The following is a 72,089-nucleotide window of genomic DNA, read 5'->3' on the forward strand; positions in this document are numbered from 1 at the left end:
ATACGTCACCGCATAGCACAGCTTAATGTATCGTATAATATAACACATTTTAGCACATTCGACATAAAGCAGCATAATTTAACATAGCATAATTTGGCTTAGTACATTTAATTACTATGTTGCATATAATAATGCTCTGAGGTGGCTCCAATGGCATTTTTGGGTGCTCATTAGAAATTAATACTAAACTAATAAATGTACAATATAGAATTCTTCTGTCCCATTCAGTCTTAAATGTTCTCTCCTATGCCTGAGGAATATGGTCTATGTTTACATCTTCGGTCTGGATTCCCCAGATAAATAACTGATGGAAGGGTAAGTAACATTTCTCACAGACTGATCATCCAGTATTCTTCTCAGTGGAATTGTAGTTGCCCAGCATCACAGGAGTCAGAAACTCAACTAGAGTCCTAGAAACTGTTGATCTTCCACTAACACTTTCAATTCTGCCCGTCCTCTTTAATCACCTCAAAAAACACGTGAGGTCATTTCTGAGTCTGGCAGAAGGCCCTTATCTCACAGTTACTTTTAGCTTAAGTCCTTTCATTATATCTGAACTGTCGCAGGATGAATACAAAAGAGCCAGGCTTCCGCTAATCCTTCCTGCCTTGCAGCCTGTTCTTGGAAATGGAATACATTATTTTGTTATAAATAATGTTTCTGGAGGAAGTACCTTGCAAAGTTAATAAGGATTCACGCCAGGAGCCCAGGTCCCTGTCTGTGAAATGAGCATAATCTTCTTTTCACTAGGTTTTCATCGTGCAGGGTAGTTTTAGGAGACAGAGAAGAGAGGGAGGGGTTTACAAAGTTAGAGAAAAAGATGAGAAGAGAGACAGAGGAGAAGAATTAGGCATATAGTGAGTGTTAGCTGGATAGATAGATAGATAGATAGATAGATAGATAGATAGATAGATAGATAGATAGATAGATAGATAGATTTGAACTCCACACCATCCTAGATACCACCATTTATCGATTCCAGAATCGATAAAATTTACTAAAAGCAGGACTAAGTGCTTATTTCTTCTTTTAAAAACAGATTAATTTGATTTGCAGAACGTTGGTGAATTGAAATAAATGAGGCAGAAAACCATATATATATTCAGAAACAGTTGCCGTTTAAAATCTGTGTGTGGAATCCAAAGGAATGGATCTCCAAACTCTAAAGCATCCTTGAAATCGGGTCAACTTGACGAGCTATATCTGACAGTAACCTTTTTTCAATTAAAAGAGGCACCAGGATGTTGTGGTCTGCCTACTGAGATTTATTTCGGCATTGGTTTGACAGGCCGTATACCACACAACTATGAATGCCAGCGCTCAAAACCTAAAGCTATGAACCACTTTTCAAATAGTGGTGAATGGAGGAATATATCCTGTCCTGGAGTGATTTATTCACAGGCAGTATTCAGTTAAGAGTCGAATTTTCATTTTCTAAGTTATTCAGAAAATAAATGATATGTGAATAGATAATGGGTATGAAATATCTGAGGTGTACACTGTAAGCCTGATTCACAAAGGTAAGTAACACTTTGGAGTACGTTTGCATTTAGGATTACTACTTTCAGTATTCACAAACTCCATGTATAAACTTACCACAAAAGTGCAAGTTACATGTTTCTACCCCCAGAGTAATACAAATGGCTTAATCGTGTATAGGTGAGTGACATCCATTTCTAAACCCCTCCCTGAACCTCCCTAATCACTTCTTATTCCTCCCTAATCCCATGCCCTTTAGCATTAAGTCTGACCCTTTCCCAACCCGCTGTTCTGTGTCCGTCCACATTTACTACTAAACTCTATGCTTACAATGGGGAAGAAGAGAACATGTGCATACATTTGTGTATGCACTAAAGTGTGCGTGAGCGTCCAAATATCATGCTGCCATCAAGAGTAAACAAAGGTCAAGTTCCATACACTGCTAGGGCCCCTCCTGCATCCTTCAATTCTGAACACTATTACCGACTAAGGAAGTCTTCTAGATACTTGTCTGTATAAATGGTGGTGACAATATGACTGCTGCTTTATCTGTATTCCAATGGGAAAATTGGGAACAAACTACAGGTGGACAGATATATTCTAACATAACAGATGTTGGTATAAATAGTGCTTCTGTGGGATCTAAATTGATTTAAAACCCTAACAAGTTTGCACCTGAGATTATAGATGATGGTCTGACATTTATGAACCCTTGTGAATGGTAGCTTTACCATTTCAGGATCAGACACATTTGTCGATGTCAATGAAAAGGATTAGAGACGTAGAGTGAGTGAGGAAGCCCCCTTAAAACTGGTATTCAATCTCAGAGCTGAAAGTGTACAATAGGATCTTGTGCAACTCACTTACTAACAGATTTAAAGTCTCAGAGAGACTGTTAACCCTGATCAAGTCTATGAGATCTATGGTCACTGGATACCATAAGCAACATACAAACATTAGTGATTAACTGAGGAATACCTAGGTTTAAAATGTGTTATGTGGTTGATATTTGCTGAGAAGGAGTTCCAGAGAGCTAGGGTGCTACCCTTCCTTGTCCTCCTAAAATGCAGAGCTGCATGAATTATGTATGAGATGGAAAGAAGAGGGTGAGTGTTCAATTTGAGGATACAAAAAGGGATCCCTAAGTTATGTAGGACTCAATCAAAATTCTATGCCCTGCTCCACTGGCTCTCAATGATGACCCCCAACAGTTGGTGTCATGCGGTTTGCATGTTAGCATAATGTATAATCGCATCTTCTTCTCAGGTCTGGTGAGTTACTGAAACAAAAATGGCCTCCATGTAGCTTCAGGTTAACACATGTTTGGCCTATTCATGTGTCCTTATTAATTTGTGCTGCGACATGGTTGACTGAATGAACAAGAACACTGTAAAAGTTATTATCATTCATTAGTATTCTAGTACTGGTGAAAAGTTCATTATGTATGGATAATCTCATAGAATTCTGTTGCAGAGCTGATTATAGGCTGAAGATATTCTTTTAGGCTTGTAAGAGAATTAAGGGAGAGTAACTGGACCAAGGGCCTCTCCTTTCTCAAAAGGAGGAGGATCCCGTCAGATTACGTAGATTATAATGATTGAAGAAAGTGACCTAATGTACAGGTGTAGCCTCTTGGCAATAATCATATAGGATTCATGAATCTGAAGGATGAAGTGTTCTGGCTGTTCAGAAATTGAACTTGTGGTATCGATGGACTGGCACTCATGTCGAATTCTAAGATGGTCTGAATGAAAATGCAAAAGAAATAACAAAGGTTCACTCGGATAAAGAGAAACGACGACTGGCCTGAAGTTATATCAACACACCCCAAAGGAAAAACAGATGCAAAGATATATTTTTTATTGAAACAAATGTATATTCAAGTAAATACAAAAACTATATATACAAATGATGCTACAATTTTGGTAAAGTGGGTGCTCTATGTGACGGTGCACTGCAAGCGATCTGTGAGCAGAAATTGAAATATGCAGAACAAGAGAATTAAAGAAAGGCACACTATTGACTGTATACAGAAAGGATTTGACAGAAAGCCTGATGATAACGTGAACCTAGGCACTGCCATTCTCTACTATTACTGTATTGTAAATATAGTGAGGACATTAACTTTTTGATCCTGTTGATTGCTTAGTTATAGGCAGGCTGAATACAGTTCAGCAAAGTGCAGGCTATGCTCGAAAGATAGTGGGGGGATATAATTATACGTGAATATCGACTGAAAACTTCCAAGGATGTCATAATTAATCACCCAAACAGGGTGCCATAGGCTGAAGAATAAAATTATTTCTTTCAATTTAGAGCATTCTGCCATCCCTTGTCCTGAAGAACATATAATTCAGCATTCAGCAGAGTTGAAACTTCTGCTTTCATGATGACTTTATAGATGATGCAGCTGTTTTGTTCGTGAAGTTCCATCATAGTGGGAATAATGTGGCCATAATTCATCAGGCCCTTGACGAAGCGCGGTGTGGCGTGTAGAAGGCCCATTCTGCCCAGGGCCAGACTGAGGAAATAAAACCAGCCTTGGCAAAACAGGTCACCCCAGCCCCACCCCATTGCTCTCCTCCTGCAATCTCTTTTTTACTATCCATCCATTCTCTCTTTTTCCTCCCTCCTCCCTCTCTGTCTACTGTTCCCTCAATCTCTTTCTCTCTCTTTTAAGCCTTCCCAGGCCTGCTGCCATTAACCTTGGGGAGCTGGGGAAGGTGACATTGGCACCAGGAGTGGTGCTGAGCTTTAAATCCCGGCCTCCAAGGGCTCTAGCCGGGTGGAATAAAAGGCCTACCCGGCCCTGATTCTGCCACTCTGGCACTCTACCAGTGGGCTGCGGGCTTAGTGGCTGCTTTCAGATTAGGATAAACTGCAATGCTGCCATGACCACATTCAAGCAGCAGAAGTTGATTTCTGGGACGAATCGTTTAACTTTCTCCAAGAATGCAGATATTCTGGACACTATTTTTGTCATCAACAAGTCCGCCTCAGCTAGTCTAGTCACTGGAAGCCATCAGCCTCTTTATAGAAAGTTACATAGAACATCCAAAAACGTGCAGATTTATGTTTGTAATGCTAGATTCGCCATACATGGCACCCCATTTCTTGAAACACCTACTCTCCGGGAATAGCATAGGAGAAACCCATGTCCCAGTAGATGATCCCCAAGTGTAGGACTGCATTATGTGTCACTCTGTAGTCTTACCATGGGACACTTTCTAGAGTCCCAAAGCAGGGCAATGAACAATCATGAAACAAAGACTCCTGGAGTGATCTGAGTTGCTATACTCTCTAGCCAGTATGAGCCATTGCTAAACAATACATTGGACAGATCTTCACTGACCAAACTCAGTTAAACCCATCCACCTTGTGTCTGGTTATAATAGTTCCTGAACAGCAAAAAAACGGTGCTCTGATTCCAACGACTAGAGTAACAATGTGAAATAGAAATGAGGACAACAAAACATGACAACACAGTTGAAACATTAACAGTAGCCACAGACCCTGTGGAACCGTGGGATACCCTTACATTTTTACAGGATTAGTGGAAAAAAGTGAATAGGGAATGAACCGCACAGAGCTTTTCTCAAAACAAGAAAAACTTTGGCCAAATTTAAGCAGGGCCTAGAGCCAACTAGCTCAAAAAACACCACACCAAATTTATAAAGTGGTTCAATGCATGCATTGCGCCACTTTGTAAACCCATGCACCACATTATGCCTGCTCCAGGCATAATGTATGCAGGCCCGCCTTCCTCTGTTATGAGGCCCAGAAAAATGGTGCAGTGGAATCTATGAGATTCCACTGCATCATTTTTCCCATCATTTTTAACACCTGCTCACAGCAGTGGGCCTCTACGTACTTTGCCGGATTAGCGACAACATTTTGGGTGCTAATCCTGCTAAATACCACAATAGCATCAGAAATTATGATGCTATTGATCCTAACGTGTGCCATGGTGCGCCCTATCACTAATACGGCGGACACATGGTGGCGTTGGGGGGGGGAATTGGGGTTCAAGAAAAGTGGCGCTGCATGTAATAAAGCCCCACTTTTCATGAATCTGGGCCTTTGGTCTTTCTATTCCTCTGGTAGGAACTAAGAAGGGGCTGGGTCATTGAACAGTTTGAAAACGAGACTCTTTTGATGCAATAAGCAGAGTTCGGAACAAATCCTGTTGGATAAATTCCAATGGCTGACAGCCACGCCAGGATCTATGTCATACACTTTGCCGTGGTGAAAAGGGCAAATCCATTTGCACATGCTTTGCTGCTTACTCATACAGAATTGAGCAACAGATTATAATCAAGATCATTCAGGTAATGGTTGATGGGCCAACGTAAAACATGGAGAAAACGGATTTTAAACCCATGTGCAACGCATGTTGTTCTTATAAATCGTTTTCAGAGAATTATAGAGATTCTAACAAGAAGAGTTCTGATTATTTAATAGCCTGTTTTCTTTATTAAAGCAATACAGTTTTGTACCTCTGTCGTTCTTAGGTAATAAACTACAGAAACACACTTTACCTAAAATGCAGACCTATCCTTCACATCTGAAAAGTGCAAGGACTATGATTTATACACTTATTATGTTTACAGCAAAAATAGCGTAAAACCAATTTGGTTAACAAGTGAAAATTACAGTTTAAGAATTCTATATTAAACAGAAAGGAGTTAAGGGGTAACTGTTCTATTTTGCTCTTGTGTGGATATGTTATAGGTCTCTAACTCAGTGAGATGAATGGTCTTCATTGAGATATGCGGTGCTCTGCAGCTCACGAGTTTGAATCCTTACAGGTCCGACCAGACCTTCCATCCTTTTAAGGTTGGTAAACTGAGCATAGCTAAATTGTATAATGCTAACAACTATTATTTACAGCGCTTAGAAATGTCAGGAGCAAAACGTAGGTTAGTATTAATAAAAACAACTCTGCCATAAGGCTGTTACCGAGGAGGAAATGACCTCGAGCAGGGAGGACCAAGGTCTTGGAAACGGCTGCCGCAGAATCAGCTAAAATGCATGCATTAGTTTAGAAACAGTGCAGCACACAGAAGGCCGTAAATACCAAAAATACATATGGGGGTTTGTTGCGTAGTCTCCTGAAATGTGCTGCCTAAACAACATATACTTAAAAAGGAAATGCAACCCACGTGGCCACCAACAGAGCACATTGATTATTTCACTTGCAGAGCACAGCATTTCTGGCAGGACAGTGCACCGCTTCCTTCCTGCCAGCACACTCTTCTCTGATCCAGGCGAGTAGCTGTTAGTGCAGTAGGGGCGGTGGCGCTCAGCCACAGGAGTGCGAGCAGCCCTCCACAGCCATATCATGGTTGTGTGTTTTTTTTTTTTTTTAGCTACGCAGCTGGTATAGGGGCCGTTTTAATTGCTTGCATTAAGGCCCAGTGCACAAACTGCGCATGGTGCTCTCTTCTCCTTTACCGCTGCTCTCTGCATGCAAAGTGCAGCTCCAGCTTTACAATTCAAAATGAAAAGAATGTGGAATAAACCGGAAACTGTAGCTCCTGAGCAGTTCCAAGCTCTCCCTCTCTCTTTCACGGTGCTGCAGCAGGGAAATGTGCTTACGCTGTGGTGCCGAATGGCAGGCCCAACGCAGTGTTCACACATACACTGGGCTTGACGTCATGGCAGGAGTCTGTACAACGCTAGGCCGGAGTAAGGAAGAAGTCACAACATCAAAACGTGGGATAAATAGGCCCCGAGTTTATTAAAGACTCGAGCTAACCGTTCTTCCAATTAAAAAAAACTCAGCAGCAAATTCAAGTATAGGAGATATATAATGCACAGAAACCTTAATTAAGGATTCTCGGAAGACAAATATTACTTTCAGGATCAAATGTCTTTTGGGCGGTGGCCACTTTTGGAGGATATCCTTCCATGTCAGAGTTTATGTGTGTGACCAACCCAGTAAGTTGTTCCACTCCCCAACTATTTGTGCCTTCCCCACTTTGCTCCTCTGAAGTCCCACCATATTGAATCCAGTGGGGTTCTGGTTATCAAGTTAAAGCTATCTTGCGATATATGTAATGTCAACACCCTCCATTACTCACAGAGCCTTTAGGTTTACTTATCATTGCCCCTCAAATCTATGTAATGTGTACATTAACCTGAGCTTCTCAGTAGGTAAAATGTATACCTCAAGCATACACATACGAAGCAGTGTTCTAGAGAATTATTTGACCCACCCCTGAAAGCTCATCTAACCTTGAGGATGACATGAAAGACTGTTTAGTGATGGTCTCAATTTCTTTGTTTATGTCCTCAATTGTCACTTAAAAATGTGTGCATTTGTTGTGATGAAAAGTGAATAATATGACAGTTCGTGAATAATTACAATCCAAGAAAGATAACGTGAAATGTTTACTGAACTCCTATATATGCTCCTAGAACTAGATAAAAGTATTCTGTAATGTTACACATGGATTACCGATTGTAGGATATTTTCAAGCAATAGACATTGATGTACTATTTCGTACAGTAACTAAACTTTTAGTCCAGAGACGGACACATTATCTCTTTATCAGTATCTGTTATACCTGAAACAGCTAGCTAGAACCATGAGTTGTGTCATTTTTGCGTTTCGCTGCAGACTCCTTCGGCGGTCTGCCGATAGCACTGCATACCATACCCCACAGAGCCAATCCTTTCTCAAGTTTGGATTGCTTGAGTGTCCATCTCAGTTGAGTTGCTCCTATTTTCTTCTTTGTTTCCTTTCTGTGTTTGACCCACCTGCAGGATCTTTTTGTTTTTGCCATGAATAGATTTGTCTGTCACCCTGCTTCAAACGTAGCATTTCAAAGAGAGACACATTTAAACACCAGTTTGCTGCCATTTAATGCCATCTAGTGGTCAAAAGAAAAACTGCAGCAACAATGTGGAAGATACAAAATAGATAATGTCAGACTACTGTAATCAAACATTGGACATGCCAATCTGTCATACTTGTATGTAATGGTAAGTAAGGCTGACTGGTGTTGCCAATGGTTGCTTCCTGTGGAATGATCCTTGATCATATTGTTTGAGAGTAAAATATGGATAGTGCCAATGTATTAAAGATTTTAATTATTTACCGAAAATATGTCAGTATTGGTTAGCACCATATGCCGTGTAGTTAGTTTAAAGAAGCCTAAGCAATAATTCCCGCATTGCTGGCCATCTAGTACACACCTACCCATGGGAAGACATATCTAGCTAAGCCGATTAGAAGCCAACATGCTTGCAATTAACATCCTGCATCCTTTCCTTTCCGATGCTAATTATAAAGCTCTCACTTCTGCAAAATGGCAAAAGGCTCACTTGATGATGGAACTCTTCATGTGGAACTGTATTTATAAATTAGGGGCAAGAATGGATGGTTCATAACCTTGCACCTGAGAATAATGTTTGTTTGTTAACTAGCAGGGGCCAATTTATGGAAGGGTGAGGCATGTATGTACCTTATTTCTGCGACCCCAGTTCACTTTGGCATTACAAAAGGGGCTGCAACTGCTTGCACAGCCCCTTCTGTAATACAGATCATGCAGGAGCAGGTATTCTCTCATTTGCATGGGGGTGTGGGCCTATGCAAAGGAGGGAACAGTTTACCTCTGTTCCTGCAGATAGACACAGAGTAAAGGAGCAGTAAATAGACACACTAACTGGGCTCCACAAAGAGGTGGCACAAAGTCAGAGTGCCTCCTGAGTGTACCTCTTGAAAGGTGGAAAAAATGGTTCGATAGCCCTTCCAAGCACCATATTAAATGTGGGTGCAGTCACTCTGTTTAACACATAGAGGTGAAAGGAACACAGCACTCCACACGTCCTCCCAACAGCTAACCAATATACACCTAAGGTGTGGAGGAGGAACTAAGTTAAGGTGGGTGCACTTACTTGTTGCCCAACCCAAGGAGAAATTAACTAATTATTCCACAAGTGGGTGCGCTCTCTTGAAGCTCGACCCAAGAAGAAACGTACTGATGGTTCCACCAGCAGTCATTTTTTTATTAGAACAGCAGGAATTCCTCTTTTTTGGAAGAGGTGGTCTCACACACTTAATAGTGTCATGCTTCATCCTAGACCACCTCTTCCCACCCTGGTAGGACAATGCCACTAGGACGGACTCTCCCTCTTGGTTTGGGCCTGCCAGAGGGAGTTCTTAGATAAAGCTTACTGGTAATACCGGGATCCAGATTACTAGTAATACCTAGTGGACTACCAGTGACTTACCTTTAATTATCGTGTCCACTGATATGATTGATTAAAAACAAGAATGAATGATGGTCACAAGTATAATGACTGAGCTCATCTTCAAAGAAGCCAGCATGTTTCTGCCCATTCTAAAAAGCCTATATTGGTCTAGGGCATTCACCAGGGCTGTGGATCACTATCTAAGTTAAACTGGAATGTTGCCAAACAATTTGTACAGTGGGCATAATAACATGGAACAAAGAACACACTCAGGGCCTACCTGAGTGTATTTGATCATCCAAGAACCTAGCTGGGATAGATTAGAAGTCAAAGAACAGGAAGGCAACTATGACATCATCTACAAGGGAACCATATAGAGAACATGCAAGGTGTGAAAGGCACTGTAGACCACTGCAAATGTGTAATTCAAAAAAGTGTTAAGGTAGAAACATGCAGCCCTATCTTAATAAAGCTGAGCATGTTCTGAAAAAACACAGCCTGGAAGAATCCAGGCCCATATTTACACTTTTTTAGCACCGCATTTGTGACATTTTTTGACGCAAAAGCAGCGCAAACTTACAAAATACAATTACATTTTGTAAGTTTGCCTCACTTTTGCATCAAAAAATGACACAAATGAGGCACTATAAAAAGTATAAATATGGCCCCCAGTGTGTATTCTAGATGTGGTACTATACCACATTATGGCACTGTGAAGTAATGTGAGTTCACTAAGACATTCTTACCCTATTTAGATGGGTTAAAGGCCTCATGTGTGGGACAGGGGCGATGCCCGTTGTATTCACACACTGTGTAGGGAGAAGGAATTTCAAATTCAAAGGCATATCATAAGTAGCACAACAAAGGTTGAGCTGTAGAAAGTAAACCTTGTTGTCATCTATGTCAACATTAGTTGAGCTGGGACACCAAGAAGGTCAGTGGGTACTTTTATCATCAGTGTATTGCTTATATTGTGCTCTAATTTATACAAAATCGGTTCTCTAAAACTTTAGGGATCATACTGATGCTAGCGTAGAAACTGTGTGTGGTAGGGAATTGTCTAGGGTATTCTTGGCTACACCTGCTGTAAAATACATATAGGGAACAGCGGACCATGTCTCTCTGTGAAACGGCCCCTCATAGTTGAGTATATTTGTCCCTCCCCACTTGAAAAAATGTGTCCAAGCTCAGCGCACAGGGTTCCCCTGTAGCGGTCCCGGTAAGGGTCAAATGTCTCTTACAGTGAATTATGGCCCTCATTCTGACCTTGGCGGGCGGCGGAGGCCGCCCGCCAAAGTCCCGCCGTCAGGTTACCGTTCCGCGGTCGAAAGACCGCGGCGGTAATTCTGACTTTCCCGCTGGGCTGGCGGGCGGTCGCCTTCAGACCGCCAGCCAGCCCAGCGGGAAAGAGGCTTCCACGATGAAGCCGGCTCGGAATCGAGCCGGCGGAGTGGAAGCTGTGCGACGGGTGCAGTTGCACCCGTCGCGTATTTCACTGTCTGCGCAGCAGACAGTGAAATACATGTAGGGGCCCTCTTACGGGGGCCCCTGCAATGCCCATGCCAGTGGCATGGGCACTGCAGGGGCCCCCAGGGGCCCCGCGACCCCCCCTACCGCCATCCGGATCCCGGCGGTCCGACCGCCGGGATCTGGATGGCGGTAGGGGGGGTCGGAATCCCCGCGGCGGTGCAGCAAGCTGCGCCGCCGCGGAGGATTCAATGGGGCGGCGGTACACTGGCGGGACCCCGCCAGTGGTGCCGGTCCGACCGCGGCTTTACCGCCGCGGTCGGAATCCCCATTGGAGCACCGCCGGCCTGTCGGCGGTGCTCCCGCGGTCCTCCGCCCTGGCGGTCAAAGACCGCCAGGGTCAGAATGACCACCTATGTGTACAGAAAGAAAGCAAGTTGATTAGTCAGGGCTATTTACAAGGTTAACTTGGCCTCAATATGCATGAAGGAAAAAAATGATCTCATGACTGACCCTCCCAAGTACCTTCTTAAATGTGGATGCAGTCACTCACCATACACCACTGAAGCCCTCTTGGAAAGAAAAGTTTGACTGGCTGCTCCAAGCAGCCACTCGTCATTTCACTTACATATTGCCCTCTAGGCAATCTCCCAGGACAGAGTGAGTTCACAGCTGCACCTCGGGCAGCACATTAACTGCTTTGGGTGCACAGTTGAGAACCAAGCTTTGTTTAAAATTGCAAGCTCTCATCCAATCAGGAGGATCTTTACTTGAGTTTCTTCTAGGTCTGTGGAGCTTGTGACCTACTTGTGAGTGTAAAAATAATCAAAGGCACTCCCCTTGGTCTTCACAAACTGTTGAGTCTGGTGAGAGAAAAGGCTAGGTGAGCAGGCCAGGAAACTTAGGCCAGGGTCAGGGTGGCCCAGTTTTCATGAAACATAAGAGCTTTTGCCTCTGACTGTATGTCATACTATCGCAGACCAAAACAATGTCTGACATAGTTATTATGCCCTAAATTTCATGCCACAGGGTGTAGATTTTCTATTATTACCTCCAACAAGGCAATATTTTGTACACTATACATAGGATACAGTATTTTTGTCAGGTGACATTTTGACAATGGTATTCTGGTACAGCACCTCATCCCTACAAGCAATGGAACCAGCAGGGCATCCTTAGGGCCAATCACGGAAATTTAGACTTTCAAACTTCTCTTTCAATAGGCAATGGATGCAAGGCACAGACTTTAAACTATGGCTCTGATAGAAAAAACATTGTTAGAAACCGTATCTCTAGTTGGCAGCAGTAAGCACCCTGTCCTAGTAAGGACCACAGCTCTAGTCAGGGCAAGTCAGTGACACGTCATAAGTTAGCCTGTGCTCAACCTCTGGTAGCTTGATCCCAAGCAGGCAGGTCTAAATCAGTATGCAATGTCTAATGTACTTGTGCAACGCACACAATATAATCATACGAGGTTCACCACAGAAAAAAAACTTCACACTGGTATTTAGAATAGTAGAGCTAGTTTATCTAGATACTTTTTAGGTTCAATACAAAGCAGAAGTATTTAGCTTTGATACTGGAGGTAGTATGATAAATGTGCAAGAAAAGAGTAACAGGATAAAAATATGGTGATGGAGGCTCCTCAGGACGGGTGTCCAATTTCCATGGTCATGCTCCTACCAGGAGCTGGAAGCGGCTATGCAGGGCCCGAACTGCCCAGGTTGAAGTTGACGAGGTGCGAGCGGCAGAGCTTTGCAGAGGCCGCTTGAGTGAAGTTGAAGAAGGGTGAGCGGTATGTGTGGGGCAGAGGCTGCTCAAATGAAGCTGAAGAGGCAAAAGTGGTAAAGCAGGGTAGAGGTCGCTCAGGTGATGTTGCTGCAATGAGAGCAGCGAAGCAAGATAGGAGCCGCTCAGGTGAAGTTAATGCTATGAGAACAGAGAAGCAAGTGTCAGAATTCTGTTGGTTCCTCAGGAGCAGTTAGGTCAAAAGGCCCACCTTCTGGCAGAAGCCGACTCCGAATATAATCAACAGAGGATCAGGATGGGCAGATGAGGGGAAGGGAATTAGGGAGAGTTCTGCGTTAATGGAGACCTGGAACAGAGGATCCAAACTGTTAACATTGCTGAGTCTACGTCTTGGAGCAATACAGTTATTCTAGACAGTTCTTCACCATGTACCAATGTCACTATACTTATCTGCAAGAAAAATCTCATGCATTAGCCAGTTGTTAATACTTTGTACCTTTTTCCCCATGCTAGATGATTATTTCTAATGGAGCTTTTCTTGTTCTAATAAACCAACTTTGAATCACTCAATAGCCATATCTTTTTCGGTGTCTTTTCGGTCTTATGGTTTCTTTCCTCTATCACCTGAAAGGTCTATTACTTATCCAAAGAAATACAAGAAATGTTCAAAATGAGTTGTAATGAGGCAAAACACCTCGTGCTAGAAATATGCTGCAATAGTTCCTGCAACTGAGCTTTTGCTAACGGCTTAAACGTGCTTCAAATTCAAGAATCACTCTGCTTTGAGCACTTAGGATCACAAAAGAAACCATGAACAAGGTTTTCCACTGTACGCCCCTTGGGGCAGCATGGAGTGTGAACAGTGCATCAGATAAAGGAGCTTCCTTACCTGCTCCGTTTTTTTCCAAAAGACCTACCCAGTCTTACACTCTGAACGGTTGACAGCAGGAGAGCTTTCGAGACAGGCTGCTCCTGCGATCGGCGAAGCCTCAATATTCTGCATTCGGTGGACGGGTGTGACTCTATTTAAATGGCCGGCAAACTAAGATGGCGGCTGTGATGTAGGATGCTGGAAACTAAGAAAGAATTTCATTAATATCACAGGAAACAAAAGTAAAAAACATGGTTCATAACGTTAGGTACATAGACATATGCAGTTTGTAACAATCTTGCTAGAACTGAAAGTCTCTTTATGAGCATGGAGGGGCCCGCGGGAAGTAAGAGCAACGCTCTAGTCTTCCCGCGGGACGATTCGGGAAGGAAGTGACGGCGAAGAGGACAGGGATTGGGGGAAAAGGTAAGTGGGGGTGGGTTTTAAGGGGAGGGAATAAAAGGGGTTGGGGGTGGAGGGACCGGCCTCTTTCCGCGCTACCATCGCGCGTTTTTAGTTTGGAGAGGCCGGTCCCTGGGGCTTCTCACTGCAGGTTTTTTGAGGTGCAGGTAGGGTGGGGCCCAGGGCGGGGAAGGGGTATGGGTATCTTCACTACAGTAGGCCGGGGCGCGCGTTCAGCCCGTGCGGCCCCCCCACCCCCCCTCCTTTCATCCTTCACACATACTGAGGGCGGCCACACGCTCCTTTTCAAGCGGCCGCTCCCCCTTTCATAGGAATTACGGCACGTGTTTGGCTGGTCGGCCGGCCTGCACTAGCAGCGCTGCGGCCGCGGTAACAGGCGGCTGGTTTTTAAGCCACTGTGGCCCCTGGGGGCCCCGCCAGCAGGCCTTTTTGGTTTTATAGGCCCAACATATCCTCAATTTAGCGGCGGTCCAGATTGTACTGGCTCCGACCACGTGGGGGCCTAATTTAATTAAAAAATAAAAATAAAAAAAGAGAGAAATAAGAAGAAATAAATAGAAATGAAAATATATATGGATATAATATTACGCGATACAACTACCTAAGTGGGGTGCCTTACATCATTACAGTGTGGGGCCCTCGCCTTCGGCCTTTATGGCACAATTAAGTGATTTAGGTCAATACAGCCCCTCCCCCCCCCAAAAAAAATAATAATAATAATAATAATTAAATTAATTAATTACTATTTTGTACAAGGAGGTTATCACACAAGGCAAAACCAACGCACTATAAGGACTCCCCCCCCTTGCCAGGCCCCCCGCAGGACCCCACACGAGGCGCCAGGTTACGCAGGGCCCACGAATCCTTTCTCAGCACGCCCTTTGTGGCCTGCAGCAGGGGGGTATAGGCAGGTCAGGAACTACGCTCTGGGATGTGTCTTTACCTAAGGGCGGAGCGGCAGCTGGGTATGGGTCAGGAGCCTACGGGGACAAGAAGTCAGGGAGGATGGTGGTTTAGGCAGCGCGATGGGAGCCAGTGGCGCATACGGCCATTCGGCGCGCGGAAGGTCAATGCCAATGCAAGAGGTTGGCAGAAAGAAGGCGATGCCAACGTGGCGCAATACGGCCCCAGCACGTTGGTCAGAAGCGCTAGAGGGGTCTCCGGCGGCCTTCTCTACTCCGCAGGATCGGGGACAACACAGAGATGGCGGACGCCATGTGGGTCACAATGACATGTCTAATAACTACATGATGAGGAGTGGGAGTGTTGGAAAGCGGATGGATGGTGTGAAGAGGATGTGTGGGAACTTGACTATGAAGAGGATCTGGAAGAATGGGAAGAGGGGGAGATCAAGGAAACAGAGGTACACAGCACAAAGGGGAGGGGAAGAGGACGCAGGAGCGGCGCAACCCCTCTCTCCGTTTCTATTTTTCAGGAGCGGGACAACAGCAGTGGTCCACAGGAAAGAAGGCAAGAACAAGCACGGGGCCGAAAGGATTCGCGGCCGGTGGCTGCACATTGCAGAGGTAAAGGGCAATGGTGGTCGGTTTGGGGGACGGTGCAAAAGGGGACGACACTCCAATTTACAAGTCCGTGGGGGTAGGAGAAGGTTCGATATGGACACGCTAACAGGTAAAGATAAGAAAGGCGGGGACAAAGGCACAGAGCTGCAAGCCAGAGGTACAACTTAGGGCGGGGACAAGACAGCGGAGAGAAGTCAGGCACAGAAGAAAAGGAAGGGGGAGAACACAAGAGGAGGCTACCCTAGATGGGTCTGGTATGCCATTGGGCCCACACATAGTGGAGAAAACAAGGCCAGAATATGGAGACACGAGTACGTAGACGTTTAAAAAAAAAAAAAAAAAACTGTTACATAGGGACATACAAGCCACAGAAGGGTCTAAGGAAGAGGAATGGGAGTTGGCCCATAGGCCGAGGGTGCCAATTAATATGGACAATTGGACATCAGTGTTTAATCTTTGCAAGCATTTATTACAAGAAATACCCTGACAGGGATATAGCGCTATCTAAATACATGGGCATCATTAGGAAAGCGCAGATGCATTTTGGGGTGTCAGAGCTGGAATGAGCATTAACCCAGAGGAGCCATGGGGGGACGTAGACCCAGAATTATGGAGGCAGTGGATGGCATCATCACAATCCGCAGCATGGACACATACGGCCAGGGGGTTACCAGTGGCACGTAAGACGTTTCAGGAACGCCCCGGCCCGGTGGGGTAGGCGGTTGTGGGACAAGGAACAGCACCTAACACGACAGGAGTGTGCTGGAATTTCAACAAGGTTTTATGCTACAGACACCCTGGCAAATTTCAACATGACAGCTCCAAGTACGGGAACCGTCACCCGGTCACACCATGCTTGTCACTCTCCAGTCCCTCCGAACAATGGAGGGCGGCTAAAGGCAGAGGGACACAGGACAATACTGCTCCAAAAGGGACCGACGTCAGTTAGGTTAGACTTTATCTTACCACGGCTGTGTATATACACAGATAGGGCAGCTGCTTTTAAGTTAGCGGAAAGTTTTTCAAGAAGGTTTCAGGGTCAGTTACCAAGGCCCACGGGGGATGAGGCTGGGCAGACAACTTGCGGTCTGCAAAGGAACTACCACAGGTGGTTAAAAAAAAAAATATATATAAAATAAAAAAATAAAAGTTGGACAAGGAACTGTCATTGGGCAGAATTGCGGGCCCATTTTATGAGTGGCCAGGTCAGAATTTGAGGAGATCCTCATTGGGAGTCGTGCCAAAGAAGGCCCCGGGAGAAGTCAGGTTGGAACATCACCTCTCATGGCCGGAGGGCACATCTGTTAATGATTTCATTGCAGCGGAAGACACCAGAGTGGTGTATGCATCAGTGGATGATGCTATAAAAATTGGTCAGGGCATGTGGCCATGGGGCAGAACTGGCAAAATGCGATACAATCAGTTTTCAGGTTATGGCCGATACATCCAAGGAATTTTTGATTGGCTGGGGATGCAGTTTGAAGGAGCAATCTATGTGGGCAGGGTCCTGCCCAGGGGTTTGTGCGATTTCATATGCCTTGTTCGAAGCGTTTAGCACCTTCAGGCAAGGGTGTTTTTTGTCAAGAGCAGTAGGGCATTATGCGGTGACCCATTGCTTGAATGACTTCCTTGTGTAGGAAGGAAGGAGGCAGGGTAATGCCGGACGGCTCTGGAAACTTTTCAGGACATGGCACAGCAGATGGGAGTGCCGTTGGCACCCGAAAAGACCGAAGGTCCCTCATCAGTTCTCACCTTCTGGGTATTGAGTTAGACTTCAGTACAATGGTGGTCAGATTACCGGCACAGAAAGTAACGGGGATGCTGGTTTTTCTTGGGCATGGTGAAGGAGGCACGAAAAAATCCATTTGAGAACAGCCCAGAAGCTGTCAGGGTACTTTAACTTTGCTTGTAGGGCAGTTAGGGGGGGGGGGGACGTTTTTGCAGGCGACTAGGTTTGTCCGTGTCAGGCGCATTTTTGCCACATCACAGAATAAGAGTGTCAATGTGACTCAGAGAAGATGTTAGTTTGTGGGAAACTTTCTGAAACAACAATTCAACGGTGTATCCTTGTGGTTCTGCAAAGGAGACAGTATGGCAGGTACAGATATTTTCAGATGCAGCAGGAGCGCATGTTTTTGGGATTTTCTGGGAGAGCAGATGGTGTGCAGAGGCGTGGCCCAAGACAGCGGTCCCGGCAGACATTTGGGAATGGGGGGGCATGATGATCACGGGACTGGTGGAGATGTCTTTAGCGGAATCCACTCGGAGATGTTACCGGTTGGCCGGGCTGGATTTTTCAGTTTTTGAGCGGTTTACAGGAAATTTTTGGGGGACAGAGTGACAAACAGCTAGAGCATCGGGCGTTGCGTTTTGCACTGTGCATGATTCGGAGAGGTTTATCAGCGGCCACTATCGGGGTGAACTGGCGGGGGTATCTTTTATGGGATTTTGTTTTGATCACGACACAGCAAGAAATGACCTGTGGGGAAGAATGTTAGAAGGTTAGGGCAGAATCAGAGCGGTAGAGGGTAGAACGGCCAGGGAACCCATTGATTTTGATTTGTTACTGAAGTTGTTACACGTACTGCTGGTATGTTGCGCAGACGAATACGAACTAGCACTTTTCTGCTTACGCATGGTGTGGATGTTTGGAGCTTTTAGAGTGTCAGAATTGTTGGGTGTGGGGGCAGCAGTTGGGATACGTTACAGGGAGGTGTGTGCACGGCGATCGATTGGGGATTATGGCTTAGACGATCGAAAACCGATTTGCTAGGTAAAGGAAAGTGGGTATGGTTAGAGAAAGGGAGCAATGTATTGGCCTTCCCAGTCATGGAAGGGAGCAAGTCTCAATCCTCACGGATGTCAAACAAGGAAGCCGGGTTTTGTGCACGGATCAGGGTCCAAGCTCACTAACTTTCAGCTTTTACGAGCGTTAGGGATGGTGTTGGGACGGGTGGGCTGCCGGGCCATGGTTTTTGGCACACATTTAGTTAGGTTTGGGGCAGCTACGGCCGCTGCGCAGTTGGGGTGGGACTGGGAAAAGATCAGGGCGATAAGCCGCTAGCGATCAAGGTTTTGCGAACGTTACGTTAGACCCTGAAAGGTGGGGAGAGACAGCAGTAGGGGGTTTTGGAGAAAGGGCAGGGGTTTTTCGTTAAGTTCAAAACACGTTACAGTTGTTTTCCATTGCAGGAGATGCGTTGGTCCATCGCGGGGCAAGACGGTTACATGGCTGGTCGGCCATTCGTGTGTCTACTGGGCAGCGAAGTTCGCGGAGGAACAGATATATGGTCGGGCCCTGGGACTGTCCAGCAGGTGGCACGAGGTGCTATGGTGGGGAAAGAGCGGAATGCGGTGGGGTAACCTGTTTCTTTTCATCACTACTAACTTATTGAACTGGTGATGTCCAGATTTGTTCATCATACAATTGGGAGAGAATGATCTCGTAAAATTGTCAGGTCCCACGCTACTGCAACACATGCAGAAGGATTTGGAGAGTCTCAAGAAAAAACTGCATGGTACATGCTTGGTATGGACAGAATTTGTTCCACGTAGAGTGTGGAGAGGGGCAGTAAAGTATGGAGCCATGGAGCGGGCTCAAAGGAAACTTACCAGAGCAATGAGGGTTTTTGCTGGGGGAAAGGGCGCAAAAATACTGAAACATGAGAACATTACTGAGCAGGAGGTTGCACTGTTCAGAGACAAGGGTGTTCACCTGTCCACACTGGGAAATGCATACTATCTGACAGATCTGAGACTGCTGGTTGAAGAGTTGTGGGGAAAGAACTTGTGGTTACAAACAAGAAATGAGGAGTACTGGTCACAGTAGCGTGGCCTTAGGGGGCAGCAAAACGCCAAATGGGTTTCTGCTGGTTGGCAGTAGATGGGGGAGGGTGGTGAGTCAGATGCGGGCTTGGCCACCCTTCCAGGGAATAAACAAGCAGGTGAAGGCTCTGAGTGGGGGTATGCGCGAACCAAATGGGGCATGAAAGGAAAAGGGGAGTGCGTAGGGGAATGGAAACGAGATAAGGGTTTGAAGGGGAAGGATGAGCGAGGAGATGTTAAGGGGAGGGCTTTACTAAAGTTACGGTTACGTTTAAAAGTTAATGGTTATGTTACTTATGCAATCCTGTCCTAATAAATGACCTTTTACACTAAATCAGCTGTCACTTAATTATTTCCCGATGCATACATACTTGTTTTTACACATTGTACAGTATGTGTTATGCTTGGAAGTCTCTGTACCTCAAGACAGTATGTATATACTTACTTCACTAAAACTGTTACACTTGTAAGCTACAATGAAGTTCTGCACACAAGTAAGGTTAGAGTTTAGGGGTTTTAATGTTTTGATACCATAACTAGTGCTCCAGCTTTCGGGCAATCCTTGCTGCAGGGCAGAAGACGCTCGGGTGAGACGTAGATGCGAGATGAGAGTGGCAAAGCAAGGCAGAGGCCGCCCAGGTGAGGTTAATGCAATATGAGTGGCAAAGCAGGTCAGAAGCCGCTTAGGTGAGAATTTATTGTTATGAGAACAGTAAAGCCAGGCAGGGGCCGCTCGGGTGAAGTCAAAAGGTTGCGGGGCAAGAGGTGAGAGGAAAGCAGGACAGGTCGGAGTCACTCTGGGCTTGCGGATCGAGTCCTGGGTTGTTGGGCAGAGATCAGCAGGCAGATTGGCGGCACAACCAAGCAGGGCAGCAGTTCCTCAGCGCATTCAGTCCTTGCAGAGTGGCAATCCTTTCACACGAAAGTCCTAACTCCAGCAGAGTGTCTTTAGTCAAGAGGTGTACCATTTTGAGTGGGTCATAGGCAGTGGCGGGCGGCAGCATTAGGAGGGAGGGGGGCGGGCGTGAAGCACACACACACACACACACACACACACACACTCACTCATTCTTTCACACACAGACACGCATGCACGCACATCCATTAACAACACTCAACCCATTCAAACATGCACGCACGCACCAAACATTCATTTTAAAACATCACACACACTTATTCTTTCACACACGCACGCACGCACATCCATTAACACTCATAACATTCAAACATGCAGGCATGTACCAAACATTCATTTTAAAAGATCACACACACTCATTCTTTCACACACACATGCAAGCACGCACACACATCTATTAACAACACTCAGTCATGCACGCGGGCACCAAACATTCAATTTAAAACATCACACACATACACACACACACTTACCTTCAGCCTCCAGGTCCCAGGAGGGTTGGGACTGCTGCCTTCCCTCATTGGCTGACCTTAGGTCAGCCAATGAGGGAAGGCAGCAGTCCCAGCCTCGTCACAGAGTGGAATGGGGTCAGTGAGACTGCTGACCCCACCCCACTCTGTGACAAAGTGTCACTGATTGACACTTGCCCTGAGCACTTCAGGGCTTAAACCTGAAGCACCCAGGGCGAGTGTCAGTGGGTGGCGCTTTCCTCATCACCCAGGGGAGGGCCTCGAGGCACCTTTGCTTAGCCGAGGAGGTCACCCCCATAGGAGCTGTGACCTCCTCAGCCCAGCAAAGTTCAGCTGAGGCAGCCAGGAGTCTGTGCAAATCGCACATGGCTCACTCCTGGCTGTATGAGCTGAAAATGAAGAGTGTCTGTCAAGCTGGCCTTTGTTCAGCCTGGCAGACACTCTTCATGAGGGGCAAAAGGTGGGGGGGGGGGCCCCTCCGCCCTAAAGGACGGGCCGCCACTGGTCATAGGCCCAATATTTATATCAAACGTTCTTTTGAGGTGTGGGGTGACTATCAAAGAGTTCTTGTGAACTGCACAGGTCCCACTGTCAGGTCAGCCTATCAATGGGAGGTAATCAGCCCCTTTGTGTTGATTCCAGACACTACCCTTCTGAGGTGTAAGTGTGAGCCCTTTCCAACCTCGTCCCCAGGATGATCCATCAGTATGCAGATGCATGCAGATGCAGTGGAGTATCCTGTGTTGTGGGTCTTTGAAGGGAATGCACAAATGTAGATGTCACCTAACTCATGCTAGATGTGTTTTGGAGATAGGCTGTGGGCACACAAGGCAGTGTATGCACAGAAATGCCTACTTTCTAAAAGTGGCATTTCTAAAATAGTAATAATAAATCCAACCTCACCAGGAAAGAGGATTTATTATTACCATTCCAATAGTACTAAACATGATGCAGCTACTTCTCTCAAACCAGGAATTGCAGCTTAAAGGTATTACAAGTAAGTCCCAATGCAGGCCTCATAGCAATGAAAAATGACTTGGGGAGTTTTTCATTACTAGGACATGAGAACTTAAAAGTATATGTCCTGTATTATGCTTACATGGCGCCCTGCCGTATAGGCCACATAGGGCCTGCCTTAGGGATGACTTAAATGTAGGGAAAGAGATGATTAAGGCTAGGCAGAGGTTTTTAAATGTCAAGTCAGGGAGTGCACAGAGGCTCTGCGGTGGTAGGCCTGAGACACATTTACAGAGCTACTTGAGTGGGTGGCACATTCAGTGCTGCACGCCCACCAGTAGCATTTGATTTACAGGCCCTGGGCATGGGGTATAACACTCTACAAGGAACTGATAGGTAAATTAAATATGCCAACTTTGGATACGCCAGTGTTACCATGTTTTGAGGGGGGAAGCACATCCACTTTAGCACTGATCAGCAGTGGTAAAGTGCTCAGAGCCCTAAGGCCAACAAAAAGACACAGCAACAAAAAGGAGGCAAAGGCAAAAGGTCCTGGGATAGACCACCCAAAGGATGCCAGGTCTAACAAACATGCACATGTGTGATGTATTAAGAACAATGTAAACAGCATAGTTAAACTGACAGGCAACATCTACTACGAAACAGTCAAACATCAATACCTTAACTGCGCCACCTTTCCTTATATCACATCTAAATATGTAGAAATGTGAAGCAAGGCCATGCTAAGGACATGTTTACAAATTACAAGAAGTTAAATATCAACCAGCAAAGAACTACACAGTGAAAAAACAGAAAGGGACAAATCTACCTGATAGCCTGTTATCCCACCTGAAATCCTGAATGTTGAAGTGAAACGATAAAAAAGTTTAATGAACATGGAAAAATAAGTTGTCTCTCAAAAACCAACATCCCCCTGAATTTAAGACTTCAGGATGTCCAGCACAAATATGAGGTGGCATAACCCACCTTCTCAACATCTACAGTACTAGGGGCCCTTAAACCGCTGCCTTAAATTCAACTTTCATTGCCACATTGCGTGAAGGGGGATTTTTGACTTTTTAATGAAAGGCATAGATGGTTGGTAAGCCATCGTCATGGGTGGCATCGCATCCCACATGGAAAGAGGAGGTTTATCTCATAAAAAAGACAAGGTGGTAACATCTCAAAATTTCAGATCTACAAGAAAAACTAAAAATTACAGTAATGCAGCATAAAGTGGGCAATCTAGAAACAATACCAATACCATAGCTCATGTTTTGACCAAACAGCATCCCATACGCCTAAAAAGGGGAATACAGAAATGAATGAGAACGTGACATTCAGTAGGTCAGTGAGGCGCTGTTTATAGACAGAAGCCCTCATTCCAGTTTGTAGTTTCATGGTGTCCTGTTATATCACCCCAGTACCATGCAATATTGAATAGAACCGAATGGAATAGGGAATAATCATGTGGGCTGATTTTTCAGGTCGTTTGCCCACATGGAAATTGACAGTCCATAGGATTTAACCACATACATTTGCCATCTGCTCTGAGCAGGTGGCAAATGTATGTATAGGCCTGTGGGTGGGGTACGGGTGTCGGAGTGCGGGTGAGGGATGGAAGCAGAAGCTTTTTTTACAGCAGCAGGAAGCATTGTATGCTTTCCACTGCAAGGAAAAATGGAACTAAACTTGGCTGTTGCTATAGCCAAAGCCCTTGTGTGATTTTTCCAACCAGAATTACCGACTGGAAAAATTATTCAGGTTCTACACCCTGTAACACGAGGTGTGACAAAATATAATCGCTCCAAATTATACAGAGTGAAATTAACATCCAAAATCATGCATTTAATGTGCTCTGCCTAACTTGTAATCAGGCCCAGAGTGAGACTTGTGCATCATCGTGTGCTAAGTAGCAACAACTCAACACCACACATAAATAATGAACTAAAACTACTTACTTAATGTGGACAAACGGCTCTCCTATTTCCTGCATGTAAGAATGCATCGCCCTCTTCTTCTCTTGAAACTATGCTGTTAAAATGTTAGAAGTGGGAAGTCATTATTAAGGGAACAGCGTTCCTTCATCACTTTTCCTGCATGTAAATGAGGGCAATTATCTGTGTCTATTAACGGGAAATGACCTAGCAGTACCATGAGAACCGTTGTCATCTCTACAGATTCACTTTCAATGTCTGTGGTTGTGTAACTGTAACTGTATCACTCCGGCATGGCAATACACCACTGAAATTTGAAGCCTATCTGTAGAGGGCGTCAATGGCAAAGCAGGGCAGATAAACACAGCCACTGTACTGCAACCATAAACCCAAAGAATCACCCTCCTTTTATAACCAGAGTGTCGATTTGCTATGATGTTTGTTTCTGGTACAAAGGCAGCATGAGCTCAGCTGAGAACCTTTGTTTCCTACAGACAACATCGAAGAAACATTTTGAAATAGGGAGATGTCTAGTGCTGCTGGTAGAGGTACTGGGCGGTCCAGTACCACTGGTATTGGATGTCATTTTCTTTTCGGAAGGTAGACACGTTCACACACTTAGAGCCTGATTTATACTTTTTTTAGTGCGACATTTGCTTCATTTTGTGACTAAAAAATGGCGCAAACATACAAAACACAATTATGGACCTGATTTATACTTTTTTGCGCCACATCACCGTTATTTTATTTACACGAAAGCGGCACAAACTTACAAAATACAATTGTATTTTGTAAGTTTGCGCCACTTTTGTGTCAATAAATGACGGTAATGCAGCGCAAAGAAGTATAAATTAGGGCCTATATTTCGTAAGATTGCGCCGCTTTTGCGATTCATTCCTTTTAAAGAACTTCTTTAGGGCCTTATTATTTGATTTGTATTATTTCCATTCAAAATATAGTATTTGTAGTTGATCACAATTAAAGTTTACCATTCATGTTTTTCTTATCGTCATCATTGAGGGCCTCATTATATATAGGTGGATGGCCCATTGTTGTGCTACAGAGAAAGAATACATTTCTCCATCACCCGGGTGGAGGGACCATCCGCCAGATTTATAAATGACCGTCAAGCTGGCACTCATTTATAAAGCGCTGCCAGGAACCATAGTCACAGCAGTTGCTGTCAATTCATTTTTAGGTCAAGCCCAGACAGCACGCATGCGCTGTCTACAAAACCTGTTGGATGAAGTATAGGACTTTGGTCCTGCCTGTAGCTTACAATAGGTTAATGGCAGTGGTGCTCTTACTTTGCTGCCTCCTAGATGGTTTGGCAACCGATATGTCCCTTAACGTACTTGGCTGAGGAGCACTGGCCAAGTTCAGTTCAATTACGCCTAGGATGTTTTTCTGTTGCTTGGACGGACTATTTTTCTTTCTTTCCTGCCTCTCGTGTTTGTCAGTAAGCACTCGTGTTCACACGCGTGGTTCGTTTCCGCATTTACCCTTCACTTGGTCCTTACTTTACATAATTAGTAATTACAAATAGTTGTGTTGTCATGCGTGTATTGTGACCTTTTTTGGTTGCTTTATATAGCATGAAATCAATCCAGGAATGAATCCCCAACAGCGACTCTCCTGGCACTGCGGGAGAGCTGATACTACAATATTCACTGCACTCAGGGAAACTCACCCCATAATGCTTTGCAGGCATTCCTTTAGCTGAAGCTTTGGTTCTGTACAGCTGAGAGAAATCTGTGTTATAAGTTCCTTGTTTGTAATAATATTCTGACAGCCTTGCTTGGCCTACAAATGTGTAATGCACTATGCTCTTCAAGGGCTAAAGAATGATAACTGTCCCATAGCATTACTGACTCAGTTAGCTTGACAGAGACATCTAGCAACAATCAGAGGTATTACACCTTCTGCTAATGCACAAACACAGTTTATTTTTGATAAAGGTTTAATGTATGCACGGAAACTGACCCCATAATGCTTTGCAGGCATTCCTTTTGCAAAACATTTATGGCCATAACTCAGCCCGTGGTGGTCCTAGGGCAATAGATCCACCACTAAAACATTCAGAATGGTGTGCTCTCCTGGGTCACACTAGGTTAGAGGGGGCCTAAAAATGATAACCAATTCCACTATTCAATGCATCTTTAAATTCTTTTATAGCTGGAACTTTAGTTTTTATAGCTGAGATGACTTTGTATTATAAGGTTCTAGGAGTATATTTATGTTTGGTTTTTGCTGTTTTAATGTTGTTTATTTTGATGCTAAAACATTCCTGATCTAACTCCATATTTATATTTTGATGCTAGACTTGTCTAGTGTCAAAATATTAGAGTTAGGGGTATATTTATACTTTTTGATACAAACCTCCACTAATGCAGTTTTACCTCAAAAAGTTTAGCACCGGCTTGCGCCATTTCTGAGCTTCAACCAGCCAAGCATCATTTTCTGATGCAAAACCATCCATACCACATGACTCCTGTCTTACAAAAGACAAGAGTCATGCCCACCACCCCAATGGCCAGCACAGGGCCAGGTCTCCTGGGCATTGTTTTTGCACCCTGTGCCATGCAGGGGGCCCCAGGTTGGGCCCCGATGGCAGTTCAATTGAAAAAAGAATACTTACCTACATTTACCCTACTTACGTGGGATGGGGTCCCCCATCCTCCGGTGTCCCTCTGGTGTGGGTGGAGGTGTTCCTGGGGCTTGAGGAGGGCACCTGTGGACCAATTCCATGGTGTTTCACCATGGAAATGGGTCCACAGGTCTTCTAACGCCTGGTCTGACCGAGGCATTAAATAATGGTGCAAAGCAAGCTTTGCCTCATTATTTAGCCCCTCCTCCCACCTGTGCATCATTTTAGCACGGACCTATAAATATGGGGATATGGGAATGCCTACCTTGCATCTCATTGGCTCAAGGGGGCATATTTATACTCTGTTTGCACCGAATTAGAGTCATTTAATTTTACTCTAATTCAGTGCAAAACCAACTCCATATTTATACTTTGGTGCTAGACCTGTCTCACGCCAAAGTTATGCAGGTAAAGTCATTTTTTGGACGTGGAAACCTACCTTGGCTTAATGAGATGCAGGTGTTCCTGTGCAAAAAATGGCTCTACGGCCTTAACGCCATATTTATACTCCCATGCAAAAATGGTGCACGGGAGGTAGGAGGGGTCAAAAATGGGGCAAAGCTTGCTTTGCCCCATTTTTTAACGCCTGGGTCAGGGCCGGCGTAAGGGGACCTGTCGGCCTATTTCCATGGTGGAACCCCCATCCACACCAGAGGGACAGCGGAGGGTGGGGGACCCCATCCCAGGTAAGTTCAGGTCAGTATAGGTAAGTATTTTATTTTATATTTTAAAGTGCCAGAGGGGCCTATGAAATGGGCCCCCATACATGGCACAAAGTGCAATGGCCATGCCATTGGGGTGGCGGGCATGACTCCTATGTTTTCTAAGACAGGAGTCATGTGGTATGGATGGTTTTGCATCAGAAAATGACTCTAGACAGGTTAGAGTCATTTTTTTACTCTAACCTGCCTAACGTCATTTTTTGGTGCAAAATCCCCTTCTTCCATACCGCCAGCCCCACCTAACTAACGTCATTTTTTTTTTTCACTAGCCTACCCTTTGTACTGGCTTGCACCATTCCATAAATATGGTGCCCGGCTGGTGCACAGAAATGGTGCAAGCCGGTGCTAAACGTTTTAGTGCAAAACTGCGTTAGTGCAGTTTTGCCCCAAAAAGTATAAATCAGGGCCAAGGTAGGTTCACACATCTAAAAAATGGTGCAAACTCCAATATTTTGACGTTAGACGTGTCCAACGTCAAAATATAAATATGGGGTTAGTTTTGCGCTGAATTTGTGGCAAAAAAATGACGCAAATTTGGCACAAATGGAGTATAAATATGCCCCTGAGTGTCATGTTGTAGATGCGGCAAACTATCTTGTGCTAATTGGATGCAAGCTAGGGTTTCCCATTCATCTATCCTCAGGTGCAGAAACAACGCTTACAGAGGAGGTAGACCCAAATAATGATGCTAAGCCTGCTTTGTGCCATTATATGATGCCTGGGTCAGACCAGGCATTAGGGTACCTGTGGACCCATTTCCATGGGCAAACACCATGGAATGGACCCGTAGATCCCTTCCCCAGCAACAGCCACACCAGAGGGACACAACAGGAAAGGGGACCCCATCCTGGGTAAGTACAGGTAAGTATTGTTTTTTTTGTTGTTGTGCCACTTGAGGCCCCTGACATGGGGCCCCCTGCCTGGCACTGGGTATTATGGCCTTACCCAGGGGACACTGGTCCCCTGTGCTTGCCGTTGGGGTGGTGGGCATGACTCCTGTCTGTACTTGGACAGGAGTCATATTTGGGTGCTAGTGCACAGGAAATGATGTTAGGGTGGTTAGCTGCATATTTATTGCCCCTACCCACCCTAGCGCAAATGCAGTTTTGCGGCATAAAGTATAGCGTCGGCTTGCGTTATTCCACTGCGCCAGCTGGGAGCCATGTTAAAGGAATGGTGCATGCCATCTCTAAACTTGGGCTAGGGTCTTAAAAGAAGATGCTAGCAGGGTGGGATGGCAGTACGGAAGGAGGGGGTTATGCATCAAAAAATTATGCTAGCCTGGTTAGAGGCAAAAAAATCCCTCTAACCAGACTAGCACCCTTTCCTGGCGCACAACCACCAAAAACATGAGTCCTGTTTTAGGAAAGACAGGGGTCATGCCCAAAACCCCAATGGCCAGCACAAGTGTCCCCTGGGCATGGCCATTACACCCTGGGCCATGCAGGGGGCCCCAAGTTAGGGCCCCCAATCGCACAAAAAAAAATACTTACCCAGACGTACCTGGGATGGGGTCCACCATCTTCTGGTGTCCCACTGGTGGGGCTTGGGGAGGGCACCTGTCACCCATTCCATGGTGTTTAAGTACATAAATGGGTCCACAGGTCCGCTAACGTCTGGTCTGACCCATGCGTTAAATAATGGTGCAAAGCAAGCTTTGCACCATTATTTGGTCCCTCCTCCCACCCGGGCATCATTTTAGCATGAGAGGATAAATTTGGGGCTACAGGGATAGCACTCTTTTTTGGATGAGAACACCTACCTACCTTGCATCTCATTGACGCAAGGTAGGTTCACTCATCCAAAAAATGGAGCAAACTCCTATATTTTGACATTAGACATGTCTAACATCAAAATATAAATATGGAGTTGTGAGAAGGTAGCCTCTTTCTAGCATTGTCACCCCCACTTTTGGCCTGTTTGTAAGTATATGTCAGGGTGTTTTTACTGCCTCACTGGGATCCTGCTAGCCAGGACCCCAGTGCTCATAGTGAAAACCCTATTTATCAGTGTGTTGTGCCTGTCTCACTGGGACCCTGCTAGCCAGGACCCCAGTGCTCATAGTTTGTGGCCTAAATGTGTATGCCTGTGTAGTGCCTAATTGTATCACTGAGGCTCTGCTAATCGGACCCTCAGTGCTCATGCTCTCTCTCCCTTTAAAATTGTCACTATAGGCTAGTGACCATTTTTACCAATTCTAATTGGCATACTGGAACACCCTTATAATTCCCTAGTATATGGTACCTATGTACCCAGGGTATTGGGGTTCCAGGAGATCCCTATCGGCTGCAGTATTTCTTTTGCCAGCCATAGGGAGCTCAGACAAATCTTACACAGGACTGCCATTGCAGCCTGAGTGAAATAATGCACACATTATTTCACAGCCATTTTTTCTGCACTTAAGTAACTTATAAGTCATCTATATGTCTAGCCTTCACTTGCTGAAGGTTAGGGGCAAAGTTACTAAGTGTGAGGGCACCCTTGCACTAGCAAAAGTGCCCCCACATAGTTCAGGGCCATTTCCCCGGACTTTGTGAGTGCAGGGACAGCATTACACGCGTGCACTACATATCTGTCAATACCTATATATAGCTTCACAATGGTAACTCCGAATATCGCCATGTAACATGTCTAAGATCATGGATTGCCCCCCATGCCAAATCTGGTATTGGGGTGCCAAGCCCTTGCATCCCCGGGGCTCCACTATAGACCCAGGGTACTGCCAAACCAACTTTCTAGGGTTTTCTCTGCAGCTATCGCTGCTGCCAACCCACAGACAGGGTTCTGCCCTCTTGGGGTCTGGGCAGCCCCGTCCCATGAAGGCAGAACAAAGAATTTCCTCTGAGAGAGGGTGTTACACTCTTTCCCTTGGAAATAGGTGTTAGGGGCTGGGGAGGAGTAGCCTCCCCCAGCCTCTGGAAATGCTTAGAAGGGCACAGATGGTGCCTTTCTTGCATAAACCAGTCTACACCGGTTCAGGGAACCCCCAGTCCCTGCTCTGGCGCAAAACTGGACAAAGGAAAGGGGAGTGACCACTCCCCTGTCCATCACCACCCCAGGGGTGGTGCCCAGAGCTCCTCCAGTGTGTCCCAGACCTCTGCCATCTTGAATCCAGAGGAGTGAGGGCACTCTGGAGGCCTCTGAGTGGCCAGTGCCAGGAGGTGACATCAGAGACCCCTCCTGATAGGTGCTTACCTGACTAGGTGGCCAATCCCCCTCTTAGGGTCTCTCCAGTGGGCTTTTTCTCAGATAACGACTTGCAAGAATTCTCCAGAGTTCCTCTGCACCTTTCTCTTCGACTTCTGCCAAGGATCGACCATTGAGTGCTCCAGGACGCCTGCAAAACTGCAACAAAGTAGCCAGAAGACTACCAGCAACATTGTAGTGCCTAATTCTGCCGGCCTTCTCAACTGTTTCCTGGTGGTGCATGCTTTGGGGGCTGCCTGCCTTCATCCTGCAATGGAAGCCACAAAGAAATCTCCTGTGGGTCGACTGAATCTTCCCCCTGCTTCAGCAGGCACCAAACTTCAGCATCACAGGTACTCTTGGACCCCTCTCATCCTGATGAGCGTGGCCCCTGGAACACAGGTGGTGGACCCAAGTGACCCAGACTGTCCAGTGGTTCAACTGTCCAAATTTGGAGTAGGTAAGTCCTTGCCTTCCCTCTCCAGTCAATAATCCTGTGCATAGCGTGAACTGCAGCTGCTAGGGCTTCGGTGCACTTTTGCAAGGAATCCTTCATGCACAGCCAAGCCCAGGTCCCCACCACTCCATCGTGCATTGCTCAATTGCCTGAGCTGACCTCCGGCTTCGTGGGACCCTTTTTTGTAGTGTTGAGATGACCGTCATGCTCAGTCTTCTCGAACCCGTGTTCAAGGACTTCTGCGGGTGTTGCCTTCTTGTGCATGGGCTCTCTATGTTTCTGAGGTCCCCCTCTGTCTCCTCTCCCAAGTGGCGACATCCTGGTCCTTCCTGGGCCCGGGTAGCACCCTTTTTATTTGAATGCAACCTTTGCAGCTAGCAAGGCTTGTTTGTGGTCTTTTGCCAACAAACAACTCTGTATCCTCCAGTACTCCGTGGGACATCTTCTGCATGAAGGAGAAGTTCCTAGCACCTTTTGTTGTTGCAGAATCTTCAGCTTCTTCTATCTGAAGGCAGCCATTTTGCACCTTCATCCAGGGTTTTGTGGGTTCCTGCCCACCCTGGACACTTTCACAACTCTTGGACTTGGTCCCCTTCCTTTGCAGGTCCTCTGGTCCAGGAATCCGTCTTCAGTGCTTTGCAATCTGGTGTGGTCTTTGCAAAATCATCTATCATGACTTTAGTGTGTTTCTGGGGAAGTGGTACCACCTTACTCCTACTTTTCAGGGTCTATCTTGGACACCCTTAGTGTTTTCTTACACTCCCAGCGACCCTCTACACACTACACTAGCCTAGGGGTCCATTCGTGGTTCGCATTCCACTTTTTTAGTGTATGGTTTGTGTTGCCCCTAGACCTATTGCATCCTACCGTATTCTACAGTGTTTGCACTACTTTCTGACTGTTTTACTTACCTGATTTTGGTTTGTGTGTATATTTTGTGTATTTTACTTACCTCCTAAGGGAGTATATCCTCTGAGAAAGTTTTGGCACATTGTCACTACAATAAAGTACCTTTATTTTTGGTAACTCTGAGTATTGTCTTTCTTATGATACAGTACCTATATGATATAATTCTTATAGTAGGAGCTCCTAGTTCAGCCTTAGCTGCTCTGCTATAGCGACTTCTATCAGCCTAAGCTGCTAGAACACTACTAATCTACTAATAAGGGATAACTGGTCCTGGCACAAGGTGTAAGTACCATCAGGTACCCACTATAAAACAGGCCAGCCTCCTGCAGGAGTTAGGTTTGCACCAAATTTGCCTAAAAAAATGACACCAATTCAGTGCAAACAGAGTATAAATATGCCCCTATGTTTGCCAGTGGCTAAAGGATGATAATGGCCACAAGACCCCACTAACTCAGTAGGCTCCAAAGAAACATCTAGCCAAGACCAGTGGTATTGCACCTTCTGCTAATGCACAAACATAGTTTATTTCTGATAGTGCTTTTGGCTCCAGAGGGACATCTAGCCATAGCCAGTGGTACTGCACCTCTTGCTGTTGACTCTACCGGGATATCTAGCCATAACCAGTGGTACTGCACCTTCTGCTGTTGACTTTACAGCAACATCTAGCCATGACCAGTGGTACTGCACCTTCTGCTGTTGACTCTTGTGAGCTCTGAAACAAACACAAATAATTATTTCATGTATTCGAACTTGCATAGAGAATGACATAACGTAGAAAAATAAAGTGTGATTAGAAATGTTTCTACTAAACTAGCCACCATCATATACGAAGTTATTCATTAGTAGTGTGTTAACATGTTTTAGGAGTTTATGTAATTGTCGAACTGCAGTGATGTGTCAAACTTATAGCTAAATGTTATGAACTTGCTTATGCTAAATTATAGGCCTCAAGTTAGCGAGACCTAGGCTGAAAATTTATGTCTGCCAAATATTGAAAAAGGCAACGTTAGTGTGGTAGGCTATGGCGGTACGCGGGACAGAGAGGCTGACTCCGGTAAATATGGTTAGTGGGTAATTGAGAGTACTTTATTATCTTTTCCTCAATTAATAGACAATGTCCAATGTTCAATATGTTTTTACTATGAACTTGTAACCACTCTCGTCTTGTCTTTGTTAATCTTCTCTCCTTTTTTCTGTTTCTTTCCCCTTCTTTAGGTTTGGAAGACCTTTGGTTGTTGGATCCCTCGAGCGTCCCGGAAAACAATAGGGAAAAAAAACACAATATATGTATGGTAAGATCTCTGAGTACCCTGGGCGTTACTCTTCTATACAAGGTGGGGAGGGAGCAAGCAGGGGTGGTAGGTGAGGTAGCCCACGGTGCTCGTGTAGGGATTTGTCAATGGTGGTACAATCCTCTGTGATCACACTTTCTATCTTCCCTAGTGCTGCCGTGTCTTCTCTTTTACCCACCCCGCTCCCTTGATCCCGTCCCCGGTGCCCGCAGACAACTGTGCTCCCCTTGTCCCTAGGAGGGACCGTACCTTTGAAAGCCACGACCCTCCGGGGTCGTGGCGGGTCTCTCACGTCCTTGCCTCCTCTCCGCTGGTGGTCACAGCTCCGGTTCTGTCGGTCCCGCAGGAGGCTTTGGATCCGTCTGTTTCGGTCTTCTCTGTCTCTGGTGCTCCGCAAGTGTTCTTCTTCTCCGTAGCGTTCTCTCCCCTTTTGGCATAGTCCGTCTTCTCTTGTAGTCCACGGAGCCGAAAGCAATCCTCTGATGCGTCGCGTAGCGTTCCCAGGTTACTATGGGAACGTGGAACGGCCTTGAGGGAACTAAACGACTGACGCCGGCTGAGGAAAAGAGAGGGTGCAGTCACGGGAGCCCGGCTACATTCCCCATCCCATGATCGGGACTGATCGAGGGCCGAAGAGGAAGGAGGAGGAAACCGAGACAGATAGTCTGCGGGTCCTTGTAGTGAACCAGGAATGTGGCAGACCTGGAAGGTAAAAGGTTGCAGTTCTAGGAACCAGCGTAACACTCTGGAATTGGTGTCCTTATGGGAGGCGAGCCAAGTAAGAGGGGCATGATCCGTGCACAGAATAAATTATAGGCCTAAAAGGTAATATTGTAGAGTCTCTACCGCCCATTTAATGGCCAAACACTCTTTTTCAATAGTGGGGTAGTTAAGTTCTCGTGGGAGAAGTTTCCGACTTATATAGACAACTGGGTGGGCAAAATTTTCGTCATCGGGTTGAGTGAGGACGGCTCCAAGGCCGATGTTGGAGGCATCAGTATAGAGGTGGAAAGGTCTAGAAAAATTGGGACATTTTAATACTGGCTCAGTGGTAAGGAATTTCCGTAATTGCTCAAAGCTATTATACTAAATCTCCGAAAATGGTGCTAACGTAGTGGGATGTCGTTTGGCTAGTAGAACGGTTAGAGGGGCAGCTATGGTGGAATATCGGGGTATAAACCTACGATAATACCCTACCAACCCTAAAAAGGACCGTAGGCCTCTCTTAGTTTTGGGTTTGGTTGCTTGCATTATGGCTTCAATTTTGGATTTTTGTGGTTGAAGGGTGCCATTACCTATCACATAGCCCAGATAGGATATTTCTGTATTTCCTAACCTACATTTCGTGGGATTAGCCGTTAACCCGGCTTCTGTCAGAGCGGTAAAGATCTGGTTTAGATGTAGTAAGTGGTTATGCCAGGTGTCGCTATAGATGACAATGTTGTCTAGATAGGCTGCCGTGAAGTCCTGGAATGGTTTTAGCAATCGTCCATCAAGCGCTGGAAAGTAGCAGGAGCTCCGTGTAGACCGAAAGGTAAAACCGTGAACTGATAGAGGCCTGGCGGTGTTGAAAAAGCTGTTTTCTCTTTTGCATCTGGAGCGAGGGGGATTTGCCAATACCCCTTTGTCAGGTCAAGGGTTGATAGGTATTTTGCTTTCCCTAACCTCTCTAAGAAGTCATCCACTCGGGGAATGGGGTACGTATCGAACTGGGATATATCATTGAGTTTGCGGAAATCGATGCAAAACCGAATCGACCCTTCTGGTTTCGGAACAAGCACTACGGGGGAATTCCAGGGACTAACAGAGGGTTCAATCACCCCCAGAGTCAGCATTTTCTTTACTTCTTCCTCAATCACGTTTTTCCGGGCTTCAGGTATACGATAAGGTCGAAGGCAGACTATCTGTCCTTCAGGAGTTTTTATGTTGTGGAATATCAAATTGGTTTTGCCCGGGATTTCTGAGAAGAAGTTGGAATGCTGGTTTAAGAGGGCACATAGGTGTTTCTTTTCAGTATTATTTAGAGACTTATTTATACAACGGTTTTCTTCCGGATTTTGTTCCCCCAAAGGATATAGTTCTACGTCTAGCTCCTTGGATGGTGAGATAAAGTATTTGTTGGCTACTTGATCGTTCGCCTCCTATGCTGGTTTCCATTGTTTCAGTAAATGTATGTGGTAGATCTGGGTTCTTTTCGGGTGCGCGTTTAACTCTATGAGGTAGGTAACAGGAGTGACTGCTTTAAGAACTCTATAGGGGCCCTGCCATTTGGCTATTAACTTGTGTTCAGAGGTTGGTCTCATAATGAGTACTTGATCATTTGGGAGGAAGGAACGTATTCTACTTCCTTTATCATAATAGGTTTTTTGTTTTGATTGTGCTGTCTCAAGGTGTTGGTGTACATCTTCCCATAGATTATTCAACTGGTTTTTTAATTGCTGAACATACTCTAGCAAGGGTTTTCCCTCTCCCTCTATGTGTACACAAAAAGAGAGCAATGGGAGTGTTGCTAGCCCACACCGCCTCCCTATAGAAATTATATCACCACTAATGGTGTGGGGTAGTAGGAACTGAAAGTCAGACTAGGTCAGTCTTTTTTTCAGTGGTGTTGGTAAGGTCACTGAAGATCCTCAGCTCGGGAAGTAATTTCTGGAAAAATGTCCGGGCTAAGGGGTGCTGTGTTGCCTACAGGGGGATGGGGGATTTCCCTTACGGACTAGGTGGTCTCACACACATAATAGTGTCTTGCTTCATCATATGACCACCTAGCCCCACCCAAGTAAGATGATACTACTTGGGCGGACTCAACCTCGTGGTTAAAAGAACCAGAGGGAGTGCTGAAATTAGACTGGCTGGATAATTACATTGATCCAGAAGGGGTGAATACTAAAATTACCAAGCATGTCACCAGTAGCTTCTGCTAATTTTAATGAAGGTGCATGCTGGTAAGCCTAAAACTAAAGGGGAAAGGCTCGTTGGGGAGTGATGTCTCTTGGAGTCTAAAAGAAAAAGTGGATGACCAACATGTTTCTGCCCTCACTCAGTGCTGGTAGGTCAGGGGCATTCGTCAGGGTCGGAGCACACTCAATAAGTGGGGTGCTCAAAAAGTGAAAAATGTATATGGCCTACCTGAACGGGTAGTTCACGGTGAGGTAGGCCTGTAGTAGATAACAATCAATGCATCAATAGATCCGCCACTATTAGTTCAGAAGATATATGAGGTGAAAAACGTGGCAAACCACTGCAAAGCACACAGCAAAATGTGAACAATACGTGCCAGGCACTCACACACACATGCAGGTGTGACTTACCCCAGGGTAAGGGGCAATCTGCCTCTGGTCTGGCTAGTGCCGGGGGGGGGGGTTCCCTTGTAGTCACACTCTGGGGAGATAAAGGGTTTAGGAGGAATACAGGTGAAGGGTCATGAAATGGAAAAAGAATGTGCAAGACATAAAGGAAACATAAACCGCGAGTGGGAAATATAGAAAAGAATGAAGGTTAAGCCAGGGGAAAGATAAGTGGGAAAAGAGATGAAAGGAAGAAGGAAGGGAGAGGAAAAAGAAAAAGGGGGTAAGAAGGAGAAAAGAAGAAAAGAAGGAAAAAAGAAAAAAGAAGGAAGGGAAGGAAAAAGAAAAAAGAAAAAGAGGAAAGAAAAAAGGGGGAAAAGAACTGAAAAAGGAAAAAAAGGGGGAAAAAAAGGGGGTAAGAAGGGGAACAAGGGCTGCTACAGGGAGGGGAAACAGGGGAATGAAGGGAAAATAGAAAAAAAATAGAAAAATGGCCCCCAATGGGGCCACACTTACCACTCCAAAGGGAATACTAAGGGGGGTTACCTACATGCCGGAGCCAGGCCGCTCTGATACTGACTGCATGGTTGGTCTGGAATATATGTGGACCAAGAGCCAATCGGCAGGGGGCTCCGAGCGGGATCTAATTAAGAAAAAATCAGGTGTCTCGGGCGTCCTAGTTATGGGACCACGCCCTGTGTCCGGCCGCACCCCCTCGGGGGCTGTGCCGGAGTGAAATGCTTGAGTAAGCTGCCCGATCGTTGAATTGGGCCGTCAGAATTGAAGCCGCGGGACCGTTGGGCTAGAAAGGCCCGCGGGGTGGAAAGTGCCCAGCAATAAAGAAGTAACGTGTATAGATTGAGCGCCTGCACCGCGATGCAGTTTGCAGAGGCGGTGAGCGCCCTGTGATGACGCGTCGCGAGGAGCGCTGCGCGTCATAAAGGCGCACGGGACTCTGGGAATTAGATAAGTGACCTTCTGAACAGGGGTGTATGGAACTACATCACCCCCCCAGAGTTCATCCTGGACTTAGCCCATTTAGCCCTCACCAGGAATTTCTTTGAATTCGATAAGAACTTCTTTTTACAGATCCAAGGCACTTCGATGGGGAGCACTTTCGCACCTAGCCTAGCATGTCTATATGTAGATCACTTTGAGAAAGAAATGGTTCTCACTGAAGAAAACCCGTATTTCAACCAGATCAGGTTATGGAAAAGGTACATCGATGACATCCTGATAATCTGGAGAGGTACAAGGGAAGAAGCAACCTCCTTCATCACTTGGTTAAACACCCTGAACCCCTTCTTGAGATTTACAGCAACACTGGGTGACCCAGCTGTCTCCTTTCTTGATCTAGTAATATCCGAAAAAAATGGCTCCTTGATAACAGAGGTTTTTTATAAACCTACTGACCGAAACACTCTCCTGCAGTTCCAAAGCTTCCACCCACGCTCCGTCAGGGAAAACCTCCCAGTAGGTCAGTTTCTCCGCCTTCGGCGAAATTGTACCGAACTAACGGACTATAAAAAGCATGCACAGCAGCTCACAAGTAAACTTCGAGCCAGAGGGTACCCAGACCATCTACTGAGGAGGACTGACAAACGTGCTTGTGTAAGCCCTAGGGAAACTTTGCTGCATACCAGCAGCAGAACCAGTAAGAAAGACCCCTTGATCTGTGTGACTACATTCAACCCAGCGTCCAATGTGATCAAAAAGATACTCAATGAAGACTGGAAAATCCTCACATCTGGAGGTCTTCCCTTTCAAACCCCAATGAATGCTTATAGAAAAGCTAAAAGTATCCGGGACATGATTGTACACACCCGCCTGCGGGTAAACCTCACCCCGAACAAACAAAGGACACTCTGGGACCTCCCTCCCGCTAAAGGCCACTTTCCATGTGGCAGCTGCAGTGTTTGCGCATTTACCAAGAAAACTCTTACACTTGATGTGGGACTACGGACACCCTGGGAACTTAGACAACTCACGAACTGCAACAGCAAAAACGTGGTGTATATGATCACATGCCCGTGTGATAAAAGATACATTGGGATGACGACAAGAAGAGTGGGTGCGAGCATAGGAGCACCATCTGATGCAAGAGAGATGCCACAAGACTCACCGAGCATTATGTGTCCAGCAATCACCACCCTGATCACATGCAATGGGTAGTGTTGGACCAACTAAAATCAACAGCAACTAATGCCACACAAAAACTTTTATTGTATGAACAAAGGTGGATATGGAGATTGCAAACGGACATTAGAGGATTGAACGATAATATACAGTGGTCAGCTCTAAGATGAGAACTAAGACCACGGCGACCCTCTCCCATGCGAGATTCCTCCTAAGGTCCCATCGGGGATCTCACTACCTATACCCCATGTCACAATCTTTGACCTGGGCAGCGTACATCTATTTCAGAGTTATTTTCACAACCCCTGCCATTGAAGCTTTTGTCCCCCTTCTCTCGCACCTCTTTCTTTTCCTTATCCTCATATCCGTATCCAAGCTCCAACTTCCCTTTGCTCCCCCCTTTTCTCTCTCCCTATTTTGAGTTCTCCCTCCTCCTCTGCCCTGTGCTCTCCACCTCTTTTTTCCCCCTGCCCCCCCCTGTTTCCCCCTCCTTTTCTTTCTGCCCTCTCTTTTCCCTTATAGGCCTGTGTTGGCCTTCTATTTTTCCTTCTTTCTCTTTTCTTCTCTCTCCTGTCTTCTTCTTTTTCTCTTCCGACTGTTTTCTTTGACTTCCTTTCCTCTTTTCTCTTCTTTCGGTCCTTTCACCTTCTCTTCCAAACAACCCCCCCCCAACCCCTCCCCCCTCTCTTTTCCCTCTCTTTTTTCTCTTTTCTTGCCTGAATGCTTCTTTTCTTCCCCTCTCCCCCCCTCTGTCTACTGAGTGCCCTCCCTTTCCGTTCCCCTTTTCGTCTTTTCTCCACCCTTTTTTTTTTCACCCCCCCCCCCCTTGCACCATGAAGTCCTATCGGACGCCTTACAACTGCATCACGGGACTCTAATTCCCAGAGTCCCGTGCGCCTTTATGACGCGCCGCGCTCCTCACGACGCGTCATCACAGGGCGCTCACCGCCTCTGCAAACTGCATCGCGGTGCAGGCGCTCAATCTATACACGTTACTTCTTTATTGCTGGGCACTTTCCACCCCGCGGGCCTTTCTAGCACAATGGTCCCGCGGCTTCAATTCTGACGGCCCAATTCAACGATCGGGCAGCTTACTCAAGCATTTCACTCCGGCACAGCCCCCGAGAGGGTGCGGCCGGACACAGGGCGTGGTCCAATAACTAGGACGCCCGAGACACCTGATTTTTTCTTAATTAGATCCCGCTCGGAGCCCCCTGCCGATTGGCTCTTGGTCCACATATATTCCAGACCAACCATGCAGTCAGTATCAGAGCGGCCTGGCTCCGGCATGTAGGTAACCCCCCTTGGTATTCCCTTTGGAGTGGTAAGTGTGGACCCCTTGGGGGCCATTTTTCTATTTTTTTTCTATTTTCCCTTCATTCCCCTGTTTCCCCTCCCTGTAGCAGCCCTTGTTCCCCTTCTTACCCTATTTTTTTCCCCCTTATTTCCTTTTTTTCCTGTTTCAGTTCTTTTCCCCCTTTTTTCTTTCCTCTTTTTCTTTTTTCTTTTTCCTTCCTTCCCTTCCTTCTTTTTTCTTTTTTCCTTCTTTTCTTCTTTTCTCCTTCTTACCCCCTTTTTCTTTTTCCTCTCCCTTCCTTCTTCCTTTCATCTCTTTTCCCACTTATCTTTCCCCTGGCTTAAGCTTCATTCTTTTCTATATTTCCCACTCGCGGTTTATGTTTCCTTTATGTCTTGCACATTCTTTTTCCATTTCATGACCCTTCACCTGTATTCCTCCTAAATCCTTTATCTCCCCAGAGTGTGACTACAAGGGAAACCCCCCCCCCCCCGGCACTAGCCAGACCAGAGGCAGATTGCCCCTTACCCTGGGGTAAGTCACACTTGCATGTGTGTGTGAGAGCCTGGCACGTATTGTTCACATTTTGATGTGTGCTTTGCAGTGGTTTGCCACGTTTTTCACCTCATATATCTTCTGAACTAATAGTGGCGGATCTATTGATGCATTGATTGTTATCTACTACAGGCCTACCCCACCGTGAACTACCCGTTCAGGTAGGCCATATCAATTTTTCACTTTTTGAGCACCCCACTTATTGAGTGTGCTCCGACCCTGACGAATGCCCCTGACCTACCAGCACTGAGTGAGGGCAGAAACATGTTGGTCATCCACTTTTTCTTTTAGACTCCAAGAGACATCACTCTCCAACAAGCCTTTCCCCTTTAGTTTTAGGCTTACCAGCATGCACCTTCATTAAAATTAGCAGAAGCTACTGGTGACATGCTTGGTAATTTTAGTATTCACCCCTTCTGGATCAATGTAATTATCCAGCCAGTCTAATTTCAGCACTCCCTCTGGTTCTTTTAACCACGAGGTTGAGTCCGCCCAAGTAGTATCATCTTACTTGGGTGGGGCTAGGTGGTCATATGATGAAGCAAGACACTATTATGTGTGTGAGACCACCTAGTCCGTAAGGGAAATCCCCCATCCCCCTGTAGGCAACACAACACCCCTTAGCCCGGACATTTTTCCAGAAATGACTTCCCGACCTGAGGATCTACAGTGACCTTACCAACACCACTGAAAAAAAGACTGACCTAGTCTGACTTTCAGTTCCTACTACCCCACACCATTAGTGGTGATATAATTTTCCCTCTCCCTCTTCTTCCTCCCATGTTTCTGCCGCCATATCCAGAAGACAACGGGGTTGTCTACCGAAGACTAATTCAAATGGACTGTGACCCGTAGAGGACTGCTCGTGCGTTCTTATTGCATAAAGGACCAAAGGTAACTTCTGATCCCAATCTCGACCAGAATCGTCTACTATTTTTTTTAATAGTGTCTTTATGGTGCGGTTATAGCGTTCCACTAGCCCGTCTGTCTGGGGGTGGTATACTGATGTGTTTATTTGAGAAATCCCTAATAACCGACATACCTGCTTCATAAGGTTTGACATGAACGGGGTACCTTGGTCTGTAAGAATCTCGTGGGCAAACCCTGTCCGAGAGAAAACTGTTATTATTGCTTGGGCTACCGATTTTGTGGTCATACTGGATAAGGGAATCGCTTCGGGGTATCTTGTAGCGTAGTCAACTATGACCAGAATATAGGTGTGTCCCTTGGATGAGGGAAGAAGAGGACCAACCAAATCCATGCCCACCCTGCTAAATGGGATCTCAATAATGGGTAAAGGGAGTAGGGGGGCTTTCCTAGGTACTCCAGGCTCGGTAAGTTGGCATCTAGGACACTGGGAGCAGTATTTCCTGATATGGGCATAAACCCCTGGCCAATAAAACCTTTGCATGAGGTATTCTTCTGTTTTGTCTCTGTCGTAGTGTCCCCCCCTGGTTGATTGTGGGCTAGGAACAGTACTTGGGTTCGATATGGTTCAGGAACAACTAATTGTTGTTTAGTTTCTCCTGTGTTAGTTGTCGTTATTCTATATAGGAGATCTTTCTGTACTAGAAAATAAGGACCCACCTCGTTCGTGACCTCTGTTTTGGCCACACTCCAGGCATGGGCAAGGGAAGGGTCTTTTCTCTGGCTGGCTCGGAAAGTCATGGGGGCGGTACTAAGTTCTGCGACTACCTTGTTGTCTCCGGTCTCTTTTCGGGTCTCTTGAAATCGTAGTTTCTCCTGTCGGTTTTCATTCCGAGTGAGTTTTCTCCAACTTGGAGGGCATTCAATAACACAATTGGAAAATGGGGCCTCTGTCCACCATTCTGGAATTGCCTTTTGGACACGAGTTTGGTCTAAGAGATTATAGAACCGGACATAATCGGTTCCTATAATACAATCTTCAATTAAGCAGTCCATAACCCCTACTGGAAAAATATCTTTATATTGTCCCCATTCTATCGAAACCAAGGCTAGGGGATATCTTTCCTTTTCACCGTGTATACAACAAATAGTGACCCATTGGTTGGTGGTCAGGTCATCAAGGTCCAATAGATCCTTCCGGATAACGGACTGACTACAACCCGAGTCGATTAAGGCAGAGATGGAATGCCCATTTATCTTGATCATATGTTTAAATTTAGCATTTCCTTTTCCTGTACATAGGACTCGGTGACGAGTAAGCCCGATTTCCATGGGCTCAGCCCCTTCTGATTTCCTGGGACAGACCCTTGCGATATGGCCCCATTCCCCACAATTAAAGCATTGTGGTGACTGCATAGGGTGACTCTCTGCCAGTTTAGGAGACCTGAATTCGTCCGGTTGGTGCCTGGGCACTGGTTTTGCTGGAGGGGTTGGGGTCCTTAGGACTGTTTGTGGTTGGAAGGTTTTGACATCCACCGACCGGTGGTAAGCACATGCCAAATCTATAGCGACCTCCGTGTCTATCTTGGGGTGCTGTCTTATCCAATTCTTGGTACTAGGGGGCAAGGAGTCTAAGTATTGTTCCAGAATAATGGTTTTTAACACATCGTCTTTGGTTGTCCCTATGGGTCCCAACCATTTTAAGGCTAGGTCTTTCACTCAGAAGTAGAATGTGCGAGGATCCTCGTTTGGTCCCCATTTTACTTTTCGGAACTTTAATCGGTAATATTCTGTGTCATCAATCAATCAATCAATCAATCACTGCATTTGTAAAGCGCGCTACATACCCGCAAGGGTCTCAAGGCGCACGGGAGGGGGGGTGCTACTGGTCGAAGAGCAAGGTCTTGAGGAGTCTTCTGAAGGCCAGCAGGTCCTGGGTCCGTCGTAGGATGGTGGTGTCATGACCCACGCGTTCCAGAATACTCCTTTTTATGTCCTTATAGGGGGTGGTGCCATCAGGATTGGCAGCTTGGTAGGCCGTTTGTAGGAATCCAGTGAGTAATGGCGCAATGTACTGTCCCCACCGATCCTCAGGCCACTGGGCGGAGGAGGCTACCCGTTCAAAGTTCGTAAAAAAAGGAATCCGGGTCTTCGCCTTCCTGAAACTTTTGTAAAACCGAACTGGGGACATTGGGATGTACTTTACTGGCTGCTATAGTGTCTGTTAATTTTTGTAATGCCGTTTCATGTACAAGCTGATTATTGGCCAATATTGTAGCTTGGCTCTTTAGGGCGGATTGAAGAGCTTCCCTGTCTTCTTTGGCCTCCCGTTGATGGGAATCCCACACTAGTTGTAAGTGGCGTTGTCCTTCCGCTAGTTGTTTAATCATATCCTCAAGAGTAGGAGTCTCACTCATGGTGTAAGCCGCCATGAAGCCACCGGGATTTAGGATCCCACTTCTGACACCACTGTGGTAGGCTATGGCGGTACACGGGACAGAGAGGCTGACTCTGGTAAATATGGTTAGTGGGCAATTGAGAGTACTTTATTATCTTTTCCTCAATTAATAGACAATGTCCAATGTTCAATATGTTTTTACTATGAACTTGTAACCGCTCTCATCTTGTCTTTGTTAATCTTCTCTCCTTTTTTCTGGTTCTTTCCCCTTCTTTAGGTTTGGAAGACCTTTGGTTGTTGGATCCCTCGAGCGTCCCGGAAAACAATAGGGAAAAAAAAACAATATATGTATGGTAAGATCTCTGAGTACCCTGGGCGTTACTCTTCTATACAAGGTGGGGAGGGAGCAAGCAGGGGTGGTAGGTGAGGTAGCCCACGGTGCTCGTGTAGGGATTTGTCAATGGTGGTACGATCCTCTGTGATCACAATTTCTATCTTCCCTAGTGCTGCCGTGTCTTCTCTTTTACCCCACCCCGCTCCCTTGATCCCGTCCCCGGTGCCCGCAGACAACTGTGCTCCCCTTGTCCCTAGGAGGGACCGTACCTTTGAAAGCCACGACCCTCCGGGGTCGTGGCGGGTCTCTCGCGTCCTTGCCTCCTCTCCACTGGTGGTCACAGCTCCGGTTCTGTCGGTCCCGCGGGAGGCTTTTGATCCGTCTGTTTCGGTCTTCTCTGTCTCTGGTGCTCCGCAAGTGTTCTTCTTCTCCGTAGCGTTCTCTCCCCTTTTGGCATAGTCCGTCTTCTCTTGTAGTCCACGGAGCCGGAAGCAATCCTCTGATGCATCGCGTAGCGTTCCCAGGTTACTATGGGAATGCGGAACGGCCTCGAGGGAACTAAACGACTGACGCCGGCTGAGGAAAAGAGAGGGTGCAGTCACGGGAGCCCGGCTACAGTTAGTAAAATGATCTCATGTTTGCTGAATAACAAATGCATTGTATTAAATAAATGATGATCGAATCATTTAGAGTAGCAAATGTTTCCTGTCTTCATAAGCAACTGCGTATTAAGTAAATGTGCGTAGAAGCATGAATGTACTAAAGTGTTACAATTGTTAACTTGAAATGTGTGTGTAAACCTGAATGTTCTTAGATTATTGCAACTGACAAAATTCAAAAGGGTATGGTAAAGCAACATTCCCAGGAACTAACAATGAGCCTACTGACAGAGGACAGAAAGATCTACAAATTGTTTGTTATTTTATCAACTGATGTACGCAGATGAAGAAGAACTAATCATCAATGAGTGAAAGACTGGCTAGTTATATCGCTGATTTAGAATATTAACATTATTGGACAATTATTACTGCATGATGAACTTAGATCCCCGATTCTGAACTGTTCCCCTCCCAATTTACTCTCTTGTCTTGAAGCTGACATCTCCCTGAAGAAGACAACGCCGCTTGCTGATCCTCAAGGACAGGTATTATACCAAAATGTTTATTGTTGACATGTTTATTGTTGATTTGTCTTTTGTTTCTAGGTACCAACTGCTGCTTTTGATAGAGCCATAGTGAGATGTTTCTAACTTGATGTTGACTAAAACTTTTGTGTGCAGCCCAACATGCTAATGCTAATTTGGAGTTAGTGAGGAGTTTACTCTATTCGTCTGTTATAACAACAAACTGGTGTCATTCAATTGCTGATTTTCAATGTATGTTATTTCCAATGCGCAAATACTCTTACTATTGATTTGCACTTTCGCCATCGAAAGTCTTGTCATAAATGCTACAATCAAGTTGAGATTCTTTAGAAGATTCGGTCAGCCTGTGTTGTTTTTATACTTCTATCATGTGGTTCTGAGACTAATTTACATGATACTAGCATTGTTAATTAATGAAAATAAATATTCTAACTGATATTAAACGTGTGGTTATTCATGGCCAAATGTGTCATGGTGAGTGGTTTTAATGACTCCATTTGAGCTTAGAACGTTTTTACTGTTGATCATGGATAATTGATGTTTATGTTTGGATCAAAGGCACAATCATCTTCCATTGAGTCAAAAGGTCATTCGGCCCACCCAGCACGTCTCCTAGGTCACTCTGAGGCCCTGCTTTATACTTTTTGGTGAAAATCTGCACTAACGCAGTTTTGCACCAAAAAGTTTAGCACTGGCTTGCACCATTTCTGTGCACCAGCCGGGCACCATACTTATGGAGTGGTTCAAGCAGGTGCAAAGGGTAGGCTAGTGTTAAAAGAAAAATGACATTATTCAGGTGGGGCTGGCAGTATGGAAGAAGGGTGTTATGCACCAAAAAATGACGTTAGGCAGGTTAGAGTAAAAAAAATACTCTAACCTGCTGAGAGTCATTTTCTGACACAGAACCATCCATACTACATGACTCCTGTCTTAGAAAAGACAAGAGTCATGGCCACTACCCCACTGGCCATTGCACCCAGTGCCCTGTAGGGGGGCCATTTTAGAGCCCCCAATGGCATTTAAAAAAAAAATACTTACCTGTACTTACCTGGGATGGGGTCTCCCATCCTGCGCTGTCCCTCTGATGTGGATGGGGGTGTCCCTGGGGCCTGGAGAGGGCACCTGTGGCTTATTCCATTGTGTTCCACCATGGAAATAAACCCACAAGTCCCCTAACGCCTGCCCTGACCCAGGCGTTAAAAAATGGGGCACAGCAGGCTTTGCACCATTTTTTGACCCCCACTTCCCTCCTGTGCGTGATTTTACTACGGGGATAAATATGGCGCTAAGGCCATAGAGTCATTTTTTGCATGGGAACACCTACTTTGCCTCTCATTTTTGCAAAGTAGGTTTCCACATCCAAAAAATGACTTTAATTCCCTAAATTTGGCACTAGATGGGTTTAGCGGCAAAGTATAAATATGGAGTTAGTTTTGCACCAAATTTGCTTAATAAAAGAGGATGCAAATTTGGCGCAAAACAAGTATAAATATGCCCCATTGCCTATAGAAACCATAAGGGTTGATGTGCTGCTGCACTCTACAAGGACATCTAGTAACACCCTGCGGCACTGCAGCCTTGTGCCACTGACTCCACAGTTAAATTATATTTAAAAGGCCTGCTAGGGATGAAAATGTGTAATACTTAAAAAATATACACTATTGCACCCTACCCTGCGCCATGGTGCACCACATTTTAAATACCCTAGGTGCAGCACCACTTTTCATAAATCTGGCCATAGGTCTATTTTTTTCAATAATGCAAGGTAGTGGTGGGCATCTTCTAGCAATCTGACTCCCTCCTATGTCTAGTTCTATAGCGCCAAGAAACATGCTTGCTGGCGAACAAAACCTTGCTTACCCATTATTTCAATCATGAATTAATCACTAATATCGTGACAAGGGATTTGTCTATCTTGTATCTCTTTTAAACTACGAGACAAATGTGTGTATTAAGTTGTGCTTCATTTCAGCAATGATTCCCCAAGATAACAGATATTGGCCTGCACATAAAGCAGAATATTCAACAGACACAACATTCACTTGGGAACTCATTCATTGCAAAAGTAAGATGCTCAACATGTGTAAATAAAACCCACAGGCACATTGCTGCTATCACTAAAGAAATATTTCCAGGAGTGGCAGATTTATTAGTGCACCCATTGTTAGACTGTTTGATGGATTGACTGGCCCTCTCACTTTCAGGATCACTCTTCTGTCACACTGTCCTCCATATCTTTAAAGACTTTCCTTCCGGGATCATCTTTCTTACCTTCTTTAATATTTACTAGCCCTTCTTCTGCCATGTGTTTCTCAAAGCAGTTTTACATTAGGTTGCATGTTATGGCATACAAATCAGATATGTGCTATAAACATGCTGGTAAAATAGCAAAACATAACACAGCATAACATAACATAACATAACATAAAGGGGCATATTTATAATGCCCTAGTGCCACCTTGCGTAACATTAACGTCAATATTGTTTACGTTAATGTGGCCCAACGATGCCGAAATCCCCGCGCCATATTTACAGAGTGGTGCAATGTATGCATGGTGCCACTCTGTAACACTTTGCACAACATTATGCCTATGCCATGCATAATGAATGTAAAGGAGGCGTTCCCCCGTTAGGGGAGCCGGAAAAATGGCTTAAGGAAATCTATGAGATTGATTTTTTTGCGCCATTTTTTACTGCACTTTTAACGGCTGCTCAAGAGCTGGCGTTAGAAGGGGCTTCCATTCTTTAGAATGGGGCTATATGTACTCTGCAGGAGTAGCGCCAATATTATGGTGCTGCTCCTGCAGAGCACATCAACAGAGTCATGAGAAATGATGCTATTGCCAACTACCCTGCACCATGGTGCACCATATTTTAAACACGGTGTACACATGGTGGCGGTAGGAGGGTGCTAAGGGGCGCAGGGAAAGTGGCGCTGCATTTGCTACAGCGCCACTTTTCATAAATCTGCCCCAAAGAATCCTAAAAACCTTTGATCCGGGAATTTTCATGAACCAATAAGCTAAGAGATAAAGGCCCATAATTAAACTCTTTTTGCCCTGAATTTGCATAATTTTTTTAACGCAAATTAGACGCAAACCTAACTCCATATTGATATTTTGACGTTTGATACGTAAATATAGGAGGTTGCACCATTTTTTGGATGAGTGAACCTACCTTGCGTCAATGAGATGCAAGGTAGGCGTTCCCATCCAAAAAACGGTGCTATCCCCATAGCCCCATATTTATCCCCGTGCTAAAATGACACACGGGTGAGAGGAGGGGATAAATAATGGTGCTAAGCTAGCGTAGCACCATTAATTAATACCTGGGTCAAACCAGGCGTTAGGAGACCTGTGGACCCATTTCCATGATTAAACACCATGGAATGGGTCCGCAGGTGCCCTCCCCAAGCCCAAGGAACACCCCCACCAGATGGACACAGGAGGATGGGGGACCCTATCCCAGGTAAGTCCAGGTAAGTATTTTTTAAATATATTTTTGTGCCATCGGGGGCGCTAACTTTGGCACAGGGTGCAATGGCCATGCCCAGGGGACAATTGTCCCCTGTGCCAGTGTAGGAAAGTCCTCCTTTTTGCCCTGATCACCCCCAAACTTTTTGTACAGGTACTAGTGGTTACTGACTCTTGGCTGTGCCCTGGGTACTGCTTACCAGTCCCAGGGCCAGTGCTCTGTGTAAAGTGGATATGCAAATTAGGCTAATTATAATTGGCAAAGTTAATCTACCTATAAGTCCCTAGTATATGGTAGGGCATCGAGGTTTAGGGACCCCAGCATAGGTAGTGCCCCCATAGGTGGACCGCTGAAGTGCCCAGTGTCATTAAATTAAAGTTACATGCAAATTCGACTTTGGAATTAAAAGTAGTTCCAAAATCTTAAACTACCTTATTTTTTCCCTAAGGTGTGGCCTATGTGCCCCTAGGGCTGTGTGCCATGTAACTATAAGCAGGGACCTTATAAAAATAGTTTTATAAGCCCTGGTGAGGTAAAACAGCCAAATTTGGTTTCCCCTCATTGTAGTGAATGGCCTCCATAGGCTAGAATGGGGAGACTTTATTTAAATTTTAAAAGTCCCATTAAGTAACAGATACCAGAAGTTTGGTATAAAATGAATTGTTATAATAAATCCCACAACTTCCAGTTGTGGGATTTAGTATAACTTGTTCAGGTAAAGAGTTTTAAAGTTTACCTAAAGAGTTGCCAACTTCAGCCCTGCAGTGTTTTTTCTGTTGTGCTCTGATTGGCCTGCCTCTGGCAGCCTGGCCAGGCTGGCTTGATGAGGTGTGAAGTGGCCTGGCTCCACACAAAGAGATGTCCCTGGGCGAGGAAATCTCTCCTCAGCAGATGGTGAAGCAGGAAGGGGGAGGGCTGCCAAACTGTTCTTCAAAGACAGGGAAGGACATTTGGAGCAACCCAGCAACACCCTCACATCCAGCAAACCCAGACAATTTGGTGCCCCCTTGATTAGATTAGGAGAGGGCAGGTAAGGGGTGTGTTTAGGATTTTATAGCCACAACAGTGGGTGGGCTCAGCCAGATGTAACCTCCAAAAATCACTTTCAGCCATGATGGTTTTTTGAGGAATGTTGCTCCCTGGGATTGATTTTTGCCACACTTCCCAGGAAGTGGTAATCACAGGGGGAAGGACCCTGCACCTGATTGGAGAACCAGGACCCCCCCTTTTTTCACCCAGGAGCAAGGATCAAACTGGCAGACCTGCACCCACACCTCAGATCCCCATCAGATTCCAACAAGGAAGAACTAAAGGAGAAGAAGGACTGCCCTGCTGGACCCCTGGCCTGCACCTGGACCCTGGACCCTGCACTCTGAAGGACTGCACCAGCTGCACACTTGGGCTTCACCACAAGAAGGACTTTGCCTGGCTTCAACTGGTTCAAGGAGGGACTCCCTGTTTGCTACAGGTGAAACCTTGCTAACCAGAGTCGCCTGCACCAACTCCTGAAGAAACCAACCAGCTGACCACTGTCCAGTTGCCAAAAAGGAGTTTGCGCCCGGTGCATTCTGGGAGTTGTAGTCCACACCCCAAAGGAGCATCTCAGAGCTTCTGGAAACTTGGGGTGAGCTGTGGACCCCAAAATAACCTTAAAAGAACATCTGGAAGAAGATCCAGAAGTTTGGAGAACTTTGGAGAACTTTTGGAAAAAAGCTCCATAGAGGGAACATCCTGCCTTTGCAACTCTAGCCGGCTTGCCTCACCCGCGACCCGGCCTGACTTGCAGGTTCATCCCAGTGAAGAAAATCTCCAAAAAAGAGACTAAGGGGGTAATTACAACATTGGTGGTAAAAGGCGCTTACCGCCGTGCAGAAGACTGCCAATACACCGCAGCGGCCACGGAATTCCGCCACATCTATTACGACCCACATCTCGGAATCCGCCGAAACTCAGACACCCACACAAGTCCGCCACACCAAAGGTCAGTGATAAACTGGCGAAAACAAAACCTCCACCGTCACGCCAACAGAAACACGCCATGCTATCACGACCCACGAATCCACGCGGCGGTCTTTCAACCGCGGTATTCCATGGCGGTACACACCGCTGCGCTCAAAATACACACACATCTCCAAAACACTGCCACATTGGACAAATCAAAATACACACACCTGACACACATACAAACACCACTCCCACACACCCAATACAATATAAAACACACACCCACATCACCCACAAACCCATACGAACAAAATTAGAGACGAAGGCCAGAGAGAGACTACAGCAATAGACAACCCCACCACACAGAGGCACAAAACACCATCACCCATAGAACATCCACGCTCAAAACACCCCACACCACCACACATCACCACACTCATCAACACATACACCACCCCATACATCACCTACACCACCTCATGTCACGCCAAAGACACCCCAGGTTTTCCGAGGAGGAGCTCAGGGTCATGGTGGAGGAAATCCTACGGGTAGAACCACAGCTATTTGGAGCACAGGTGCAGCACACCTCCATAGCCACGAAGATGGAGCTATGGCGAAGAATCGTCAACAGGGTCAACGCTGTGGCACAGCATCCAAGAAATCAGGAGGACATCCGGAAGAGGTGGAACGACCTACGGGGGAAGGTGCGTTCAGTGGTCTCCAGGCACAACATCGCGATTCAGCGGACTGGCGGCGGACCCCCACCTCCTCCCTCACAACTAACAACATGGGAGGAGCAGGTCTTGACCATCATGCATCCAGAGGGCCTCGGAGGAGTCGGTAGAGGAATGGACACTGGTAAGTCAAATCTTAACTACCATATCCCCCACCCTACCTGCATGCTATAACACACCCCAACCATCACCCTCCCCTATCACTCCAACTCCTCACTAATGTACTCATAACACAAACCACCCATCCCAACACCAAGCCCTGCATGACACAACTAAGCATGGACACCCAGCACTAAAGCATGCTCACTGCACATACCCATAACAACCCCCCAACCATCATCATACAATCCCCCACACAGGAATGCTTCCACTGGGGTACACGCACACCCACCCATTGCACACCATGACACACACACATGCAATAATCATGCTCTTATACCCCTGCAGGACCACTACGTAACGTCACCACACAGGAGGGTCCAGACATCTCCACTCCACCCACAGAAGAGGCCCACAGTGACGACAGCAGCTCTGGCCAACTGGATCCATATGACCAGCCCAGACCATTGTGGGCCTCGGGACAGTCGGTTCCCCTTGCACAGGCACAGCCCAACACTGACCTTCCACCCTCTGGTAACACCAGCAGAGCGGGCCCATACCTCTGTACCCAGGACACGTCAATCAGTGGTGTGTCCACCACTACAGGGATCCCAGGGTAACCCACCACCCCAACAACAACAGGGACCTGGGGCAGTGGTAGTGGGCACACGGTCCAGGGGACGGAGGCACAGGAACACAGGGGAACTGGGAGGGCTGCTGTGCGACAGGGGGCGGACAGGCCAAGGGAACCCACCCTCCACGAGGCCCTCTCCTCCTTCATGGGAGCATACCACCACTCCCAGGAGACGATGGCTACCGTCCTGGCCAAGTTTCAGGAGACCCAGCGCCTGCAGGACGAACAGTATTTGGGCTTCAGGGAGGAGCTCAGAACCATCAGCTCAGCCCTGAGCACCATCGTAGGGGTGCTGAAGGACATACAAAAGACCATGAGGGACACCGTGGCACTCCAAGGAGCCCCTGACACTAGCATGGACGATTAACTGCCCACCACCTCTGCCGGCGCTAGTGGACAGGACGCCCCGCCACAGGACCACCACACCAGCACCCCACCCCCTGCAGACGGACAACCACCCCGCAAGCGGTCCCTGAGATCCAGGAACAGGACAGAGCAAGATGGCAAGACCCCCGCCAGGAAATGAGACCACCCTGATTGTCCTCCCACTGTCTCACTTTGTTACCCTGTCCAGATTGGAACTGCCCCAGCTCCACTTCCTATGCCCATATGGGCAGTGCACCTGTGAGACTAATAGACTGGACTCTGCCATGGACATTCCTCCACCATCACCCATCACCATTTTGTCACCCCCTCCAATAATTAGCACTTCAATAAACACCCTTGTACAACAAAATAATCTGGCGTTTTCAATTGTAATGCCAACATACCTATGTCACACATCACAAGTCCATGAAGAATACAAGCAGATGACACACGTTTGTAACCACACCTGTGAAACCGTAATGGAAATGTACAACTCAGTTACCAAATACTGCTACTAATTGACAGACAGGATAGAGGTAGAAGTGTGAAAGTGAATGTAATAGTAAACAAATTGTTCTCACCTGAGTGTCACTGGAAATATTGCTGTATGACTGACTCCCTGTTGTCTATGTCTTCTACCTCAGCTTCCTCCTCATCACTGTCCACAGGCTCCACAGCTGCCACAACACCGTCATCTGGACCATCCTCCTGCAGAAAAGGCACCAGGCGTCGCAAAGCAAGATTATGAAGCATCGAGCAGGCGATGATGATCTGGCATACCTTCCTTGGTGAGTAGAATAGTGAACCACCTGTCATATGGAGGCATCTGAACCTGGCCTTCAGGAGGGCGAAGGTGCGTTCGATCACCCTCCTAGTCCTCCCATGGGCCTCATTGTAGCGTTCCTCTGCCCTGGTCCTGGGATTCCTCACTGGGGTCAATAGCCAGGACAGGTTGGGGTAACCAGAGTCCCCTAATAGCCACACCAGGTGCCTCTGGAGTTGACCCATCACATACGGGATGCTGTTATTCCGCAGGATGCAGGCGTCATGCACTGAGCCAGGGAACATAGCATTTACCTGGGACATGTACTGGTCTGCCAAACATACCATCTGTACATTCATGGAATGACAACTCTTCCGGTTCCTGTACACCTGTTCACTCCTGTGGGGGGGGACCAGAGCTACATGGGTGCCATCAATAGCACCTATGTTGTTGGGGATATGTCCCAGGGCATATAAGTCACCTTTAACTGTAGCCAAATCCTCCACCTGAGAGAAAATGATGTAGCTCCTCATGTGTTTCAGCAGGGCAGACAACACTCTGGACAACACATTGGAAAATATAGATTGGGACATCCCTGATGCCATGGCCACAGTTGTTTGAAATGATCCACTTGCAAGGAAATGGAGCACTGATAGCACCTGCATTTCAGGAGGTATTCCTGTGGGATGGCGGATTGGTGAGATCAGGTCTGGCTCCAACTGGGTACACAGTTCCTGGATTGTGGCACGGTCAAACCTGTAGGTGATGATCAAATGTCGCTCCTCCATTGTTAACAGGTCCACCAGCGGTCGGTACACCAGAGGATTCCGCCATCTCCTCAAATGTCCCAGCTGACGGTGCCTAAGAAGGACAACAGGGACCACAGAGTCAACAAATTCCCAGGTATGTACCCACAGCTACACAGAACACGACACCAAAAACCAAACTCTTCCTGTATGTGTGTTGAGTGTAGGCCTAGGTATGTGTGACACAGTAGTAAATGAAGCCATGTGGGCCCCTGAAATGGCAGCTGTCTGACCTCTAAAGTGGGACAATGGGATGTGAGGTATCTGCGCTGGCATTGTACACTGTTGCGGTAGGCGGTCGTAGACCGCGGCGCAATGCTGCATTGGTTAACATTGGACCCTATGGGTCACAGGAGCCAATGATGAAGTGGGCTGGCGGTGATAATACGCACCGCCGCAAATGTCACCGCCGTGGACGTGACCGCCATTTTCTATCTGTTCAATCACTCGATACCTGATCTTTGACAGGAGAGGACATACACTGCAAGTGCTGCTGTGATCTCGGTCTGGAAGAGACAATGGCTGCTGCGTCTGGGGAAAGGGCCCCTGCCTTCACTGCTCAGGAGTTGGAGAAGCTAGTCGACGGGGTCCTCCCCCAGTACACGCTACTCTACGGTCCTCCAGACCAACAGGTAAGTACACAGGGAGCACGTTGTATGGGCTATGCTGGGTGGAGAGGGCTGGATGTCAGTAGGAAGGGGGCAGAGTTCAGCGACCATGAAGGACTGTGAATGCATGTGCCACTCACTTCGACAGTGCAGTTGGTAATGACTTCTCTTCTTCCCCCGTACATGTCATGTAGGTCAGTGCCCACCAGAAGAAGGACATTTGGCGTGCCATCGCCAAGGACGTCCGGACCCTGGTGGTGCACCAGAGACGGGGCACCCACTGCCATAAAAGATGGGAGGACATTCGCCGCTGGAGCAAGAAGACGGCGGAGGTTCAGCTGGGGATGTCCTTCCCAAGGTGGAAAGGGGTGCCCGTCGCACCATGACCCCCCTGATGTTCCGGATCCTGGCGGTGGACTACCCTTAGTTGGATGGGCGCTTGAGAGCATCACAGCAGACACAAGGGGGTGAGCACAACATCATTCAGCGGACGTTGCGTGCAGTGGAGGGGTCTAGGTGGGGGAGGAGGGCTGTGGGTTTCCCTCGGCCAGGGCGTGTTCCGTGGGCTAGGCCCCTCCGTAATGCAGGCCATGTGCCACTCCACCCCACCTCTGTAGAGTGCCAAGTACAGGTATACATGCCCCTATGTCATCGATGTGTGCAGATGTCCACCATAGCCATGTAGGCCATATCCCAGGAATTGCATCTGTAGAGGTCAAGAGCACGGCATAGTGCAGGGGGCTGCTGTGTCTGTATTGTCCACCAACGGTAGCGGTAAGCCATGCACTCAACCTGTCTTTCTTCTGTCGTCCCCCCCCTTCTTGTGCTCTCCCTGTTCTTTTTTGCATCAGCATCATCAGGCGAAGGTACAGTGGCACCGGAGCACGAGGGAGCTGCATCCCACATGACCATGGAGGGCCACACCACAGACTCTGAATACACCAGTGGGACGGAGGGCGAGGGGAGCTTCACGTCGGTCACCGGATCACCAAACAGCGACACGGACTCATCCGCCGATGGGAGCTCCCTTGTGGTGGCGGCACCATCTGTGCCCCCCACTTCTACAGGTACAGCCGCCACCGCCCCCTACCAGCACCGCCCTCCCAGCAGCCCCTCAGCCTTCGCTCTGTGCCCGCTCACCCAGGAGGGTGGGCATCACCTTCGCCCCAGGCACCTCAGCCCCTGCCCCTGTCACCCCTGCTTCCCTCAGTGAGGAGGCCATTGACCTCCTCAGATCACTCACTGTTGGGCAGTCTACCATTGTGAATGCCATCCAGGGTGTAGAAAGGGAGTTGCAACATGGTAATGCATTCCTGGAGGGCATTCATTCTGGTCAGGCTGCCCTTCATCGAACCCTGGAATCTCTGGCCTCAGCACTGATGGCAGCCATTGTCCCTGTGTCTAGCCTCCCCCCTCCAACTTCCTCCACCCAGACCCAGTCCTCTGTACCCCAGCCTATCCAAAGCACACCATCAGACAAGCATGCACACACCTCAACACCCAAAAGTAGCTCAGGCAAACATAAGCACCACACAACCCATAGGCACTCACACAAGCATCACCCACATACAGACACAGCAACATCCACTGCCTCCACTGTGTCTCCCTCCTCGTCTTCTCCCTCCTCCCTCCCAGTCTCGTCTACACTCTCACCTGCATGCACTACATCTACAAGCACTAGGACTCGCACCAGAACACCCAGCACCACACCCCGCTCACCTGCACTCACCACCCCCACTACCATTTACATGTCTCCTGTGTCCACTCCCAGTGTGTCTGTGACTCCCCCTCCCAAATTCACAAATGCAGGCACCCACACACCCAACATCCATCCACCTCACGACAGCCTCCAGTACCTGCACCTGCACCCAAATCACCTAAAGTTACACCTCCTACAACCACCTCCTCTTCCTCCACTCCCAGACACCCTCCAGCTACCCATCCCAGTGTTCGTCAGAAACTCTCCCTCAGCAACATTGACCTCTTTACCACCACCGCCACCCCTCCAATTCATAGGTCCCGCAGTAGCACCTCAGCCAAAAAAAGTCCGGTGCCAGTGGTGCGTATTAAAGGTGTGTGGAGTGCACCAGCCACCAGGGCAGCCAGTGTGACACAGAGCCAAAGCACTGCCAGTCCACCCCCTGTAAAGCACCTTAAGTTGGAAAGTGGCCGACAGGAGAAGGTGAAGACGCCTGCCGGCAAAACAGCTCACAAGGGTCCTGGGGGAGTGCTGAGTCAGCTGTGACTCCTACCAAGGTAGTGAAGGGGCAGAAGAAGTCTCCAAAGTCTGGGAAGAGCAGCACGGCGGAGAAGGCCGCCATCCTCCCTGCCGGCCGTGACGCCACCGCCAGCAGTATCGTCACTGGTCAGGAGACCACCGCCAGAGTCAGTGCCCTGGAGGGCAGCAGTATCGTCACTGGTCAGGAGACCACCACCAGAGTCAGTGACCTGGAGGGCACCAGTATCGTCACTGGTCAGGAGGCCAACGGCAGCGTCAGTGACCTGGAGGGCACCGGCAGCCACAGCCCCGCTGGGCACTGAAGGACCGTAATGCCACACACCGCTGCACAAGTCAGAGGCCGCAAAGGCAAGCACCGCTGAACAGGTCAGAGACAGCAGAGGCAAGCACCGCTGAACAGGGCAAAGACCGCCATGGTGAAGATCGCTGAACAGGGCAAAGCACCGCTGAACAGGCCAAAGACCGCCATGGCAAAGCACCGCTGAACAGGTCAGAGACAGCAAAGGCAAGCACCGCTGAACAGGGCAAAGACCGCCAAGGCAAAGCTCCGCTGAACAGGTCAGAGACAGCAAAGGCAAGCACCGCTGAAAAGGGCAAAGACCGCCATGGTGAAGACCGCTGAACAGGGCAAAGCACCACTGAACAGGTCAGAGACAGCAAAGGCAAGCACCGCTGAACAGGTCAGAGACAGCAAAGGCAAGCACCGCTTAACAGGGTAAAGACCGCCGTAGTGAAGACCACTGAACAGGGCAAAGACCGCCAAATCAAGCATCGTTAGCCCATGTGCAGCTGGGACAGTGACAGAACTGGGACCATCACGGGGAGCGTGATGCACTCTGGGCACCATTCCCCCTCCAGAACCAGTGGAGACCTGCATCCACTCTGTCTGTCCTTCACAGGATGAAGCACTCTGGGCACCAGTTCCCCTCCAGAACCAGTGGTGACCTGCATCCACTTGAGAGACTGTGGCTTTTCACTCCCCAGGATGGTACAGTGGGCAACCCACCCACTGTAGGGACTTGAGAGACTGTGGCTTTGCACTCCCTAGGATGTAACAGTGGGCAAGCCACCCACTGTATAGACTTGAGAGACTGTGGCTTTGCACTCCCCAGGATGGAACAGTGGGCAACCCACCCACTGTAGAGACTTGAGAGACTGTGGCTTTGCACTCCCCAGGATTGAACAGTGGGCAACCCACCCACTGTAGAGACTTGAGAGACTGTGGCTTTGTCCTCCTCAGGATTGAACAGTGGGCAAGCCACCCACTGTAGAGACTTGAGAGACTGTGACTTTGCACCCCCCAGGATACATCAATGGGCATGGAACCCCGTCGTGGATCTGGCGTGGTGCTGTCATCCGGCTGAGGTGCCCCCCCTTCCGTTCCCCCTGAGGTGCCTGTTGTATTTCTATCTGATGCCCCTGCAGTGTTCTCTCCGTTTGTGGACAGGTATCTAGTGTGGGCCTCGCCCATGCATTTTGGGCCCAGTGGTCCACGGACATTGATATGTGCATACCTGCAGTACTACTCGTGATGTATGATTTTCGATATTTTATATATATCTGTATATATTTGGTTACTGTATTTTGATACATTACAATGTTTGGATTGATTTCCTTTTGTCTTTGCATTCTTCCTGGGGGGTTGTGGGTTGTTACTGTGCTGTTTGGAAATGCATTGGTGTGTGTGTTGTAGTGGGTGAGGGTCGGGTTGGGGGTGGGGGTGTTGCGTGTGTGTCCCCCTGACTTTTGCCTCCCCCTCCCCTATGTCGTAGGTGAAGTACTCACCGTTGTCTTCGGCGCCTACGTTGCTGGTGATCGTAGAGGAGCAGGAAGACAAGCGCAGGGAGTATTTGTAGTTCGGGCTCCATGGTGGCCTCCTTCCTCCTGGAGTGTGTTAAGGTGAGCGTTTTTCCCATTGCAAAAGCTGTTTCCGCCGTGTTTTTATCCACGGTGAATCCGCCCCGGAAAAGGTGGCAGATTGGCGGGTTGCGATACTGTGGGCGGTACATTGTCTCCCGCCTGTCTGTTGGGGGTGACCACCGCGCTGCTTGTCTGTACCGCCGTGGCGGTCGGAGTGTTAAAGTGGCTGTCTATGTTGGCGGTTTCCGCCACGGTCATAATTCCCTTTTTTTGTCCGCCGGCCTGTTTGCGGTATTACCGCAGTTTTAACACCGTCCGCCAGGGTTGTAATGACCCCCTAAGTCTGAACATATGAAGTTGACCGGGACCTCCCAGCTAGCGTATCCGAGGAGGGCTCCAAGGACTTCGGATCAAGATCCAGGTTTGCCCCGGTCGAAGGATATTCACCTCGAAAAAACGACTAAGTCTGAAGGTAAAAATCTCCACGGAGGGCTCCCGCGATGTGTATCCGAGGAAGAGTTCCAGGAGGTAGGGTTGGACTGGCAGGTTCGTCCCGCTGAGGAAAATCTTCAGAAAAACGACTAAGTCCTAAGGTAAACTTTTGACCGAGGAATCCCGTGGGCTGAAGCCGAGCCGGGCTCCATCGCGGTCGGCCTTAAACTTTGACTTTACCCCAGTCGAGGTGCGACCAGATGGCGCTTTTTGTTTCTATGTGCTAGAAAGCAATAATTCTTTACAAATTCATATCCCCTGTTTCCCTTATCTGATTTTATTTGTTTTGGTGTCATCTTAAAGCGAAAAATATTTCCTATTTTTATAAATTGATTTTATATTTTTAAACTGTTTCCTGTGTTTTATTTAATTTATTTTTTGTGATATTTGAATGCTTTACGCTTTGTCTCCTAAGTTAAGCCTTGTCACTCGTTGCCAAGCTACCAAGGGTTGAGCTGGGTTTAATTTACTGAGACCTAACTGGACCTAGGTGGAGGTTAGTGGCCTATTGCTAAGTGTAGGTACTTACCTGCCCTTACCAATAACCCATTTTCCAACAGCCGGCCATTGGGGTAGTGGCCATGACTCCTGTCTTTCAGGAAATGACTAGGCTAGTGTAATTTTTTGACACACGACCCCCTCCTTCCCTACCACCACCCCCACCCAGCTAACGTCTTTTTTTAAGACGCTAGCCCAAGTTTAGCGCCGGCTTGCTACACTCTATTAGTACGGCGCCAGGCTGGCGTTGTAAAAATAAGCAAGCTGGCGCTACACTTTTTGGTGCAAAACTGTGTTCCCGCTGTTTTGTACAAAAAGTATAAATTCAGGCCAAAGTGACATTGATTTAATGAAGTGCACATTTTTGGTGCACAGTGGTGGGATCCTGTACTTGTGTTCAGTATCACATTACAGTTTTAAGTAAAACAAATTAAAAATCCTTTAAATTGTCCTAGTGCAAAAATAGTTTTTAATTTTAAATTTGGATTAATTTAAATTATTGTATTTTTGTAATTTTTCTAAATTCTTGTTTACAATTTTTGCAAAAAGTTTTTGGTGACAAAAAACTAGGGAACCATGGAGCTTGATCTGGCAGCCTACCCACACTGACAGTAGTCCAGTTTAGGGGGTTGTGTACTGCAAGGGAGTTGGCTGCAACCACTGACCTCAGGAAGCATGTCCTGATTAAATCCCTTACAGCATGGGCTGAGGCCCAAGAAGTAGGCTCAGAGGACACTCCAGAGGAGGAAGAAGCAGTGGAGGATGCTAGCTCCAACCACTCATGGGAGGGAGGGAATCTGAGCCTAAGTGAGAAGGAGGAAGACCGGTCCTCACTGCACACAGTCACTAGGGGCATACCCAAAGCTAGTTGGGGGAAGGGGGTCCCTTCAGGAGGAGGGAACCTGTCCCTCAGGGAAAGAGAGCCGTAGGCCCAGCTAGCATTTATAGTTTTGGAAGCACAGAAGCTGGCCCTAGAAGATAAAAAGTGGACAAGGGAAGAGAAAAGAGATAGTGGCAGCGACAAAGAAGCTGAGGTGACCCTGGGTGGGGGATTTTGTCCCAGATTACCCAAGGGAGTGGTGGTTCCTGCCTATGTAGAGGGGGATGACATAGATAAGTGGCTGGGGGCCTTTGAGCGGGCCCTCCAGATGAGGAGAGTTAAGCCTCAGTACTAGGGTTCTTTCTTTGGTTCCCAACTCTGGGAGGGATAGGTTCCTAACCTTGAGAGGGGAGGAGGCAGATTCATACCCCAGTATGAAGAGATGCTTAACTAAAAAGTTTGGTCTGATCTCAGAGCAGTATAGACTCAAGTTTAGGGACACCTAAAAGACAAGTACCCAGTCCTGGGTGGACTTTGAAGACATCTCAGTTAAAGCACTAGAGGGCTGGATACAGGGCAACAAGGTAAGTACCTTTGAGGGGCTGTACAATTTGATTATGAGGGAGCACCTTTTAACCAATTGTGTCCAAGAGAAGCTCCGCCAGTATCTAGTTGACTCTAAATTGACCAACCCCAGAGAGCTGGGGGAGGCAGCAGATGACTGGTTAAGAACTAGGGTTAACCAGAAACCCCTAGGGGGTGAACAGAAAAAGGGAGGACATGGTTCTTCTCAGGGGAAGAATCAAGGAAAAGATGATGAAAAGCCCAAGGAGTCCTCACAAGACTCCCCAAAAACTTCTCAGGGTGGGGGAGCCCTAAGCCATTCCACTACTAAGGGGAAAGGGTATCAGGGGAAGCATTATGATCCTGTTAAGGCAGGAAAGTTTCAGGAGCTTGCTAAGGCCGGCAAGTGCTTTGAGTGTCATCAACCTGGACTCAAAAGCAGAGATGCTATCTGCTCCAAGAAGCCCCCCCACTGGTGGGCAATCCCAGGGGATTGCTAGTGCAGGAATGGGGGTGAAGTTGGCCCATGGCTGGGATCAGGGTACACAGAGGTCACCTTAGTATCCGTTATGTGGGGTGGACATTGCAACTATGGCCACCTTACCACCCAGCATGGAGAGGTATAGGCAGAGGCCTAAAGTCAATGGGACTGAAGTGGAAGCTCTGAGAGATACAGGAGTCAGTGTGACAATGGTCACAGAGACGCTGGTTTCTCCAGAACAGGTCTTACCTGGTGTCTTCCACCAAGTGACTTATGCAGATAGCAGAACCAAACTTCCTCCCATGGCTATGGTGAGCCTGGAATCAGGAGGTGTGACTGGCCCAAAGAAGGTAACTGTAGCTCCTGCCCTCCCAGTAGAGTGTCTGCTGGGAAATGATCTTGAAGCATCTGAATGGTCAGAAGTGGAGAGAAGGATCCATGCACAGATGCTGGACCTCCCTGAATGGGTGTGTGCTGTGACCAGGTCACAGGCAGCGCAACAGGGAAGTGCTGGACACTTGGACCCTGGAACAATGGGCCAAGCCTCCAGGAAGAAGAGAAAGGGCACTTGGTCTGGCTTGCCAGCCCCCACAAGTACAGAGGATCAGGAGGAATCCAAACCTGAGGGGGAGGATCTGACCTCTGAGGGAGGACTACTTCCCCTGAAAGCTCTGCCTGACTTGGCAGAACTGCAAGGGGCCGGTGGGCCCACCAGAGAAGAGTTGTGCCAGGGACAAAGAGAGTGTCCCACTCTTGAGGGCCTAAGGCAAGAACAAGGGGATACCAGTGGGACCCACAAGGTTTACTGGGAGGATGGAATTCTCTACATCGAGGCAAGGGACCCCAAACCAGGGGCAACCAGGAGAGTGGTGGTCCCCCAGAAGTATAGAGAATTCCTCCTCACTTTAAGCCATGATATTCCCTTAGCTGGACATTTGGGACAGAGCAAGACCTGGAACAGGCTGGTCCACCATTTTTATTGGCCCCAAATGTCAGAAAAATCAGGGAGTTTTGCAGCTCCTGTGTTACGTGCCAAGCCAGTGGCAAGGCGGGGGAAAGCCAAAGGCTCCCTTGATACCACTGCCAGTGGTTGGGACTCGAGTTTGAGGGGGTAGGGATTGACATTGTTGGTCCCCTAGACCCACCAACTGCCTCAGGCAACAGATACATTTTGGTGGTTGTGGACCATGCCACCAGGTACCCTGAGGCAATACCCCTCCGGACAGTCACTGCTCCCACAGTGGCTAGGGCCCTACTTGGTGTGTTCACCAGAGTGGGATTCCCAAAGGAGGTGGTCTCAGATAGGGGCACAAATTGTATGTCTGCCTATCTGAAAGCCATGTGGGATGAGTGTGGTGTTACTTATAAGTTCACCACCCCCTATCATCCACAGACCAATGGTCTGGTGGAACGATTTAATAAGACCCTGAAGGGCATGATCATGGGTTTGTCTGACAAACTCAGGAGGAGATGGGATGTTCTCCTCCCATGCCTGCTGTTTGCCTACAGAGAGGTGCCACAGAAGGGGGTTGGATTCAGCCCCTTTGAATTATTGTTTGGGCACCCTGTAAGAGGCCCATTATGCTTGGTGAGAGAGTCTTGGGAGAAGTCTCTCAAAGAGTCCAAGGAGAATGTGCTAGATTATGTGCTGGGCCTGCAGTCACGCATGGCTGAGTACATGAAGAAGGCAAGCAGAAACCTGGAGGCCAGCCAAGAGCTCATGAAGCTCTGGCATGACCAGAAGGCTACCATGCCTGAGATCACCCAGGACAGCTGGTGTGGGTTTTGGAACCCATGGCTCCTAGGGTACTTCAGACAAAATGGACTTGGCCCTATTCAATTGCGGAGAAAAAGAGTGAGGTCACCTACTTGGTGGATCTTAGCACCCCCAGGAATCCTCATAGGATCCTGCATGTCAACAGATTGAAACTCCACCAGGACAGGGCAGACATGACCATGCTGATGGTCACTGATGAAGGGAAGGAGGAGGAGAGTGAACCTCTGCCGGACCTCCTGTCCTCAAATGAACAAGATGGGTCAGTGGAGGGAGTGGTACTATCTCCCAAATTGACAGACCAGCAACAAAACGGCTGCAGAAATGTTTTGGAGCAGTTTGCTAGTCTGTTCTCCCTGACCACTGGACTCACCAATTGGGTTGTCCATGACATTGACACTGGTGACAGCTTACCTGTCAAAAACAAGCTGTACAGGCTGTCTGACCAGGTCAATGCCAACATCAAAGCTGAAGTAGTTAAGATGTTGGAGCTCAAGGTAATTGAGCCCTCTGACAGTCCTTGGTCCAGTCCAGTGGTACTGGTGCCCAAACCTAATCCCCAAGGTGGGAAGAAGGAATTTTGATTCTGTGTGGACGACAGAGGTCCAAATGCAGTCACTAGGACTGATGCCCATCCCATACCTAGAGCTGATGAGTTCATTGATAGGTTGGGGGCTGCCAAATTCCTGGGCACATTTGATCTGACCTCAGGATGCTGGCAGATTGCCTTAAGTCCCGGAGCTAAGGAGAGGTCAGCATTTTCCACACCAGAGGGCCACTTTCAGTTCAAGGAGATGCCCTTTGGCCTGTAAAATGCCCCTGCCACCTTCCAACGGTTGGTGAATAGAGTCCTGTCTGGGTTGGAATCTTTCAGTGCAGCTTATCTGGATGATAAAGCTGTATTCATTTCCACCTGGAAGGACCACCTGGTCCACGTGAAGGAAGTGCTTCAGGCCCTGCTTCAAGCAGGCCTGACTATCAAGGCAAGCAAGAGCCAGATAGGGCAGAGTTCAGTTGTGTACCTGGGCCACCTTGTTGGTGGAAGCCATGTACAACCTCTCCAGCCCAAGATCCAGACTATCCTGGATTGTGTGGCTTCTAAAACCCAGACTTAGGTCGGGGCCTTTCTTGGCCTGACTGGGTTCTACGGGAGGTTTGCTCAGAATTATGGGAGGTCCACCTAACTGAGCTTACCTCCAAGAAACAGCCCAAGAAGGTCATTTGGACCCCAGAGTGTCGGAAAGCTTTTGACACCCTAAAACAGGCTATGTGTTCAGCACCAGTGTTACTGGCCCCTTACTATAGCAAGGAGTTTATAGTGCAAACAGATGCGTCAGAGGAAGGGATTGGGGCAGTGTTAGTACAAGTTAATGAAGAGGGCCAAGATCAACCAGTTGCCTTCATCAGCAGGCGACTACTCCCCAGAGAGAAAAGATGGAGTGCCATTGAGAGGGAGGCCTTTGCTGTGGTCTGGTCCCTGAAGAAGTTGAGGTCATACCTGTTTGGCACTCACTTCCGTGTACAAACTGACCACAGATCTCTCTTGGTTGATGCAAATGAGGGGGGAGAACCCAAAACTGTTAAGGTGGTCCATTTCCCCCTACAGGCCCTGCAGATGGCCTTTCCAGGTTTTTCCACTTAGCTGATGAGGACTACCAGGGTGTAGGTTAGTACCCATCACCTTTCATCTGGGGAGGACAGTGTAGGAAAGTACTCCTTTTTGCCCTGGTCACCCTCAAACTTTTTGGACCTGTACTGGTGGGTACTGATTCTTGGCTGTGCCCTGGGTACTGCCTACCAGTCCCAGTGCCAGTTCTCTGTGTAAAGTGGATATGCAAATTAGGCTAATTATAATTGGCAAAGTTAACCTACCTATAAGTCCCTAGTATATGATAGGGCATGGAGATTTAGGGACCCCAGCATAGGTAGTGCCCCATAGGTGCACTGTTGAGGTGCCCAGTGTCATTTTAAAGGCAGGCCTGCCTTGCTGGCTGCTTTTAAATTAATGTTACATGCAAATTTGACTTTAGAATTAAAAGTAGTTCCTATGTCCAGCTAAGTCTTAAACTACCTTATTTTTACAGATAAATCACCCCTAATGTGTGCCCTATGTGCTCCTAGGGCTGTGTGCCATATAACTATAAGCAGGGACCTTATAAAAATAGTTTTATGAGCCCTGGTGAGGTAAAACAGCCAAATTTGTTTTCCCCTCATTGTAGTTAATGGCCTCCATAAGCTAGAATGGGGAGACTTTATTTTAAGTCCCATTAAGTAACAGATACCAGAGGTTTGGTGTCAAATAATTGTTATAATAAATCCCACAACTTCCAGTTGTGGGATTTAATATAACTTGTTCAGGTAAAGAGTTTTAAACTTTACCTAAAAAGTTGCCAACTTCAGCCCTGCAGTGTTTTTGCTGCTGTGCTCTGATTGGCCAGCCTCTGGCATCCTGGGCGGGCTGCCTTGATGAGGTGTGAAGTGGCCTGGCTCCACACAAAGAGATGCCTCTGGGGGAGGAGATCTCCCCTCAGCAGATGGTGAAGCAGGAAGGGGGTGGGCTGCCAAACTGGTCTTCAAAGACAGGGAAGGACATTTGGAGCAACCCAGCAACACCCTCACATCCAGCAAACCCAGACAATTTGGTGCCCCCTTGATTAGATTAGGAGAGGGCAGGAGAGGGGTGAGTTTAGGATTTTATAGCCACACCAGTGGGTGGGCTCAGCCAGATGTAACCTCCAAAAATCACTTTCAGCCATGATGGATTTTTGAGGAATGTTACTCCCTGGGATTGATTTTTGCCACACTTCCCAGGAAGTGGTAATCACAGGGGGAAGGACCCTGCACCTGATTGGAGAACCAGGACCCCCCTTTTTTTCACCCAGGAGCAAGGATCAAACTGGCAGACCTGCACCCACACCTCAGATCCCCATCAGATTCCAACAAGGAAGAACTAAAGGAGAAGAAGGACTGCCCTGCTGGACCCCTGGCCTGCACCTGGACCCTGCACTCTGAAGGACTGCACCAGCTGCACACTTGGGCTTCACCACAAGAAGGACTTTGCCTGGCTTCAACTGGTTCAAGGAGGGACTCCCTGTTTGCTACAGGTGAAAACTTGCTAACCAGAGTCCCCTGCACCAACTCCTGAAGAAACCAACCAGCTGACCACTGTCCAGTTGCCAAAAAGGAGTTTGCACCAGATGCATTCTTGGAGTTGTAGTCCACACCCCGAAGGAGCATCTCAGAGCTTCTGGAAACTTGGGGTGAGCTGTGGACCCCAAAAGAACCTTAAAAGAACATCTGGAAGAAGATCCAGAAGTTTGGAGAACTTTGGAGAACTTTTTGAAAAAAAGCTCCATAGAGGAAACATCCTGCTGCGGCAACTCTAGCCGGCTTGCCTCACCCGCGACCCGGCCTGACTTGCAGGTTCATCCCGGTGAAGAAAATCTCCAAAAAAGAGACTAAGGGGGTCATTCTGACCCTGGCGGTCATGGACCGCCAGGGCCAACGACCGCGGAAGCACCGCCAACAGGCTGGCGGTGCTTCCATGGGCATTCTGACTGCGGCGGTACAGCCGCGGTCAGAAATGGGAAACCGGCGGTGTCCCTCCGGTTTCCCGCTGCCCCTGGGAATCCTCCACGGCGGCGCTGCAAGCAGCGCCGCCATGGGGATTCCGACCCCCTTCCCGCCAGCCTGGTTCTGACGGTTTCCACCGCCAGAACCTGGCTGGCGGGAACGGGTGTCGTGGGGCCCCTGGGGGCCCCTGCAGTGCCCATGCCATTGGCATGGGCACTGCAGGGGCCCCCTAACAGGGCCCCACATAGATTTTCAGTGTCTGCGTGGCAGACACTGAAAATCGCGATGGGTGCAACTGCACCCGTTGCACCCCTTCCACTCCGCCGGCTCCATTCGGAGCCAGCATCCTCGTGGAAGGGGGTTTCCCGCTGGGCGGGCGGGCGGCCTTCTGGCGGTCGCCCGCCAGCCCAGCGGGAAACTCAGAATGACCGCCGCGGTCTTTCGAACGCGGTACGGTCTTCTGGCGGGTTCCGCCAGGACGGCGGCATCCGCCGCCGGCGGGGGTCAGAGTGACCCCCTAAGTCTGAACATAGGAAGTTGACCGGGACCTCCCAGCTAGCATATCCAAGGAGGGCTCCAAGGACGTCGGATCAAGATCCAGGTTTGCCCCGGTCGAAGGATTTTCACCTAAAAAAAACAACTAAGTCTGAAGGTAAAAATCTAGACGGAGGGCTCCGACAACGCGTTCCAGGAGGTAGGGTTGGACTGGCAAGTTCGTCCCGCTGAGGAAAATCTTCAGAAAAACGACTAAGTCCTAAGGTAAACCTTTGACCGAGGAATCCCGTGGGCTGTAGCCGAGTCGGGCTCCATTGCGGTCGGGCTTAAACTTTGACTTTGCCCCGGTCGAGGTGCGACCAGATGACCAGATTGGCGCTTTTTGTTTCCATGCGCTAGAAAGCAATAATTCTTTAAAAAGTCATATCTCCTGTTTCCTATATCCGATTTTATTCGTTTTGGTGTCATTTTAAAGCTAAAAATATTACCTATTTTGATAAATAGATTTTATATTTTTTAACTCTTTCCTGTGTTTTATTTAATTTCTGTTTTGTGAGATTTGAATGCTTTACGCTTTGTCTCATAAGTTAAGCCTTGTCACTCGTTGCCAAGCTACCAAGGGTTGAGCTGGGTTTAATTTACTGAGACCTAACTGGACCTAAGTGGGGGTTAGTGGCCTATTGCTAAGTGTAGGTACTTTCCTGCCCTTACCAATAACCCATTTTCCAGCAGCCGGCCATTGGGGTAGTGGCCATGACTCCTGTCTTTCCTAAGACAGGAGTTATAGTTTTGGTGGTTGTGATCAGGAAATGGCGCTAGTCTGGTTAGAGCCATTTTTTGCCTTTAACTAGGCTCGTGTCAATTTTTGACACACGACCCCCTCCTTCCCTACCGCCACCCCCACCCAGCTAACGTCTTTTTTTAAGATGCTAGCCCAAGGTTAGCGCCGGCTTGCCCCACTCTATTAGTACGGCGCCAGCCTGGCATTGTAAAATTAAGCAAGCCGGCGCTACACTTTTTGGTGCAAAACTGTGTTCCCGCAGTTTTGTACAAAAAAGTATGAATTCGGGCCAAAGTGACATTGATTAAATGAAGTGCACATATTTCAATAAAAAACAATTGCTTTTGAATATTTTACAAAATAAATATTTTACCTGAAGTTTTGGCAGAATCCTAAAATTTGCTGGAGCAAACAATTTCCTTCTGCCATTGAACTTTGTTGGGCCTGGAAATTGCAACTATAACCTAAATTTAAATAAAAAAAACACAGAAGTAAAATAAATTCAAAGTTATCACCGAAACAGAAGAGGAAGTTAAGTATTGCAGTAACTGATAAGAGTGGAGTGAGACAATACAGACAGGAAAGGGGATGTGCCAATATTAACCAGAGGAGGGAAAGACTTATCTTAAAAGCGATATTGTCCTCTGAATATTTGATCTGTCTAACATGACCTGCTTTGGGAATGCTGCTATTGCCCGCTGAAGACACTTAGGGAATGATGACTGAGTTGAAGAATAAAGTTAATTTTCCTAGCAGCCATAACCATAGCATAGCATGGGTATTGTGAAGCATGTGTCGAATGCAAGTGACTATTTGATTCTATGATACTGTAACTTGTGTACCAGTTCATCCAGTAACCATAAGTCTTTTCTCTTCCAACGTCTAGTGTATTGAATCTCTGACTTGTTAGTCATTGACACCATGCTGGTCCTCCAATGTGTGCCCTTACCCAGCACCCAATGAGTCATTGACATGGGATGGCAGTGTGAAGACGCAGACACAGATCTATGGGGCAGACTTAACAGCTCCTAGTGCCACCAGAGAGTCACTTTTCATGATGCTCCGGTGGCACTAACCACTGCTCCATATTTACAAGGAGGTGTGACAACACTTTTTGTGGCGTTACACCTTCTTGTAAATATGCCCCTCCGGCCCAGGGGTGGCGTTAGCATGGCAAAACAAGGAGGAATGCTTTTACTCCTTCTTGTTTTTTGCTTTTTCTAAGTGTGCTGCATTCTGCAGCACACATAGGAGAAGCAAAATGCCATAGATGATTGTTTATGTGCAGGACAGTGTCCCTTCCTGCACATAAATAATCATTCAGAGTTGACACTTTTGTACTTCTATGTGTGCTGCATTTTGCAGCACAAATAGAAGTGCCAAATCACCATAATAGATTGTTTATGTGCAGGAAGGGACGCCTTCCTGCACATAAACAATCTATCTCCTCAGTGCAGACTCCCTTGCACAATACTGAAAGGATGCTTGCGTTGACAGCTTAATTTAGTACCGGCACAAGGGAAAACAGGGGGATTTGAAAATTGGAAGCTAAAAAAGTTGTTACTATCCTGAGATACAGTTGTGAATGCAGTTCAAGTGCGTCAAACAGAATATAGTTTGGACAATGAGTGTCTTAAATTAAATTTAGAAAAACTCAATCCTTCCCATTAAAATTAAAATTCTTACTTTTTCAATTTCTTTGTGAATTAAATAAGATATTTCACCATATATAAATATGTTTAATAAATGTTTGTTTCTGTTTTTTTTTGTGTATTTTTTTGTGTGTTGCTTTCTTTTTCAATCATTGAAAAAGCTTACGTTGGGGTTCCTGGCTTCCAGTAATGACTCAAAGGGGGTCCTTGGATTCCAACAATGGTTAAGTGGGAGTCCAATAAGTCAAAAGGTTAAATACCACTGGCCTAGGGTATAAATGAGTTAATCCAAGGGAATAAAATTAGGGGCAGATTTATGAAAAGTGGTGCTGCACCTACTGCAGCGCCACTTTTCTTGCGCCCCTTACCATCCCCCCAACACCACCATGTGTGCGCCGTATTTAATATATGCCGCACAATGGTGGTAGTCAGAGGTACTAGCATCATAACTAGTGATGTTAGTCTGGCGCTTTGCAGGATTAGCATCAAAAATTTAAAAAAAGGCAATAAAAATCTCTCAGACTTCTTTGCAACCATTTTTGCCCCCCCCCCAAACCGGAACGCCCACTTGCATACATTATGCCTGGCACCAGCATAATGTACTGCAAGGGGTTACAAAGTGGTACAATGCAAGCATAGTGCCACTTTGTAATATGGCGGAGCTTTTTTGGCCTTCTGACACATTATCATAAAAAAATTATGCTAATGTGGCGTTGGAATAGTGCTAGGCCCTCTTAAATTTGGGTCTTGTCTTTGTGAGCTAATCATGTGAATCATGTCACATCCAGTCTTCCAAAGCCCACCAACACCCAGCCTACTCCTTCAGGGCAGACAACATTAGGTAACCCACTACACTGCCCATCACAGTTGATTTCACCTCTGCGTTCTTGAATACCTCCAATCACCTCTCCTCCACTGATGCCTTCTATTCCCGACAGATGGAAGCTATTCTGCAATTCGTCTACTCAGGACTTATGGTGCATTTTCATGGGTGGTATACCACCTCTGGTCACAGTCTTCCACCTGTGACTTCAGCAATGTTCTGTATCCTCCTCTTGAGCTTGTTAGACCTTTTCTCAATCTTCTCGACATCCCTTGGAAAGAAAGAAACAACATTAACATTTTAGTGATGTCTTCCACAGACAAGTGCAGTTTCTAGGTGGTGGTGTAAAAATAAAGTAGCCCATGCGACGGTCATAATGTTTTATGACCACATTGTTCAAAAACCAGCTGCTCAGAGTAGTAAACTTCTTTTATTTAACTTTGCAGGAGTCAATTATGCTACTTTTTGTGTCTGTTTTGCGAACATGCTGAATGGATGGTAGCAGAGGATGGCAATGGATCCAGCATGCTGTCTGGCAAGGTCTCTTCTGAACATAAGATGTCCACTGCCTAGTTTATTTGCAAAATGTTGATTTTAAAGCAGCTTTATGTATGTCCAGATGTCCCTTTTTGAATGAGTTTGGCCTTTCTAGGTCTCAAGGGGCCTCTAGCAATGGAGCGCTCAAAATGACGACTTCCAGGTCTGCAGCACATGGACTATTTATACTGGGTACAGAAAATACTGGTTTCATTATTGATCGCACTGCGTGTCAGCCAGAAGGTGTCTGGGTGAGGTCATGGCCTTATCAGAGGAACAGGACACTTGTCTACCCACAGCCTCTTGTACGGCAGCTGAGGTACTCATTTGTACAATGCTACTGGGAGGCGAGAGTGGCAGTGTGGAAGTAATTTTTACAACTGTACTGTTTCAGGAAAAGTGAGTAAAAATGTAAGTTAGGGATCTCCTCTGTGAAATTAGCACACTACCTTATTGTGGAAGATCATAGCTATGTTGACGATGTGTTGACATTGACATATACTGTGCTCTTGTTCCATACTTTATTGGTCATATGTATTTCCAACATATGCATCTAAAGTAGCCTTTAAGCAACCTGCATAGTTTAATGTGTCCTGTTTCTAATAATAACATACAATATTCCCAATACATATATCCTCAACACTTCCCAGTGCATGATTGGAGAAGTTAGAACTCTTAGTGCATAGAACCCAGACCCTGAAGTGGGAAAAAGAGGCCCCATCAAAGTCTGCTAATGGATATAGTCTAAAGTCTCTTTGAACAGCATCATCTTTTTCCCTTTATGAAGGCTGGTATAGTGGGAAAAGATCATAGTAAAATATTGAAATAATTCAAAACACAAGGCCCCTGGACTCTTAATGTACACCTGCCCCAATTGTTTCCTTCTCCAGTACTCTAGTAGGCTGAGGAGAATAAGCGGGAGATTTATGGAAAGTGATGCTGCACTCAGTGCAGTGCCACTTTCCCTGAACTCCTTAGTGCCCCCTATTGCCACCATGTGTGCACCATACTTAAAATACGGCACA

At 47.1% G+C, this 72,089-nt stretch overlaps 1 long non-coding RNA gene across 1 annotated transcript; it reads right to left on the minus strand.

Moving 5' to 3' along the window:
• Positions 1–12,722: 12,722 nt before the first annotated feature.
• LOC138249131 (uncharacterized) lies at positions 12,723–35,565 on the minus strand. The gene is made up of 4 exons (XR_011194737.1): positions 33,279–35,565; positions 32,373–32,449; positions 23,841–23,913; positions 12,723–13,970 (listed from the first exon to the last, which is right to left on the minus strand). It is a non-coding gene; the product is annotated as an uncharacterized lncRNA (long non-coding RNA).
• Between the last annotated feature and the right edge of the window lie 36,524 nt (positions 35,566–72,089).

The sequence above is a fragment of the Pleurodeles waltl genome, chromosome 8, assembly GCF_031143425.1.
Source record: "Pleurodeles waltl isolate 20211129_DDA chromosome 8, aPleWal1.hap1.20221129, whole genome shotgun sequence".
Classification (NCBI taxonomy): Eukaryota; Metazoa; Chordata; class Amphibia; order Caudata; family Salamandridae; genus Pleurodeles; species Pleurodeles waltl.